The sequence below is a fragment of the Colossoma macropomum genome, unplaced genomic scaffold (assembly GCF_904425465.1).
Source record: "Colossoma macropomum unplaced genomic scaffold, Colossoma_macropomum, whole genome shotgun sequence".
NCBI lineage: Eukaryota > Metazoa > Chordata > Actinopteri > Characiformes > Serrasalmidae > Colossoma > Colossoma macropomum.
This window is the reverse complement of record NW_023494787.1, coordinates 40,973,568-41,035,696: the sequence shown is the minus strand read 5'-3', so window position 1 is coordinate 41,035,696 and position 62,129 is coordinate 40,973,568. Positions and strand designations below refer to the sequence as shown.

General features: G+C 38.5%; 2 protein-coding genes across 2 annotated transcripts; both read right to left on the bottom strand.

Moving 5' to 3' along the window:
- Window positions 1–3,651: 3,651 nt before the first annotated feature.
- sdr42e2 (short chain dehydrogenase/reductase family 42E, member 2) lies at window positions 3,652–30,826 on the bottom strand. Its single transcript, XM_036565731.1, has 12 exons — window positions 30,810–30,826; window positions 24,884–25,284; window positions 23,920–24,015; window positions 22,761–22,818; window positions 22,305–22,423; window positions 16,673–16,748; window positions 14,715–14,797; window positions 12,070–12,207; window positions 11,930–11,995; window positions 11,740–11,803; window positions 11,512–11,585; window positions 3,652–4,389 (listed from the first exon to the last, which is right to left on the bottom strand). Exons 2-12 carry the CDS (start codon window positions 25,247–25,249, stop codon window positions 4,165–4,167), a joined length of 1,365 nt encoding a protein of 454 aa, XP_036421624.1. The 5' UTR covers window positions 25,250–25,284; window positions 30,810–30,826; the 3' UTR covers window positions 3,652–4,164.
- Window positions 30,827–32,381: 1,555 nt separating this feature from the next.
- Window positions 32,382–59,960, bottom strand: vwa3a (von Willebrand factor A domain containing 3A). Its single transcript, XM_036565729.1, has 33 exons — window positions 59,914–59,960; window positions 56,607–56,652; window positions 55,655–55,775; window positions 55,307–55,434; window positions 54,685–54,765; window positions 53,975–54,029; window positions 53,766–53,867; window positions 53,442–53,548; window positions 52,540–52,665; window positions 52,243–52,351; window positions 51,319–51,381; window positions 51,086–51,217; window positions 50,411–50,549; window positions 49,288–49,391; window positions 48,952–49,032; window positions 48,727–48,824; window positions 47,335–47,454; window positions 47,080–47,154; window positions 46,672–46,813; window positions 44,658–44,850; window positions 43,586–43,656; window positions 43,198–43,359; window positions 42,532–42,598; window positions 41,237–41,341; window positions 40,992–41,089; window positions 40,709–40,861; window positions 39,463–39,571; window positions 38,066–38,210; window positions 36,284–36,428; window positions 34,694–34,845; window positions 33,644–33,767; window positions 32,657–32,754; window positions 32,382–32,516 (listed from the first exon to the last, which is right to left on the bottom strand). The coding sequence occupies exons 2-33, from the start codon at window positions 56,630–56,632 to the stop codon at window positions 32,480–32,482; spliced, it is 3,468 nt and encodes a 1,155-aa protein (XP_036421622.1). The 5' UTR covers window positions 56,633–56,652; window positions 59,914–59,960; the 3' UTR covers window positions 32,382–32,479.
- Between the last annotated feature and the right edge of the window lie 2,169 nt (window positions 59,961–62,129).

Sequence of the window (62,129 nt, the reverse complement as noted above, 5' to 3'; positions counted from 1 at the left end):
AGGAAGACAAGGGGGTATTACACAAAGCAGGATTGCTCAGCTAAGCTGAATAACTCCTGCTCTCAGACTGTACAGGCTCCTGCTTTGTGTGTTCAGTCCACAGTGTCATTTTGTTGATGACAGCACTTAAAGGCCAGATATCATATGAAGTTATACCCCCCAACAACTGGGCAGCAAGTAGTCCTGTACTTCATACTTCATTTACTTCAATGGGCCTGACTGTGGTGGTGCCCCCTTGTGGTAAATTCGAAATAAAGTAATGACTGGAGAAGGCAGATGTAGTTTTCTCAAATTAAAGAAGAAAAAACAAAATTACAATCACTTTTATTAATCTAATTTACAGCAGTTTAAATATTAATCATGTTTACAATTCAAATAAGGAAACAGAACTGTTAACAATGATTCATAATTAATTACAGGAGAAAAAAATGCAAGGATATAGTTTATGGTAGAACAAAGTTCTACCAAAGTGCTGGAAGCCTTTACAGACACAGTAATGAGACATTATAGATAAAAACTATATGCTGTTCATTGACTTAAAATAACACTCGGTTCTCTTTACTGTATTGTGATAATGTGTCTGAATATCGTTGCTGCCCAAAGAAATCTCCAAAATGGCAACTTCACAAGAGAGAGCAAAACATTCAGAACTTTTAATATAAGTCAATGTGAAGACATTTTCTCCAAGTGATTTTGGAGCATTTCTATTGATCCAATCATGAAATCTTCATACTACACTGAAGGCAGCTGAAAAAAAATAAGAAAAATTGAAGATTTTGAAGATTTTTTTTTGGACAGCTTCGATATACAGTACTTTACTGGACAGTGACACAGTTTTTGTTGTCTTGTCGCTGTAGTCCAACACATTGTAAGATGACTGAGGTTAAAGATTAATTCAGGGGTGTTTGCCATCTGGTGACCTACAGGCACTACAGCCCTTTTTACACACCTCCTATTCCAGGGGACCACAGCTAAGCATCATTTGACCCAAACTTTTGCATTTGACTGTACCGATAGTAACTATGGGTGGCAGGACTTTTGCAAAACGGTCAACTGGACAGTTGGTCAATGTGTATGTTGTTGCATCCTAAGTTCACACACAAACGAATAAATTAAGAATAAAATCAAAGACTCAAAGCTGTGTCACTGTCCAGCTGCTTATGCATGACTGTAAATGTATATACTGTACAGATGTAGCAAATGGACTCTAAACCAGTGTTTTTAGTCTAGTGCTGGACTGACTCAGCATCACGATAATAAAATCAAAGAGCAAACAGTATTAAAATGTCAAAATCTCAGTCTTGTCATTAGAACGCTTCTTCTGAGTTTATGCAGTTATTGGATGCTTCTGTTCCATAAAATAATGTACATTTTAGATAATCAATTATGGTTTACAATAGCTAACTCACATACTCACACACACACACACACAAAACATACACAGAATACACACTCTTTCTCTTCTCCATCCACTTCAGCATGTGTACTATGGGCCATGACAACAAGATCTTCAAACATTATTAGGTGTGCATTAGACTACATTACCGATGGAGGAGACTCATAGGCTCCAGTTCTGAATCTTCCTCTCTCTCCATCTGTCAACCTAGAAAGCTTTGTTTGTCCAGTTCTTTGCTTAGTCTTCATGTCCAGAGCAATAAAAGTTTTATATATATTTCTGCGATAACAACATTAATGTCTCTACATTCAACAAGTATAAAGGTTAAAACACCAGGGAGTTTCCGTCTGATAATGTAAAATAAATGCACTTTGGAACACTGAAAAATATGAGTGAAAATCATTGTAGGCCTCTTGATGCAATATTATCACAATACTTGATCCATGATACAGCTCTGTTATGATATTTAAAGATTTCTGTTGAGAACTGCAATGAATAGTGATTTGACTTTTGACTGCAAACTATTCCTCAAAAAAGACCTTTTTTGTGTTTTATCCAATGAATTTAAACTTCATCCCACTTCAGTCTCTTTTACTGAAGCAAAACAGAACTGTAAAGTAGACATTATTATTATACTATATGAAAACAATATCATATTTCGCAGATGCTTTTTTATGAAGCTGATGGCCACTTTCAAAACAGGCTTTATCCTTACGTATTTAGAATCACTTCTATCTAAAGCAACCTACAATAGTCACCTTATTGGAGTTGACAGGTTCTGATTGCTGTCTGAGCAGGGGACCAAACCCCGTTCTCCTGTGTGTGGGGTGAACAGGTTATCCACTATACAATTCAAACTCAGTCTCACCAGAAGGAAAAGGTGCCATCATGTAGATCAAGAAAGAAATGCACCTTAGTAATCTTAGGCTGGCTTTACACTGTGAAATTTTCTTGCAACTTTAATTGCTTGAAATTTACATTAAACTAAATTTCAATTGCACTGCACAATGTAAAGCGCCCTGCAATTCACTTGAAACTCAGCTGCAACAGTTGCAAGCATCATGAAACAAGTTGCCAATCAAAGCAGTGATAACATGATCATATCAAAGAACATAATTCTAAATGGATTAATGGGCCAGATAATAAAACAAAAGATTATTGGATACCTGTACTACTTGTACTAGTACATATACTATGTTTATTGGATAATTGAAAAGGAGACCCTCCTTACTGAATTTCATGTAAGGCTGGTACCTTTTTATTTTGTTGGATTCCTGATTCATGACAACAAATTTGAGTTTCTCAATGCTAACGTTTCTTTAACCAGCTGAATTAAGAAGCCAGCTAATGCTAACAGCTGTTTAAATGGCTGTTGGTGCCAGTTTGTCACTATTCTTTAGTCTGCTGTTATCAGAATCTACATAGCTAGATTACTATTTTCTCCTCTCGTTTTGGCCCTAATTTCCATTGGGAATCAAATGATTTATGAGCATTATTACATAAGAGGAGACAGAGATACACTCCTAGATCAACTTGCAGCGCTTCTAGGACAAAATGAAAATTATTCATTTGATTGTTTTTTAAAATGCTTCATGTCAAGTTGCACAAAACTTATGTTGCATGTATTTCACAACATGCAACTAGTTGCTTGAAAGTTTCACCATGTAAACCCTGCCCAAGTCTAATAATAGGCTTCATACGCATTCACTGATACATGGGCTTCCTTGTGTTGATACTATTTTTAAACTCCAAATATTATAATATTATACTGCATTGAGTATTTCTCCCACTACTATTAAAGGACATTAAGTGTCAGTGCATGTCAGCAATTTATGCAGTACATCAACATGTAGGTCCCTGAAACATTTCTGCAGACATATTTCCTCTTTTTTTTCAAAGCACCTTAGAATGCTAAGACCGCTGGTCAAAGGTTCAGCTCCCTCCAGTCTATATGATTTTTATCATTACAATATTAGAAGCAAACACTAATCTTACTGATACCTCTCTGAAATGAACAAATACAGAACACTGTGTGAATACGCTGACAGTAACAAGACAGAGATATACACTGCCAGCTGTTACACATCTAAGCAAGTTTTTCTCACCGATTTTTGGAATACAGCACCATCCTTAAAAACACATCTATGTTAACCCATAAAATCAAAAGTCAGCTAAAGGCCCACTTTTCTTGCAACTACAACATCACTGTAACATACTTACAATGCATGTGGAACCACCATAAGTAGTGCCAAAAGAAGGTTTAAGGGTGTCCATGCCCTTTCACTTGTCTCCTTGTTTTTAGCTTTAATAGAAAACGTGTTGAGAATGCAGTGAGCCATCCATGGTAGCCATTCTGACTGCAAATGATGATTATTTCTATAAGCTATTGAGTATTATTCAGCTAATTGACTAATTGAACCGTCTTCTAGGAGTTTTCTCTCACTTTGCCCTGCCACCATCATTAGCAGTTCCAACAAGCAATTTCTTCAATTATAATGTTGAGGTTATACTGCCCACTATGGTTCCTGTAGTGTACTACAATCTGTCACAATGATCGTATGTATCATATAAACATTATAGAGCATGAGTGCTTTTGTTTTTAAATTTTTCCCATAAAAATGACTTTTTCAAGTAATCTTTGCAGCCCTACTGACTCACCATATTATTTACACCCCACTACTCACTTTCCATTCAGAGTACAGAGCTTAAGCAAGATCCAGAGAGGTCACTGTACTGAAGAACTGGACCCTGGGGCTGAGATGCTTAGGCTAATGCTGCCACCAGAGCATCAGGACAGTTAACCCCACCACCATCATCATGAACAGGAAGAAGAGGAAAGGCCGTGAGTCCAGCAGGGAGGAACTGGAGTGAACCGGTCGGCTCTGCAGGTACTGATCCACTGAGTCAGTGAAGCTGTACTTCTTTGGGGAAAAGCCCAGCTCCTGACGTGCCTTCTTGATACTGAACGTGTGGCTGACAGCGATGCTTCTTACCTGAGAAAGAGATGGACATGTGGGTGACTATGTCAGCAATGTAGGACATTGTTAGTATGGTCTGACCATACGTTATGTTATGTAGGTTAGCTGATAAAATTAGCCAGCATTAAGGTTGGATTTGTTGGTTTCAGTGAAAATCCTGTTGATAAAGCATCAGTATTTATACTTTTTTATATCGTAAGGGACAGATTCCTCTATGATTGTATGCTAAACTGGTAAACTTCAGCAGTAAGAACACATCACAGAAATCTGGAGTAAGATTTTCTGGTTTAAATACTAGGAAAACCCACTTCCAATGATATATCTTGAAGGTAGGAGGAACTTTAGAAAAAACTATAATTGCTTTGGTGGAATTTATTTTTTTTAAAGATGTTAGCTTTCTGAAGCTACTGCTATCTGAAGCTGAATAGTTAGCTAGCTATTTGTGGGACCAGAAGAGAAGAGGGAAGAGGATAGATGAGGACTGAATCTCTTATGCTAAATCATAGGTTTATTTTATCTATCTATCTATCTATCTATCTATCTATCTATCTATCTATCTATCTACCTATTTATCTCAAATGACAGAAATGACTCATCAGATGAGGAGGACAACAATCTTAAAGCTAAAGTTAGCAAGGGTGCTGCATGGCTATCTACTTTACCTCAGTTTGGCTTCTTTTCTTTGGCTGAAGAGGTAGAAAAACATATCTCTAGTGTCCATTTTGTGCTGAATTAATATAGAATCACTGTTTCCTTTAAGATGTTGTGTCAGTTACATTAATGCCAGATTGGTAGTATTCCTTATATAGCCTACAAATCATTGGCTAGGCCAGCAGTCAGGATTGGCTAACACCACAGTGATTCCCAACAGTTATATGATGTATTTGTTTAATGCATGCTGGGTAGTGAGAGAACACTGATGAACGAAAAAATGAATGGTAATGATACAAAAATCATGAATTCTTTCAAACTGATGAAGCTTAAAGATATAATGCAGCTCTACAGAACACGACAAACAGTTTTAGGCTGTTTTAGGCTGGAATGCTAATTTAAAATCACAAAATCCTGTAAAATCCTGTAAAAAAGTATATCCTTCAACATGACTATGTGGGGTACTATGTGAAGATGAACTAATAAAAAATAAGTACATTAAGAGCTAAGAATGCTAGGAAGACCCCCACCCCCCGTGCTAAGATTTAGTCTACTATTGATAGCCTCCCCCACTTTTAGACCGAGAGGGACACTTCACATCTTTTTAACACATGATCAAACTTTGCAAATCCTAACAAATTATCATCAACAGTCAAATCATCAAAGCAATCTGGGACCTGATTGCACACCTAGCCATAATGTCTGACTAGAACTGTATAAATTCTGATGCTCTTAACAGTGGATGGCTCAACACTGTGAGTCTGATGTTGCTGCTGTTCTCTGTCTGTGTGTGCAGACTAAATTTTCAGTAAAGCTGTTCATGTTTACTGCATAGTTCCAGAGAAAACCTCTGCAGTGAGAGTCTGCGGTCTAACTGTGTGCTATCAGGTGCTCCATTTGAGCCAGAGATGAGAAGATAGTGTCAGGGACAAGGGCCTCTGTTGTCAGAGGATGTTGCAATATGTTCCTGTAATCTCAGAACATATGCACCGAGGCCAAAGCGGAGATAAACCCTCAGAGAGGAACATTTGGAAACATGAGCCCAATCAAAGATGCAGTACATCAGAGTTCCTCATTCAGCCCCAGAGAGCCTCAGCATTGTAATATTCAATGTGTTCCCTGCTCCAGTCTACCTCTATCAGCTCCTTAGCTAACCTCAAATGACCTTGAGTAACATTGCTCCAAAGAACTCTTTTTAGGCAAAATACAACCTGGTGGTAGCTGATTTATATTAAGAAGTGAAAGTATTTAAAGTATTTAAAGTTAGAGTATTGAACTGTTGCCATATTGCTGTATTGAAGATGCATTGAACTTGCAGTACATCCTGCAACCCTATAATACACAACATAACAAAAAAACAGAAGTAGAATTCAGTAGACCCTGCAGACAGCCCATGAATTAGGTCATTACAGAGCAGGAAAAATGTTGACCAGCACTGGGAGTGAGGAACTTTGCTATATAATTAAGCAATATGATATGAGAGGGAGCCTGTTATCATGAATAAACACCATAGCTGTACTGTAATTTGTAATGACACATGACCTCAAGTATCAAATTGCTTTATGTTTTGCAAAGTAAAAAGTCAAGCAAACTGTTTCAACTAAATGTTTTCATAATTGGCAGTTTATTCCACCAAAAAGTAGTTCCAATAGCTTAGAACAAAACAACATTTACTGTTGCTTAGCAAACGATGGTCAGCGGAATGACAAGTATAGTGAAAAAAGTGCTGTTATCAGATATAGCAATGCTTTTCAACCATCAATCTGTTAACAGCATAATCAGGTCAGTGAGAACTCTACGAAAACCTGCTCACACATTTGGCTCCAACAGACACACCCCCTTCACCTCAATCTCAGAGATTTGAGGTCTTACCAGGTCGTGCCCTGGCTGGACCCGGTGTTGAGAAGTGGACACACCACTAACAGATCAAATTCTAGAGGGTGACATTTTCTAACAGGTCTAATGACCTCCTTTCAGGTGGCATTACTTTTCCATTTAGCGGGCTTGCGGCCTCCTGCTCTGCTGGCACAAGACGACGCCCCCAGCACCTCTCTCTTCTTACTGCCTGCAGATTGAGTATCGGCACGGAAACTCTCCATCAGGCCTGGTGCCAGTGCAACTGTCCCATCACCACCCAAAAACACAGACCTGCTCTTTCCCTCTCACACCCCATCATATCCCAAAAAACCTATACTGAGATTGTATGATATGACCAAAGTACTGTTGCAAATATATTGCTACCATGCAATATATTGAAAACATAATATATTAAAGGAATAATCTGACGAAAAATCACCTTTTCCCGAAATTTTACCACAGATGTAGTCGATCAGCCAAGCCATGTCTGGAGTCCAAATTGCTTCTTTAGAAAGTGAAGCAACAAGGCTAACATTGCAAACAAACACTAGAACTCAACAGACACCCAAATAGCCTAAAACATTTCTGTAAACATGACCAAAACTTCTCTCAACCCCACAAACGTCATTCAGGTTTTTATTAAGTTCATAAAGACTTACCAATGTGGTTTACAGCACAGTATGACTTATTGCAAGCTATAAAAATTAACAATAAGCACTAATATAGTGGCACTGGCGACAGTGTTGCTTTTTACCTTTAAAAAAGCTTTATTTTCTGCATATTCATGTAGTGATGCCTTGTTTTTCTTTGAAAAATAAGCCACTCGACTGATTTAGGAGACTCCCAGTACACAATGAATAACTTTCTAGTGGGCCCAATCGAATGCCCTCATTTCTAAAAGACCTGTTTATTGCATGTATACTATAAAACAATATAACAGCAAATAACTTGATGTATTTGGAAAACATATCATTAAAAAGTAACCTGAGAAGGACCACCGGATGATCTGGAATACAATGAGAATACATGCCAAATAAGCTAGCTACCAAATCGCTATCCCCAGCTAATGGAACTGTTTTCCTCTCTGAAAATGTAGTGTTTATTTTTACTGCATGCAATGTGTTTTCTGCACATGCTCAGTTGAAGTCTTTGGAGGGACTTTTCACCAACGATAACTCACATTACACCCACAGGCTACCAACAGGATTGCTGTTCATTGGACAGTGTCAATGAGTGCATGATCACCCACTACTTCGAGCTCGAAGGCTTTAATTTTGGTCCCCAGAGGTTCTCATGACAAGATCACATCTGGCCTCATCAGACTAAACCTGCCCTGGAGCAGGTTAAGCATACTAGGCATCCATGGTGATGTAGCACCGCAAAAGACAACTTGAGACTGAAAACCCAGCATTAGACTGAACTAAGCTTAAAGTTAGCTGTCTAAGCAAGAAATCCTGCTTTGCAAGACAGACTTTTAGAGCTGTGATCACAGTTTCAACCCCTGCAAGATGTGTAACCAAACAGGAGCCCTTCTAAAGCAGTTTATCTGGCACCATCTAGTGGACAGATAAGTGAAAACTATAAACACTTTTCACACAGTTTGAAAAGTAAATGAAAAAATGATGTCTTCCATAATGCGGGCCATTAATGTGGTCCTGCTTTAGTTCTCTACAGAGAAGAGGTTCTGTTCAGAATGATAATCTGCTGGCTGGCTGAGGTCTGACTGTGGGATTAACAGGCCTACTTTCCCAAATGTTTCAGGGAATTGAAGCCGTCTGGCAGAGTATTGTAGCTACTACCTTCCACTTGTTGTTAGCCTGTTACTTAGCATCAGTCTTTACCTTTGCCTGTGACCTTTTGAGTGACTTTGGCATGCTATGTGTGGCACTTTGCTACTCTGTCCTGCTAAAACTCAGCGAGCTGCTGAGGAGCCAGCGCTCATCTTTTATTCACGCAGCAATCATCAGTGCTGCTGGCAGCTGAGCAGAATTGCCCCTTCAGGGCCTGGCTCCTGCTTCTCACGTTTCAGGCTGTAAGGAGTCCCAGTTAGCGCTGAGTGCACTGGACTCTCCTCCAAGGCTTTTCGCAGGGACACACACACTTGACTCGCTCCCCACACTGACTTCCTCATTGTAAAAGCATCTACACCGGTCAACAGCGGCTGGACACTGGCCACACACACTCTTTCTCTCTCTCGGATTTCAAAGTAGCTTATCGCCAGTGTCAAGTTATCAAACTATTCATATATTTGGACCATTATACAGAATGGAAATGTCCTATCATGGTAGTGACCAAATTAGCACAGTTTTTGGCATTATTGACGTGTTGTTAAAGTAAACTGAAAACATTTAAAAGGCACTAATACTAGGGTGTGACTGATAATATTCTAATCGGTGTAATTAGTGTTATCAGTATCAGCTGATAACGTCACCAATATCATACCAATACTTGGCGGCATTTTTGATTGTGACATTAGCGGGACTCTAACTCATGATCTCCAGAAGGGGAAGTTCTTAAGACACTAGGCACCTTAACATAAGACAATGTCTGCTTAACTATAATACAGTAACCAAGGCTGAACTGGTGAATCTAAACACAACACCATCATAATAAGTACATCTAAAACATAAATAATTCCAAATCTAATATTTAGCACGGAATAGCATGTTGTTTTTATTTTTATAATAAAAATATAAAAAAACATATAAAATATGTTAAAATAAAATATTTTTTAGACTGTCTGTTGCCGCTATGTACTTCAGATATCACTCAGTAAAGCACTGTTTAAAGAAAACTAATGGAGTATAAAAATAAAATCCAAAATATAAACTCAGTACTTAAACTCAATATAAAATCAGAATTTGTAGGCCCTAAAATCACATATCTGGTATTTTTACATAAATTGTTACGGCTGTATTGAATTAAAAAAACTATAGTGTGGTGGGTCCACCATAAAACTGAGTAACAAAAACATGAACACCTTAAATTGGTATCAGTGTTGGCCACAATTTTCATATTGGGACCTTAAAATCATTTTTATTACAGGTGTTATATGGAAATTATGTCATCACCGTCGCCTCTACTGTTTACTGTTCAGACTAAAACTACGTTACATGGTGTGGGCTGGGTGTTATGGCAAATATAAATCATAATATATGAAGACATTTTCATGATTTGCAGTATGTATTACAATATTTCATTCTGAGAGGTTTAATAAGTTGGAAAAGACACGTTGCACCAGTAGTGCCACATTAATAAAAGGCTATCAAAAACTATGAATACATAATTTTTACTGAGTGTTTCACATACTGTACTGCACCAAATCCAATCAAACGGGACTAATTATGCTCCCTTTGTAATGAAACATGTGTTTGGTCAGTATTCTATAAGCACTAACCATATCCATAATATACTCAGAACAGCATATTGTGTAATTTATCTTGATAATGATAAAAACTCATACTGCCCACCTCTACTACCTGGTTAACATGGTTATCTGAATTATTAAAATTTGGTATGATTGTCATTGGGGTTTATATTGCGGTGTACTATTAAATCCAATTCTATACATGAGTGACCTATCAGCCCGTGATTGACTGGCAACCGCCAATGACTCAGAAGGATAAGCGGCTTAGATAATGTGATATATGACCTATCAGATCTAACCCACCTTTAAACCTTTTAAGCCCCTCATCATGTTTTACATATTGAATTTATAAAGATATGGCAGCCTATGGTGTACCTAATAAAGTGGCTACTGAGGGCATGTATTTATATAATAGTGCTTGTTTTGCTACTAATGCTGGTCAGCAGTGGTGTCAGACAGACTCTCTCTGAGACCTAAACAAGGATGTGACATACAGAACACGTAACCTAAGCTGTCCTACTCTAGCTACATACGTAAGCATGAGAGCAAGCATTTTAACACCACTACCACAAAGCATCTATAATTGTACATGCTGACTCAGAGTTGAGGGTAGCAGCCATGTACACAAACATGCAATAATATATCCTACACACACAAAGACGCATACATACTAGGGCCCGGTCGATACATCAACTGGCCAATAAAATCTGCCTATATTGATGACCTACAGTTATATCAGTATGTGTGACATTTTCAGCAAAAAAATGCACAACTAACAAATGCAGCATCAGTGTCTCACAGTCTACCAACAACTGCTGAGTAGTTGTGGTGGGTGGACTGATCTGAAGTAGTTATAGTAATATACACAATTGTGTTTTGGAACCTTAGAAATCTTAGAATTGAATACTTCTAACAGTAACAAAAAATCGTTTTATGAATTAAATTTTAAAACTTTAAGTTTTTTTCTTTAATTTTGAGACTTCAAGTCCTGAAAACATATCAGGTTTGGAATATTTCCGTTTACCACAGGGAGTGAAAGCAGCACTTGGCTAACGTTGGCCAATTATATTAATTTTATGAAATTTTAGCACTATAAAATTGGTAATGGTACAATTTTTTAATCAGTGGGGCCCTAATACATACAAATCAAACTGTAACTCCATAAGCCAGCACTGAAAAAAATACAAGAGGGAAAGACTGTACAAAAAAGCAAAAAAAAGACAGAGAAAAAAGGAGAATGAAGGAAGAGAAAAAGAGCTTACCTCGTTTCTGGTAAGAAGTAGAGGAATCTCCACTATAGGCCTCAGAGCCACATGCAGTCGCTCCATTAAAATGGCTACAATAAAGGAAGTTTAACAAATCAGTGATTTGAGTTCAACCCTGTGGTGCCTCATCAACTAAACTTCTCAATACAGATAAAATAAATTTCTCAAATATTACAGTTCAAATTCCTTGAATGGACTAAGAACAATGCAGTGTTGATATCCCACCTGCTGAGTACACCAGGGAAACCGGGAGGTGGATCAGCGGTCGACTGTAGCCGAGTCTTTCAAACTGTTCAGAGAGAAGGAGAAACCCACAGCCTTTAAACTGGACTGAGTGCAAAAGAACATGTCATACTATCAGTGTTCAAACGCAAATACATTGACATTACGGATTATGGGAAACGCTGCTACTCACCAGGGGAGTCAGCCACTCAAAGACATTGACAGATTCACCATCGTTGATGAAGTACGCCTGTCCGTTCTGAAATGAGGCAAAATGATTACTGCAGTGAAACTGAAATGTACAAACGCTGTGTCCTCTGTAGCTGCACTTACTGCCACACAGCCTTTCTCCGGCGTGAGGCCCTCTGCTGCCAGCAGGTGGGCCATCACCAGATTGTCCACATGCACCCAGTTCATCCTGGCATTAGGATCCCCGAAACAGAAACTGAACAACCTCCTCTCCACGTTCACCTAGGAGAAGAAGAGAGGAGAGGAGGAAAGAGGAGAGGCAGTGTGACAACATCAGTTCTTTGCTGTAAGCAATTCAATTCAGTTGAATTTTATTTATTCCAAAACAGCTTTCCAGAAAAGTGGGTTCAACCCCCTAATGAGTGTTGCTTAGGGAAGACAGTGGTAGGAAAACGCCCCATAAGAGCATTTGGAAGAAACACTGAGAGACTCAAAAAGACTCAGAAAGGCTGTGCCAGCTAGTGGAGTTAAAGTAAGTTTAAACAGAGGCACTCAGATCGTACAGAGGAAAGAGGCGAAGCAGTCACCAAAACGTCAAAATCTGTCAAAAAACTACCGATTGTGCTGGACATACAGCACCATGTCAGAGACCACCCTTCATTTATTTAATCTTGAGTCAAAAGTCATTAAGTACAAGTCATTCATTTTTCTTTTTTTTATTGTATTTTTTCAAGGGGAGACATTCAAAAGCATGCAGTGACAACACACTATTCCATGCGTGTTCATTTCCAATTATATATCCTTTCATCTTTTAATCCATACCCCTCCCTCTTTTTTATTCCTTTTCCCCCCTCTTTTTAACATTCTTTAAAAAATAACTATACACATTAAAACTTGAGAAGATGCCTGGGGGTATAAAAATTAAATAAATAAATAATAAATAATAAATACATACATACATAAATAAATAAATAAATAAAGTCAGGGGAAAAGGGGAGTACTCACTCACATTGTATCTCAACAAAGTCTGGCCTTATAGACTCAATACAGTTGACTCATTTTAACCATAATTTTACAACTTTTGCCATCTTCAGTGTAATAGAAAAAGCATTTTTTTTCCAATACATATATTTCATTGACCAGTCACCCACTGTCAGGGGGTCAGGAGACAGCCACTTCCTTGTTACAGCTTTTTTACTTGCAATTAATAGAATGTCCAATAAATATTTGTCTGATCTTGTTACATCAAAATTGAGCACCCTTAAGTTGTTCATTTTTCAGGAGATATTTCTGAAGAGATTAAATATAAGATAAATGTATGTTAATACACTTGCATTAGGAAGGGGAAGGTCAAAGAAAAATGAGACAAAAAAATGGAATTTCCAAGTTAAAAAAACTATTAACCTTATCTAGATCACTGTACTGGTACCGGCACACATCTGTCAAAGTGCTCACTTCCATTTTTTGAACATCATTTTTATTCATCAAATCGTCCAGCATTACGATGAGGCAATATACTGTTAGAAAGCGTGAAATCTCAGAATTGGATTCCCACAAACCATTTTATGATCTGCTATTCACCACAGTAACGATCATCTCATTTGCAACATAAGCACCAAATGAGCAAATGCTAGCAAATCTGTGGATTCTCATCTTCGCATCCCTGCCACCATCCACAGAGACATCATAATCCAGAACATGGTCTTGATAACACGGCAACATGTCAGTAATTTGTACAATAATTCTGACAGTTGAGTGTTACCTTTCAAATGAGACCAAGATCATGAGTGTAGCCCAATGTGGGAACAGTGCTCCTTTTATTTTGGGTATGCTGTTCTATGCAAAATGGGGCAAAAGTTAACAGGATAAAAGACACTGAGAAATTGGGATTCCTAACAACTGTGCAAGACCTGGTAGACCACCAACACTGTCATCATCATAAACAGCACTTAAAGCTTTCATCTTTGAGAGAGAGGAGAAAATCAAGCTTCACTCTTGTTTCAAATCTGAAAAAAATCCAGTGTTTCTGTCCATCCTTCCACTGTGAGAAGACTCAACACTATGAGTCTGAAAGGATGTGTAGCTGACAAGAAGCCCTTACTAAGAAAAGGAGAAGAAAATCTGCAAATCAAACAAGCAAGCTGCTGTTCTCAGAACAATGGACTGACCACCCCAGAGTCCAGACTTCAACATCATCGAATGTGTATGTTTGTGGCTAATGACTGTGTGTACCTAGATGCTGGGCAGTTAACTTGTACAAAGTGTGCAAGTCTTCATCTCTAAGAGCCTCTCAGCGGTTTGAGAGTAACTAATTAGTCGGAATAAGGAAAGGCAGCCATGTGTGAGCTGTGTGAGTGTGTGTGTGTCTTAGGTCAGTGGGAGTCCCAGGAGGAACAGGGCTGTAACTGGAGCTTCTCACAGAGGCCATTAATATTGTACAGCTTTTGGCCGACTGAGGGCTGAAGAGTGGCACGCCGAGAGAGAGACAGACAGACAGACAGAGAGACAGATGGGAAGAGAGGAAAAAGACACAAGTAAGAGAGAAAAATGCCAATATGCTGAATGAAAGTAAGAAGAGAGAAAGATACAGTCGCATGCAAAAGTTTGGCCACTCCTGGTTGAGAAAAATAAAGCATAGAATGTGGCCTGTGCAAAAGTAATGGCACATTTTATATTTTATATTTTATTTCATATTTACATATATATAATATAGATAGATAGATAGATAGATAGATAGATAGATAGAGTGTGTGAGAGAGGAAGAGAGAGAGAGAGTGAGAGAGACCCACCATCACTCTGTGTAGATGCCTCCTCTCCTCTGGGCCGTAGATGCCAGAGGGTCGTAACGTACACGTCCGCAGCAGACCTCCACCTTCACAACAAGGAAAACCAGCACTTCACTTCACTCATGGCTTCAAATGACTTTTTCCATATTCACTAATTAAAGCACTGCATATATGGATAGTCTGTGTGGATGGGGGTATATCATGACCTAACACCACAGGCTGTGCTTAATTGAATATGTAAATAAGTCAGGGATCAAGTTTCACTTCAGCTACTGGGCTGTACATCTGTTACCTAAGGAATTCTCCAAGAGTGAAGCTCAAGAATGGACATGTAGCTAAGAAGTCTATATGAAATCATCATAACACTAACTTCAGTATCAGGAACGTTAACAGTTAAAGCAATAAAACAACGAAAAAGGAGGTATGGCTATGGCAAGCCGTTCAAACTTTTATTTGCTATTTATACACTCTAAAAAGTGCTGTGTTAAATAACAACACACTTACTTGTGTTACCTATTTTAACACTTTTGTGACATATTGGTCTCTGATTTTACACATTCTATGTTAGAAGTAACACAAACTGTGTTATCTGTAACTGTGTCTAGTTAAAGACAAAATGTTTTTAACTAGACAAGTAGACACGGGTTTTAAGAGTGTATCAATTTATACATGTAAAAATTCAACTTCAACTAGTAAAAATATTGAACGTCAAGTAAAAATTCAGCTTTTACTTCTAAGAAATGAATTTCCCCTAGTAAAATGTGTAATTTCCACGTGTGTAAATTGAACTCCATTGCGAAATTGTAAACTGAAAAATAGGATTAAAAGCTCAAACTGCTTGCAATAAAATCAATTCGAACGTGTAATTAGTATCTCAACACATCAAATTTCTTTAAACTTATTTGCGTTCCAAGCTAAACCAACTTTTAAGAGAGGCTTGTTTTTTGTTGTTGGTGGTGGTTTGTTTAATTTTTGCAATTCCACCCACTAGCTTCCTTAGAGTCATGTGAAGTGCCACTGCATCTTATTGAACTGCTGCTAACGCAACATCATTGGACAGCTTGGAGGAGAACACTAACCACCAATTCTGTTACGTCAGCTAACAGATGCCTGTGCTGGCTAGCATTGCACTGAGTGATGGGGGAGAGGCGGGGCCATCCTACCCACCCAAAGTGCAAGGCCAATTGTGCTCTCTTGGACTTCCTGGCCCTGGATCGCTGTAGTATCACTGGGGACTGAACTCACGATCCCCTGGTGATAGGACGAACGCTTGGATGGTTGCATCTTTTTTCAATTCTATTTTTTTCTCATTCCTCTTACAACAGCAGCTAGAAGGTCTATCAGGGAAAATTACCCCCAGAGTGGTTCAGGTGTTATTTTTTGCAGGATTTTAAAGTGTTATAAATCGCTATTGATGCACATAAATGAAGTAAAAGCGCAGCAACCCCTCACATCACGCAAGTGGTAAAACTTGCCAGTAATCCTTGTTTATGAATGAGCAAACCGCCACGCTATGTCCAAGTTCTAGATTGAGCCAAGTCCAAATCATTTCATTACTGATGTAAAACACCGTATTTAAAGTCACAGCATTACAGAAATGCTCCATTCTGCTTTACTGTTTGTGTCAATGAACAGAAGCACACAGGCTGCACACACACACATACACATTCACACACGTCTGCGAGTGTGGGAGAATGCCTCAGACACAGCAGTGTCGGGTTCACAAAGTGCTTTGCCTTATTGTTAGTCCTGGGTCTAAATTTAAACTGGTGTCAGCAGGTCTTGCTGGGTTCTGTTGCAGACTACACATTACCATAGCAGCCGTTACCTCAGTACCTCATCAGCGCGCAAGCACACACACTCTAGATGCGCGCAGGAAAAAGGAGATGGCTTTCTCTTATCGCTACTGTATGCCAATAACAGGATCGGCTTCAGAAAGCAGCGAGGTCCAGTTTCCATACCTTTTAATGATCTTCCGTTGGCAGCCAGGACCATGCGGTCAGCGATAGCTTTCGTTCTGGAGTAGTGGTCTATATGCTGCGGAGGACAAGACAAATCATAATACAAGTGATAATTAGTTTCTGTGAGTGGAAAGCAGTATGCTCAGACTAAGTAACCCATTACACATTACTAATTACTTCTCTCAAACTGTAATGAGATTATTTAAAAGTAATCTCACTACGAATTACTTCTATGGTACTGTCTGAAATCCACACATCTGTACCAACTGGAAAGTACAAGGAAAAAGTAGTACAAAAACAGCTGCCTCAGAATAAAACCTTTATGAATGAAGTGTAATGCTTATATGGCTGTTCCAGAAAAAAAAATGAAGTCAAGTTTGTTTAGGTGAGGGTGGAACACTTTCTTCAACAGCAGGTGGATATTTGGTCATACTTTATTTACAGAAGCTTTAATTGTTAACAAACAGTGCTTATCAACAGTGTTAGGCCCTGGCTTAGGTTTAGGTTTTGGGTTGAAGTTAAGGTTAGGTCTAGGTTTTTTGATAGATTTAGGATGATTTATTACATTCAACTTTACTTAGAGAAGGTGAGTGTCTACAAAGCATCTATAGTGGCCAGAAATGAAGTGTTTAGCCATAAGTTTCATATTAGCATGATCAGATGTTTGGACTGATTGCGCACATTCACTTTCAATGTCATGTAGCTGGCTGTTGAGGTAGTACACATGTACACAAAAGACATATAAGAAAAGGCACAAATAATCTATATAAAGGAAATGTATCCTTTAAATGCATCACACATAATTACTGTTCTCTTAGAGACACATGAGTAACACAAGTAATGTAATACTTCTTAAGTCAATAATTGTAATGTGATTTCAAAATGTAATGCAAATGTAAATACACTCTGTTACAAGAAAAAGTAATCACATCACTGTAATGTGATGTAATGCCACACCCTTAAAAAGAAGGTGCCATAAAGGTTCTTTGAGCGACGCCAAAGAAGAACCACTTTGGTTCCTTCAAAAACCATGTTTGAAAAATATTTGTACCTGTGAAGTTTAAAAGTATCTTTATTCAATATTAAAGAAAACCCAATTTAAGAGTTCTTCCTAGAACATTTACATCATTTGGAGGTTCTTTGAACTTTAAAAAGTTTCTTCACACTCACATATCTCTCTTACAAATAGTGTTCATCAATTGAAAGGTTTTTTTAAAGTGGTTCTTCTATGGCAGAACCATTTTGCCACCTTTTTTACAGAGTGTATTACACCTGTAATAACTATTTTATAATTATATACACTGTAAAAAATGATTCAGTGTTTCAAACAATAAGTTAACAGAATGTAAAACACAGATTATTGTTCTGTTAACTTTCTATTAGAAATTCATTGAACTCAAAAATTTATGGCAACCAGGTTAGTTAATTGTATATGTTAAAACATTGCACCATTTTTTACAGTGTATTAGGCACATTCAGCAAAAAAGCTAGAAAGGAGCTACAAACTGACCCTAGTTCAGCACTTAGCTTTTAAAAGCTTTTAATCCCCTAAATATTCCTGGGGCTTATTATTCAGTAACTACACAGAAAACAATGCAAACTAAGTGGAGCTAGCGGGGCATCCAGGCAGAAAAATAGTATTTAATAAGCTTTTTATATTTGTTATGTTTTATAATATTCTGTAGTGCAGCATTTTTGTGTTTTCCACTGTCTCTTACTACAATACCCAGCATACCTTACACAATTACATCACACGATTGCTGGGAATCCTCATGGCACTCAAAAAATCCTGAATGCTAGCCACTGATCTAAGGGCTAACAAATACCTATGTGGTGCTTGTTAGCTTTGGTGATCTCACCTCAATTGGTTGTCTTTGTTAAAAGAAAAATTCAGCCAGCTAGTAAAAATATTCAAACAGCCCACTCCAAAGTATCCACCCTAAAGCACTTGTAGTCTTTCAAAATTTACTTCCACCTTCAAGATACATCATGAGAACAGGATTTTCCTGGTGTTCAAGCCACAGAAATCGCACTCTAGACAATGTTACACTGCTTTATAAGGCAAGTAGGCATGTTTACAACAGATGTAGCGACAGGTATATTTTTTCATTTTGGCTGGAGTGTCACTAAAGTTGTGTAATAGAACCTGGTCCAGGTCATTAAAGATCTTAAATATTTGAAACACTCAAAGAACCATATCACTGACATTCATCCTTTGGTGAAAGTCGCTGGATGTCAGTCTGCATCGCTGGAAAAATGAGTGACACTGACACCCACTACAGCTCGCAGTACGGTTATGTGATTCACCGGTGCTGCGTGTTCATTACGTGCTGGCGAGGAGCCAGCAGTGGACGGCCTGTGTCACTCTCCAGACCGCATCACACGCAAAAGGAGTCAGGTAGACTCACTCCATCTCATTAACCTTCCATAACTCCTCTCTCCTGGAGTTCAGGGAGGAGATGTGAACATGCCACCACCGGACAACCACCTTTTAGCCCAGAGCCACTCCTTGATCTCCTCTTCTGTTCACAAACACAAGTGTGGCCAAAATTTCTCTGCTTGTTTCAATGAGCTATGAGTGAGAAATCTTTATCATTCTCATCACAGTAGATATAAACTACAATTTCTGACTGTTTTACAGGAGGACTCTCAGATGGACTATGCATTTTTTCTTCAGCAACACTGATGGAGCATAGTTTGACAAAAATGTCTATGAATTGGATTTTTGTCTTTGTGGGTGAGCAAGCATGTTAGCATTTACACGAGTGTTTTTCTTGTGTTTAAATACTATTTTTATTGTGGTACATGATTGTTTGATATGCAATATCAAGTTGCAGTTGTTTGTCCCTCTGTTTTATCTCTGCACAGCTGTCTTTGTGGAGAGGTGTGAATAGTTTTTACAGTAGGGGGCTCTCACCTCTCCCCTTTTACTCATCATTGCTCCCTAGCCGCCCAACACAGTCACAATATTTCACACACAGAGAGCCAACAGAGTCCTAGATAATCCAATAACAGATTAACAGGACAAAAAATCCATATGAGTATATTAATTAAAAATATCCACATCAATTGAAATTGTGCAGGCAAAATGGCCACTAGGGGGCCTGTAGGAAAAGGTTTTTGTTGTCACTGACAACAACCACAGCCTCCAAGGGTTAACAAATGATACATTTGCAGCCCTAGGACAAACTTCCTCAGTCGCTGGTATAACACAAGCCCTGCACTTTGTCTAATGGAGTAAAACACAGCACATGATAAGTTAGTGTTCTGTGTGATTTGCTAGCATTAGCTAATCATATCCTACGTCATGAGCTAAGTTAGGAGTTTAACATACTGGAAAAATAAAAGACAAAATCTAAAATGTGCCACAGCCTTTGCACTAGCCACATTTTTCTTTTTTGTCCAACATGTTATATTCAGCAAATGTTATGTTATGTACATTATGTTATGTACTTTATTGGTCCTACAAGGGAAATTCGTTATTTTGCTGCCCAATTGTGCCCAATCTGGGAGCAGCACAGCATCACCAGCAGAGCAGTGCCACTTGGGGCAGTGGGGGATTAAGGGCCTTGCCCAAGGCACATACAGGGTGAAACTTTCCCGTAACTTTAGTTGCTTGAAACCTACATGAAACTAAAGTGCACTTGAGTTATATCACATAAAGCATCCTGCAACTCACTTGAAACCTAACTGCAACAGTTTCAAGCATCTCAATGTTGTGGAACAAGTTTCATGAAAGACCAGATCCATACAGCCATAATGCATCACATGATCACGTCGAAAGGCATACATTCTAATCCCACCTCACTCAAAGTTAGTAGTTTTTATTTTGTCAGTTTTCTAAGCAAACAACAACAATAAACAATAATTATTGTTATAATCACTGTGTTAACAATCGGCTAACAATAATAGCTGGTTGTTAACACAGTAATCATAACAATAATTAAGGGCCTTGCCCAAGGGCACAACCTGGTATACCTAGTCAGTCGTGGAATTTGAAACTGCAACCTTTCGGTTGATGGCTCACATCAACAAAACATGGGAGCAGTCATGTGCTGGAGGTTAGGAAACCAGCCTTGTGACCAGAAGGTCGCTGGTTTGATCTTAATCTTAATGTCTTATGACTGTAAGAGTAGCAGTTCCCAGTCCTGGCCCTGTTGACCCACCTGCAAAGTTCAGTGTTTTCCTTCACCTTATAATACCTGATTCAAGCCATGAGCCAACTGTTCAGTATTTCATGAGTTGTGAGTGCAGAAAAAAACATAGAACTGTTCATTGTAATCCAAGACCAAAAGCCATAACCAATGTGTTAGAGCAAGGGCCTCTTTGTGGATATAATACAGACTTTAGCATAGATTAAATTTTAGCCAATGTTAGAGAGCCATAGATGAAAGCAAAAAAGGAATATCTCTTCACATTTATAAGGCCTCTGCATATTAGCAGAACACTGCAAAATGTCAGTCCTGTTCAAAGGCATGACATAAAACCAAGGCTGTTAACTGACCTCTCATTAATGAGGTACTTACTGGAGCAAGTGATGATCACAGAGCACACAAGCTCAGAGAAAAGGTTTTAAGAGATGGGTAAAAAAGACAAAGGATTAAGACAAGTTATTATGGTTGGTTTTGTGCTTAAAATGCTCATGGGAGAAATAAAGACTAAATAAACTAAAGTGAACGATATTTGTTCCATTTATAACAATGTTATGAAGCATCATTCCCAGGCAACTGAGCTTATAACGCAGAAACCTACACTCTTAGCAAGAAACGTTCTGTATAGTACTAAAAAAGGGTTCTCTGACTTGTAACAATAGTGGAAGCCTTTTGGGTGCTAAGTAGAACCATTTTTGGGTGCTATATAAAACCATACACTGCTGGTTTTTTGTCATAAAGAAGAACCATTTGACCAGGAAAAGAACCATTCATGCATTCAATTGGCTCTTTGAGTGTTCATGGTTTATACCCACTGCCCTTATTAAAGAACACTAGAAGAATTATTTTAAGAGTTAAAGGAATTTTTTGAGAAAAAAAATCCAAATTACACAATTCTGCACTGACTGTAGTCGATTTGCCAAGATATGTTTGGTGCTTCTTTAGTTTAGCATGTTTAGCACTGGAGCTACAAGGCTAATGTTGCTAACAAACACTAGAAGTCAAAAGTGACCAAAATCTTTTCCATAAATACACATCCAGGTCTTCGTTAGGTTGTGCAGATTTGTTGATGTGGTACAGAGCACATTAAGACTGTAAATTAGACTTCATGTCAAAACGTTTCCTTTAAGAACACCATATATCACTTCTGTGGAATGTTCTAGTGACTTTTACTGTTCTACTAGGTTAGTAAAGTCGTCATCATTTTTTTTTTACATATGTTCCTGTAATTTTTCTTGTATCACTTTAGCTAAAAGGGCATCTGTCATAAAACTCATACAGGATTTGGCACTTTTAACTAGACCTATGCATTATAAGCTCTTCTTAACAGGAACAAATATCTGTCACAGACAAGACCCCTAATGTCAACACATGATATAAACACTTTTAGTACATATGCATGTGTTATAAAATGCTATGTAGTTCAAATATAGTGCTACCAAACATTTCTTAAACAGCCAAATTCAATCTCCCGCTCTTACCATATGCAGAGGCACGCAGGGTACGGAGTCCTCATCCCCGTCCTCAATGGGCCTCCCCGCAAATGCCACATTCACCGTGCTGGTGTAGACCAGTCTGGAGATACCGCGCTCACAACACACTGCAGGACACACGCAAACAAAAGCACCATGCTGTAAATGCTATACTTTTACATGCCAAAGAAACCATAGCTTAGGAATATGTAAATGTGATTAATAAAACAATATTAGAAGACTAATATTGTTGACATATTGTGTCTGTTGATTGTTGAAACTGACTAAAGTAAGTGTAGATTTTGTGCATTATTTTGTGTGTTATTTACTTTTTTGCCTGGAACAAAACATTTTTTATACTGCATAATAAAGTCAGTCGACAGAAGAGCCTGGCAAAGCCCTATAACCTCACTCTTCACTTGACCAGCCCGCTGGTATATTAAAGAAAAATAAAAGCGAACTCACCATTTATCACATTGTTGGTGCCACCAACATTCACAGATTCCACTTGTTCTTTCTTTAGCTAAGAGGCAAGAAAACAAGAAAAAACTATTATACCTCATTATAAAACAGCTGAAATAAGTGCATATGGCCTTTCTGACTTATCTGAAGTGTCCAGACCTGCTCCTACATCTACCCTACAGAGTTTAGTAGAACTCACAAACCAAGCTTGCTCCAGCTTTTAGGAACTCTTAAAGACCACAGATCTCCAAAAGAATGGCTGGACACCACCTCCCTTATTTGAATTTAAGAAAAATAAAGGAGAAATATCTTTTACAAACATATCACAATAAATTCTTTTTACTTCACCTACCCACAGTGGGGCAGGTTATTACTACTCTGCATTTGACACAAACGTCCTTGTTTTGTGAGTAATTACTAGATTGCTACACTTATTTATAAGTGTTTGATAAGTGTCTTGTATAAAAGATTAAAAAGTATAGCACAAACAAATGCCAAGTTATAGAGGCTGAGATAAAACGTGTTACAACCCTCCCACGTCTCGCCTGCTAGTAAAATACAGAGATGGGCTTGTGTTCAGAAACACTGTAGCTGCCTAAAAGCATGCAGCGTTTAGGCGGCTATACGGGGTGACGCTTTCATGCAACTCTCGTTGCTTGAAACCTACATGAAACTAAAGTGCATTTGAGTTGTATCATGTAAAGCATTTTGCAACTCATTTGAAACATAACTGCAACAGTTTCAGCCACCTCATCATTGTAGAACAAGTTTCATAAAGCAGCAAATCAAAACAGCTATAATGCATCACATGATCACGTTGAAGGGCATACATTTAAACCACAACTGGCTCAGTTTATTATTTTGTCAGTTTTATATATACATAACTCACAACATGCAACTAGTTGCATGAAAGTTTGACCATGTAAAGTCCAAGTGTATGAGTTGACACATTTTGTATGCTATTTTTATGATTTGTTTTATATGCTTTGTTTTCTTTCCTAGAAAAATACTGGAATGCTCCATTCTGAGACAGTAAAAGCAATGAAAAGATCCTAAGAAACCTTTGACTTTGCACTGTACATGGATTTTAAACACTGACAAGGGCTCTCATTATGCAAAGCTCTCCTCAAGACACATTTTCCTCTTGATGATGTCTACTAACCTGCTCTGGGCCCGACATGCCATACGAAGCAGTGTGGAATATACAGTCCACTCCAGCACTGATTTTATACAGAGTGTCATAGTCGCGTACATCACCCTGCAAATACAAATACTTTCTTATTACAGCCATCTACACACTACTGTATGCTATAAATGAAGGCATACTCATGTTTAAATTTCATGCAGTTGTAAAGAAATGATAATAATAGTGATAATGAGACTGATAGATGCCCAATTTTGACCATCTGCTCTTTTAGATGGAGAGTGAGTTGGTTTCCTCACTGCTGTTTCACAATTTCTGACAGACTAAATGTTTCTTTCCCACATAAACCGAACAGATTCAACAAATCTCTAAACTAAAAAATTAAAGTAATACTCCAGTGTTTTTCAAACTAATATCTATCTGTTGTCCCTGTAGTATATGGCTGATTACCATGGACAACTCTAAAGCATGTTCTTCTACATTTACTCTTATGCACTTGGAAGACGTGCTTACATTTTTTTAAGACAGAAACACAGAGGTGTAGCATTAGGAGCCCTGCCGAAACTCCTACTGGTGTAGCCCTAGCAGAGAATTGAACCCCAGCCTGCTGCATGGAGAGTAGTAGTGTTATCCAAAACTGCTCCACAGTTATCAACTGATTGCCACAGATTATTTTGTAAAACACGTTTCCCTTTAACTCTAAACAAAACTGTGATAATAAGGCCAAAGCTCATTCTCATTAAAAGTACCTGAACACTATAACTACTACAACACTACACCTATTTTAGTCCTTTCTACTAATGACTTTAACTCTTTCATCATGACACCTGAGTGCGTCAGCAGGCCGAGGGTCATAAAAACGCTGTCCTGAAACCCGAGGAAACACCTGTCCTGCTTTGCACCTGCCACTCTGCTGCTTCTGTTTCATCCAGCTGTCCAGCAGCCCTTGCTACCCCCCCAGGCAACATTAACTCAGGTGTACCTGCAGGAATACGGCTCCATCAGGGATGTCCCAGGCTGGCTTGTGAAGGTCCAGCAGGATGACACTGGTGCCCTGCCTGGCCAGAGCCCTCCCCAGCCTGAAGCCGAAGAAGCCTGCACCCCCTGTCACCAGCGCCTTCCCGCCCCCTCTGCGGGGCTGCTCGGGTCCCTCCAGCCTGCTGGAAGCTCTGCAGTCCGGGCTGCTGCACCACGCGCCCACCGCCCCGTTGGCTCTGTGTCTAACCGGCGCTCCGGGCGTCCAGCTGCTGCGCGTACGGGTCTGCGTGTGGTGCCCGTAAGTACCCGGCTCCAGCAGGCATGCGCAGGGCAGCTGCTCCACTTGACACAAGGACCCCTTCTCCTTCATAATGCACAGCTGGGTTCAGGTACCTCCTCTGTAGCCTAGAGGCCAGAGAGCGTGAGTGGTTAACGAAAGGGTGACCACTGTGAAACGGATCTGCTTAAGAGTGAGTGAAAGAATGCATAATTCACTACTAAAGAGCTGCGTGGGTGAAGCCAAACATTTTCTTACACATTGGTCAGCCAACTGAGACCAGCACCATGAACTGCTAGTGTCCAGTTTATCAGAAACACCTGCTTTGTGCTTCCACTCACTACCTTAGAGGTCTACTATATAGGTGTACTGTTACAGACTGTAGCCCATCTGTTGTTCACTGCCCCCTAGCTCATTCACGATTTGTCAGTTTCTGACCACATTATCACTGTTGAGGAGATTATTTGGGTGGTGGACCACTCTTGGCACAGCAGTGTGACTGATGTTGTAGTGTGAGCACCCCTGGTACGAGTGTATCGGACACAGCAGTGTTGCTGGGGTTAGAAGCGGTCCATTGTCCAAAAATATCCAGGTAAGAGTGGCTCAGCGGTCAGAAACTGACCACTGACGAAGAGCTGGAGGATGCATGCAAACTGTGCATCAATATATGAGCCACAGTTTCTAACTGTACACCAGCAAGGTGGAGTTGAAGAAGGAGTTTCTAATAATGTGGCCAGGGATTGGATTCAGCCAGTTCATGAATTCAATCAAGCCACTTAGGAAACTAGGCATATTAATATACACAGTCTTTCTGAGCAAATCAACCAGATTCCTCTGGTCAAATGACACATTTTGTTGATTTTCTAAGTGAAAATAAGTAAACACACAAGGCACAATCTAAACATGGCCAATTTTCTGCAAAGTTTAGTTACCACTTTGTATTTATTTGCTGAGTTTAACATATTGGAGAAAATAACATAAAATATAATGTGACACAACTTTTGCACAGACAAAATTGTGTGTTATTTTACCCCCAATATGCTAAATTCAGCAAATAAACATTAACTGTGCATTAGAACGAAGATGTGCAGAAGTGTATTCTCTGTACAGGATATGATGAAACATGTCATTTGACCCGGGGTGCCCAAACATTTGCACACAAATGTATTATGGAAAATCTCATTTCTTCTCACTTTTTTGAAAAACAAAGCACAATGTAGGTAAACACTATTAAAGTTTCTGTTTGTTGTTCTGTATATTGTTGCAAAAAAAAGCTGCAATTTTGAATTTTGTTTTGAATTCATTGTTTTTGTGATGTCACAAAACCCAAAATGAAATACAAGTAAAATTTTGAATATAGACAAATATAGATACACTGACCGGCCACTTCATTAAGGGCACCTCACTTGTGTCTACACTTATTGTCCATTTTATCAGCTTCACTTACTATATAGGTGCAATTTGTAGTTTTACAGTGACAGACTGTAGTCCATCTGTTTCTCTGCACACTTTTTTAGCCCCCTTTCACCCTGTTCTTAAATGGTCAGGACATCCACAGGACCACCACAGAGCAGGTATGATTTGGGTAGTGGATCATTCTCAGCACTGCAGTGACACTGACGTGGTGGTGGCGTGTTAGTGTGTGTTGCTCTGGTACGAGTGGATCAGACACAGCAGTGCTGCTGGAGTTTTTAAACACCTCAGTGTGACTGCTGGACTGAGAATAGTCCACCAACCAAAAACATCCAGCCAACAGTGTCCTATAACCACCGATGAAGATATGGAGGATGACCAACACGAACTGTGCAACAACTGATGAGCCATCATCTCTGGCTTTACATCTACAAGGTGGACGAACTAGGTAGGTATGTCTATTAGAGTGGACAGTGAGTGGAAACAGTGTTTAAAAAACTTCAGCATCACTGCTGATTCACTCAGACCAGCACAACACACACTAACACACCACCACCACATCAGTGTCAGTGCTGAGAATGATCCACCACCCAAATAATACCTGCTCTGTGGTGGTCCTGTGGGGGTTCTGACCACTGAAGAACAGGATAAAAAAGGGCTAACAAGGCATACAGAGAAACTCTGGACTACAGTACAAAGTGCCCCTATATGGTAAGTGAAACTGATAAAATGGTCAATGATTGTAGAAACAAGGGAGGTGTCTATAATGAAGTGGTCAGGTGGTGTGTATAACTATGGGCGCCCTTAAATTACAAAAAAGAAGTTTAAACCACAAATGAGCGTGAGGCGCTGGAAGTGAGGATTTTGCTGACTGCAGTGGACAAAGAAATTACTAACAATCATATGGATTGAAATTTAGACAACCAATCAGAAGTCTAGATTTTGGAACAAACATGCTTATTGGCTCACTGATGCTGATAAGGTATTGAAATGTGGTATTGAATGACATGAAATTTTTCAATACTAAGTTGTACTGAAGTAATTCAGTCAGTACCATATAAGTTTTGAATTTTGATACCCAGCCCTAATCACAAATAAGCCATAGAGATCAACAGACAAATAAAATGTCGCTCCCCCTTCAGTATAATCTAGAAAAGCAGAGCTTCCCCAAACAGGTAATCATGAGACTCTCATGCCATGAGTGATTCATACATAAAGGCATTATCTACACATTGTTCTGTACTGAACCAGTTTGTCAGGTGATGTTATAAATGTTGCATGAATTCACAAGAAATATAAAAAAAATTACACAGGAGCGCTGGTACTGCAATGGAGCTGCAATACTTCATTTAATTTTTATAATTTATGCATAATAAAACCATTACAATGTAAACAAAATCATTCAGAGTGGTTTGACGTTTCTACAGAAACTTAGTGAGTCCGAATTTTTACCAGTGGTGGTGATAGAAACCAGATGTCTGGAGAGTTTAATGCCCCAAAAACTACATCAAAGAGAGTTCTTATACACAGTGGTTACCAGTACACTGCCTAATGTCATTGTTAGATGATAGTTTCGAGATAAAGTTTTTGGTCTAAAAAATATGATCACAGCAGAGAGATAGATGGAGTGGTAAAGCAAAACAGAAAAACATATCTTTAAGGAAGGTTATGACATAATTTGGTTACAAATACATCAGCTGATGCCTGAGACATTGGTTTATGGTAGTTTTGAGGTTTTGGCCTAAATAGTATTTGAAAACACACTGATGGCGAAGGCATACATGTCGGGTGTTGTAAGGCAAAAGAGTCCCAGAAGAAAACTTATGTTTCTCAGGTTTATTACTATTTTACCATCATCAACATTACATATAAAAACTCAAAAAAGACACATTTATGTTCACTGGTTGTTTTGGATGGTAAACAAAAAGGCTATATTTGCACTGTAGACATCATGACCCCTGGTGCTTATCACCAACACAGTAAAGAAATCTGAGCTGATACATTTCTCTTTAGTCATTTCACATCAATCAATGTCACAGTATGACTTCATTTACATCTCAGTGACTGAACTATTCAGACATTTGGGGTTCCTCTTTAAGTTAAGGTCCTCCTCCAATAACATACAGTATTTGTTTCAAACAATTAATTCTGTTTTAAAATACTTCTGCATTTTTTCATCCCCTGTTGATGTGGAATCAGCTCAAATATTATCAGACTGATCCTAAACCTGAAAAGTACAGTTATGGATGATTAGCAATGCGGCTAAGTGTTACTTTTTCTGCGTACAGTGACAGAACAAGTGGTAATATACGGATAATCACATATTCTCAAGTAAAAGTACCGTAGTTCTTAGGAAAAGTATTTGAAAAAGTATGTATACTGATGGTGGTACATTGTTTTACCTTACAGCTGAAATGACTGGTTGAGCACAACAGCTTTAGTCCAAAGAGAAAAAGTCCAGCATGCATAGACTTTATAGTAAAAATAGACACAGAATTTATATTACAGTAGTAGCCTCTTCAGTACACTGTCAGAAAAAAAGGGTAAAAAATCAATATAGATTCTCAAATAGAATATGGTACAATTGTGTTACCTAACTAAGGGTACTGAAAACATAGTGATAGTGTTCGTCCTCTGAAAGGTGGAGTTTTTGTCTTCTGAGAGGGTATAACACTACACTCTGTGCTGCTGTTAAACACTGTTCATAAGAAATATGGTCATTTTAAAAATTTGTCTTACAAAGAAAGAAGGAATAGTACAATATGCGTAAATACACAGGACTTTTATTTTAGCGTGACTCATCAGACAGCCATTCAAAACCCCGCAGCCTCATTCATAACTTCAGCCTGTATCTGTAGGAGGCCTGCTCTAAAATATTAGCCTAATACTATTAGCAGAAGTGAGTAAAATCCATCCTTCAGTAAAATTAGCGTTATTTCAATAAAATATTTACTCAAGCAGTAGTAAAACTAGCACCAAAAAAACAACATGAGTAACATAAACTGGAGTACCGAGTCCCTAAAACTGAATTAGTGAAGTAGAGATTCTTAGTATATATAACACCTTTTAACATATGAACTGAAGTTTTCTAGCTTCTGTTTTAATCTCTTTTTGGTCAAAAATGCTAAAGCTCCAAAGCGAGAGGTGTGAGCAACAGTAAAGCAGTTCAGGAGCTAAATTAACAGAACCAGAATGATATTAAAGCCAACAAAAAGGAAGCAAAATGCTAATAAATGCTGCAGAGAAAAATGGAACTGAAGGAAAAAACACAGTCATCAAAACAATATAGTTGTATTATACTCAAATATTCAGAAAAGTAAATGTGTTTAAGTACATGTAACTGAGTAAATGAAACTAGCTACTACTCCCCTAATAATATAATAATGAGAACATATAACTGAGAACAGTCCTGTTCAAGGTTTAAAGGGGAATTCCACCGATTTTTCTGTGGAAATGGTTCATTTGTTTCTGATTTTTTTATGTAAAGATGATGGTCAAATAATGATCAATCTGCAGGTTTTCTTTGGGGACAATTCTGCCTTAGAACACCCTTCATGTATCCCTCCGCCATTAACGGATTAAAATACGTTTTAGATCAAAACCTTATCACAAAACTACTGTAAAACAGTGTCTCAAACCTCAGGCAGTGGATTCATCACCATTTCATGAAACAACTTTCTGTGATGGAGCTTTTAGTGGTGGACGTCTGGTTCCTATCACCACCACTTAGAACAATTCTGACTCAGTAAGGTTCACTAGAATAAAGCCTTTCACACCGAACCACTCTGAATGACTCTGTTGACACGTTAATCATTTAATTACGCAAAAAAATAAATAAATAAAATAATAATAATAATAATAATAAAACGGGTTCCCCTTTGAACGCTTAACGCTTTGCCCATTTGCTTGTTTGCTTATCAGTCTTGTTTTGGCGCTATTATAACTGCGCTATATTCGCCTTAGCGTTCTTCACTAGCCCTGCTGTTTCTGACTAATGCAGGCGATCTGTTCGGAGTAAAACAGAGGAAAATGGCTATAGTATCGTTTCAGTCCAACTGAGTTTTAAAATAGCAGGTCACAGAAACGCGCACACCAACCTGAATTTAAAATGAGTTTGTCTCTCTTGTGGTGAATTATCCTCATAAACACCAAATTTGGCGCTAAATACAACTTATCATCCGCATATTATCAGCAAAAGTATGTATGCAGATGGCTAATAAAGAGTCTTAAACTACTTTACCTTGCAGTCCCTCGTCATGTGGTCCTGGATCTCTCCATCAGCTGCCTGCATGGCACCACATCCCGCTGCTTTTCCTCGATACCCTGCACCTGTCAATCACCTGAGCTTCACCTGAGCCTCCTACCGTAAAGCTCCGAGAACAGGAGAACCTACTGCACCTGTCAATCACCTGGAGCTTCACCTGAGCCTCCTACCGTAAAACTCAGAGAACAGGAAACATACAGCACCTGTCAATCACCTGAGCCTCCTACCATAAAGCTCTAAGAACAGGAGAACATACAGCACCTGTCAATCACCTGAGCCTCCTACCATAAAGCTCAGAGAACAGGAGATCCTACTGCACCTGTTGACCATCTGCACCTTCACCTCAGCAATCTACTAGAAGTCCCGAGAGTGGCAGATATCAATGACCAGCTCAGCTGTAATCTAAGAACAAAATCATTCTTTATGCCTTTCTTCTTATACAAGAAACAACACATCTCATCATTGGATCTTTGTCCTTGTTGAGATTATTAAGGAATTCTGATAATTTGTGGTCATTGTCCACTATAAGCCTACTTACAATGAGTAAAACAAAGGTTTTTTTGAAAAAAAACATTCCTTATTAGATAATAAAGTATATTATTTATATAAACTTGTTGCCAAAATACTTTTATATTAAATACCATTTTGAAAAATGTCTTGTGTAGTTTATAGTATTTAAATCTGCAAGTTGTTATTGTACACTACTGTACAAACATCACTCCACTCCTCATTTAATTCCACCCCTCCACTTAATTTCCAGTCAAAATGACCATTAAGTACAAGTTATTTATTTTTAGGAGATATTTCAGATATAAAATAATCCATGTGTATGAAAGACAAAGGAAAATATGTGTTTCGAAAACTAAACGTAGGGAAAATGGGTAGACCAACAAAACTGTCCCGATCAGATAAACAGCACTTAAAGCTTTCATCTTTGAGAGAGAGGAGAAAATCAAGCTCCACTCTTACTTCAGATGTGAAAAAATCCACAGGTGTTTCTGTCCATCCTTCAACTGTGAGACGGCACCTCAGCGCTATGAGTCTGAAAAGATGTGTAGCTGTCAAGGAGTTGTTATTGAGAAAAGAGAACAGACAAAAAAGAAGCACATTTGCAAATCAAACAAAGAATAATGGACTGACCACCCCCAGAGTGAGGTGTTTGGGATTCGTTGGATTGTGAGAAGCAGAAAATTACAACTTCTAAAACTGAACTTTGGAGGTGTGGAAAAATATCCCTGCAGATTTAACTGCAAAACTGAAAGCAAGTCTCCTGAAAAGAATTGAAGCTGTAATGAAGACTAAGAGTGGACACAGTAATACTGAAAAAATAATATTATATTTGGTTGTTGAGGCTTGTGTGTATTTTAAATATATGTTTTGTCCTGGCACTGAAAAATGCATGACTGGAAATAAACGTCTCTGACTTCTACACAGTACAAAAATAACAACAACAAAAAGACTCAACTGATGGTAGTGTATAAATTCAGTTTAGTTACAGAACAAGAGCACAGACACACAGACACATCCACACGTGCGCCCACACAGCGGTAATGGAACAGTAAACTTTATTAAATAAAGCTCATGATTTAAGTTTGCTACAGTCTAAAAAATATGAACTTGGTATGCTCTTGAATCCTGTACATTGGTTAGACTGCTTCTGGATTCTTCGCCAATATAATTTCCCTGTGGAAAAAAAATGAAAGTGAACTACAGCATGAAAAAGACATTACTATGAACGTCCAGCAGTTCACATTTACTCACGCAACATGCTTATATGGATATATAATCAACAAAGAAGAAGTAATCATTAAATGCTACCACACCTGAACGCTTTGGCTTGTTTCTGGAACATTTTCAGCTTTTCAATCTCTTCTCTCAGTCTCTTTAGATCATCACCTTCAAATGCTGGGAGTGTTGAATCCTTAATTTGGGAATACAGGTCTTAAGTCGTTCAGTATAAAGTACATCTGTGTTTATCTTGTTTTACTTGACTCTGTTGAACACCATTCTAATATTTTAGACAAATGTATCACTAAGTTTACTTTTAAAAATGATGGTTCTTTAAGGGTTCTTTAGTAAAGAAAATGGTTTTACATAGAAGCATGAGCACTCAAAGAACCCTTTGTATAATTAAAGGGTTCTTTGCATCGTTAAAGGTTCTTCAAATTGATGAAGAACATGCTGTAGATGGTTCTATGCAGAACCGTTTTTTTTAAGTGTTTTATATAGCACTACAAAAGGGTTCTATTGTTACGATGTCAAGCTTATAACAACAGAAGAACCCTTTTTGGTGCTATATAGAACCCTTTTCAAAAAGGTTCTACACAGAACCACGCACAACGCATTTTCCATCAATCTGAAGAACTCTTTCGCAATGCAAAGAACCCTTCAATCATGCAAAGGGTTCTTGGAGTGTTCATGGTTCTGTATAGAACCATTTTCTTTACTAAAGAACCCTTAAAGAACCATCTTTTTTAAGTGTGTAGAAAATCCATACATACTTTTAGCAAAGAGTACAGTCTTATGCGAAAGCTTTGGCACAGTCATGTTTTGTTGAAGTGAAACATATAATTACATATATATAGAAACGTGAAAATGCTATGGCTCATTTTATATCTCATATTTTTTCCAATATGTTAAACTCAGCATATAAATCGAAACTGTGCACTAAAATTTAGCAGAAAAAAATACCATACTTAAGTTTGTTCCGTGTAGAGGAACTTAGAAACTCAACAAAACTGGGTACAATTTTGGGTACAATACTGGGTACAATTTTGCCTTCAAACTTTGAACAGCTTTGTTCAGTTCACCTCTACCTCACTGAAGCCGCTGGACAGGAGTTCATTGGCTGCGTCTGAGTCTGTTTGTGAAGGCGCTTGATGAAACCGGCCTCTAGTCTTATGGGCCAGGCTGTTCAGAAATTCCCTGGCTATGCTGTCAGGGGAAACAGTGAATACAATGTCCAATTACACATCACAAATGCATAGAAATCCAGTGCAGCCATTCATTTTTTTGTTCATCTTTTTCATCTTATGTAAAGCATAGTTTATTCTTGAGTCTTTGTCCCCATTAATTGTGCGCCCAGAATAGCTAGCATGACCATGTTGGACAAAGCAGAATTAATCAGCATGTGAAACTGGGCCAATAAAGGGTGAAATATGTTCCTATTAATGTTTGCTTGCTGAAAATTAGAAATTAAGCTGTGTTTGGTGTTCTTTACCACAGTAGCAGAGTTTGACTGGGCCAAGAGCAGGGTCACTTTTCACAGCAGCAGCAAAGTTTGACCGTGCCGCAAGCCAGGATACTTTTCAGTGCAGAAAGCGGAGTTTGACTGGGACATAGACCAAGACATTCTTCACTGCGGTAGGTTTGACTAGGCTGCAAGCAGGGACACTTTTTGCTGCAGAAGCAGAGCTTGAATAGGCCGTGGGACAGGAGACTCTTCACTGCAGCAGAGGAGTTTGACTAGACTGTGGGTGGCGAGATTCTTCACTGAGGTAGTGGAGTTTGACAGAGCCACGGGCGGGAAGATTCTTCAACGCAGTAGTGGAGTCTGACTGGACCCTGGGCTGGGATACTTTTACTGCGGTAGCAGAGTTTGATATGAGCCCAAGCTGGGTGACTTTGCAGCGTGACAGCAGAGTTTGGTTAAGCCACGAACTGGGTGACTACATTGTGGTCGGGAGAGTTTTTCACCTTGCTAGCTGTGGAACTGTGTGTGAGTGTGTATGTGTCTGTGTGGGTGTATGTGTGTGTTTTGTTTGATGCTGATTTGTAACACCCATTCGCCACAATCATATTATTCTGATTGGGAAAAAGCACCACCACCACCAGAAAACATAAAGCATATTGTCGCTCACCTGTCCTGGCAGTTGAGTGCGATGGTGTGGACAATGATGTTTTTCCCAGCGGTCAGTCTCTCGGCCTCCTTCAGCACTAGACTGCAGCTGCAGTCAAACCTACCATCAGTGATCAGGTATACACCCAATGAATCTTCAAACGCACACCCTGCCTGATGAAAGCATTTTACAACGGACGTATTAAAAAACAAAATCAAAAAACAAAATACATTACTAACAGGTGAATATAAGATTTGATTTGTTAGCTCAAAGCCTACTTAATAAAAGTATGTAAAAACAGAGTAAACAATGCATTCTAGGTAATTTACTATAAACAAAATGCAGAAAAAATATCTACTTTCCTGAATACAAAATAAGCTTATTCTTCAGTCAAAAGACTTTGCAGTGGACCACTCCCATTTGACTGTGTAATTCATTTAACTTTAGATTTGTTGAAGTCTAGAAACTGGACCCAAATGTAGTCGATCACAATAAGGCCAAACATATTAGCAGAGAATACAAAACTCTGTAATCCTCTCGCCTTCACAAAGAGAGGACAGAGATGGTTCAACTGGTAAAATCTCGTAAGATCAGATCTGTTGAAGAATCCATAAATAAAAAGGTGCATTGTGTTTGTCAAGTTTATTGTTAAGTGATTCTTGTGACTCACAATACTCTCAAAATCTAACAACGCAAACCACTAAGAGAAATTTTAAGGGGCACAGTTGGGCTAATCGAGTGTACGACTAGTGTCCTGATGACAAACAGTTTTTCATTCATTTCAAAATAATCTGAGTTTTTGTAGGTCCCCCTTCAGCTTTAATGACAGGTTTCACCTGAGCTGATCTGGACAAGTTTGTCAAAAAGCCAAAAGAGTAGATTAAATCCTGAGATTCATCTGAACACGAGCTTCAGTGAAAGAGATAAAACTCAAAATAAATGTGACCTTTTTGTACAAAAAGTAATTAAAAAAATATTCCAAAATTTTTAAACTTACTGTTGCTTATTTGCAGATAAAAATCCCAGATATTCATGTGGTTTCAGACTTGTACCCTGCTGTATAGCTGGTGCTGAAAATCTTTTTCTCTATAGACTTTCATAATGAACTTTTACTGACACAATATTTTTTTTGTTCTCAAATGACAGTTTATATTTAATATTAACGTTTGTATTTAATATTAATGTTTGCTATTATACTACTTTCTTCTCCTGTAGTCATTCGGTTTTTGGAGCCAGGTTTCTAGAGTTTTTTTTTAAAGCTTAAAAAAGTAGACTTTCTTCTTTGTATCTTGCATTTATTTTTTTTTTGGTTAGTTTGTTTGTTTGTCCCTGTATCTTGTGTTCTGGCTTTTATGTCATTGCTCATGCACAAGCATGGACCAACACAGCTGGCTGTGGTCATGACTACCAAGAAGAAGATGCTGCATGAGCCACTGATTGCTGTTAACACATCAGTTCTCTGCATCTCTAGCATGCTCAGTCACATGAAAATGATGACTCATTGGCTCAAATTTTGTTCTTGAAGCAAAAATGAGCACAGAGCAAAAATGGCAAGTTTAAGGACTCACATCTGTAGAGGTACATGCACCACTAAGGTACTAATGTTTTTACCTGCAGTGCGTGTAAGGTGGAGGTGCTCCCGTGGGTGCTAAGCTGACCCAGCCACTGTACCGCCTCTTTACACCTCTCCTCTGAGGCCTCCACCAGCTCCGCCTGCCACACCCGGACTTCTTTGGAGAACGCCACCATGCTAAACCTGCCCCACACACCGCAAGGTTACATGTTTACTAACAGCAGAAGTAGCCGGACACCACACACAACCCCGCAAACAGACCCACGCATACACTGCACATACAGGACAGGGCATAATATTAGCAGGTCCACCCACAGGAAGTATAAAAAGAGCTCAGTATTTGCTTTATCATTCTAATCCCATAATACAGAATGACAATTAGCATTACGATAGTGCTCTAGGTAACCACTTTTTTATTGCTTTAGCACAGAAAATAAGTTTAGCTTCTGAAAGCATATTGTGCAAAGCTTAAAGCAGTGGTCTGGACAAAAACAAATTTACTTAAAAAAGGAAAAGTACATTGAAAAGCTAATAACAGAAGCAGCAGCTGTCCTAAATCCTTGATTTTGTCCATACTTTGGTCCATTTATTCAGATGACAATATGTAAATATATCATACAGGGTCCACATATGCAAGTCTATTAAAGCAATAACTTCTTAGGCACAATAAAAAGCAGAGTAAAACATCCTTAACCATGGTAAAATCAATGTAATGCACAGCCAAGTAACTTAATACTTTGAAAAAGAGTGACAACATGAAAAGATAAAATACATTTTTTTTCATAAATAATTCAAGTTATAATTAATCTAAATAAGTAATTCTTCAACCAAAAAATGTAATTCCTTTAGAGTATGCCAAGCAACCATGGACTGCTAAAGCAGAATAAAACGTTCATCATTGTATATTGCGGCCATTTCACGAACCTATTGATTTTTGGTCATACAGTTATGTAAGTATAATAATATAGCAGTGTTTAATGCAAACATTTTCACCTGGTAAGTAGTTTTTGCTCACCAAATTATCACCGCCACAATAGTTCTAATGTCCACTAGGGCTTACATGTGTTTACCTGTGTTGTGATAGCATCAAGCCAACACTGCCTCACATTCCCCCACATTTTCCCACACTGGATTTATTACTACTTAAGGCAGATCCAACCCAGACATAAATATTTAAAGCCTGTAAGACATTTAACTAACATATTCTTTACTTTTTACATTACAGCTTTATAGTAAATAATTCTGTAACTACCTCAGTTAAAAGCCTACAAGTACAAGCCGACATCAGTTTAGCCCAGTTTGTTTAGGCCTAGTTTTTGAGAAAAGAAGTTTATTTAAACAAAATTAGGTTCTTACTTCACCTATCAGCACTCAATGGTTCATGTGAGCAGCATAACAATCTATTCATAGCACAATGGGTATAAGTGACTAGGAGCATTAATACAGAATTCAACTGTTGTGAGGCGGTCACTGTGTGCATCTATCAAGTACTTTAAAACGGCTTCAAACACAGTTCAGCCAATGAAATTTTAGTCGTTTCGTGATTGACACTATTTAACAACACCACAGGGTTTAGGCAAGTTTATAATGATTTAGACATGCAGATTGAACAATGCTCATTGGTGAAGTGGAAACTTCCATTTCTTGTTAACTACAGCTGCCTTATAGCGTCATATATGGTTAAAAGGAAATTTTTTTTTTGGCAAACCGTTGCTTTAAATAGGCACAAATAAGACTGTCTTTGTATTAGCGGAAATGGCATTTGTCACATAGTGATGTGTATATTGCTATTTATTTTCTGTATTATGCACAAAGCTCACCTCACACTGTTAGTATGCAACTGCTCCCAGATCAGTGATACCAACTCTTTCTGTAGCTCGGGCAGACAGGGGGCCATGGAGCCAGACATGTCCAGAAGAACACAAACAGCCCGCTCCAGGACGCAGCCAAACATACGTCTGCTGCCTAGAGGAAAAGATAAAGCTTCAGTTTTTAGAGTGCTTTGGTCTGGTCTGCAGCACATTTAATACAGGGAGCTCTTGTGCACTTCTCTAACGTTCTACGGGAGTATTTGGTATTAGGGTCGTTCAGGGTACTATAATAGTATTAGGAATGTACAGTACTGTACCAAAGTCTAAGACAACCCTTAATCTAGTCAATTTCCAGTCAAACCAGGATTAAGTACAAGTTATTCATTTTTCAGTGTCAAAAAAATACAAAGAACTACAGAAACAACCAAATATCACATTTTTCAGTATTTAGTATGTTTACCCTTTTTGCAGATTCAATTTTTTTCAAGAGACTTGCTCTCAGTTTTTAAAGAAATCTGAGGGATATTGTCTCACACCTCCAAAGTTCAGTCTTAAAAACTGATTGCATTTATTGCTTTTCACAATCCAACTAATCCCAAACACATTCAACGATGTTTAGATCCGGGCTTGGTGGTCGGTCCATTGTTCTGAGAACACCAGCAGCTTCTTTGTTTCATTTGTAATGTTTCTTTTTTGTTGTTTATTTAATTTTCTCAGTAACGGCTTCTTGACAGCTACACATCCTTTCCGACCCTTTCATAACGATGAACTGCCTTCTCAGAAATATCTACTGAAAAATGTATAACCTGTATTTAATTGCTGTTTTGACTGGAAATTAAATAAATGAGGGAAGTTATTAGGGGTGTGCATATGATTATGATATTATGACAGTATTAAGTATTAAGGGTGTAAAAATGTATTAATGCATTGTGATGCAATGATATGATGGTGGCTGTATCTGTATCTATTTTGGAACAATTACAAATTGATTATAATAATATTCAATAAAGTATGTGTTCATTTTTGGCCTAAATAAATGCTAAGGCTGAACTGTGCCAAAACAACTGAATCAAATCAAACAAATGAGATCTGAGAGTGCATGATGAACTGAATCATTTTGAATTGAATCAGTGCAGGGTCAGAGATTTACACCTCTATTAAGTATATGAAATGCTCAAATCATGTCTTGGCATGCAGTAACTATACTGTACAGTTTAAATGTTGACGTTTCCATGATCACAAATCTTTAAGCAACGAAGTGAGCATATTGCAGACTGAAAATAGTTTTAAACATTTTCTCACAATAACTACACAAAGTACTGGGAAGTGGATGGATTTTGGACTTTTACTTTCATTCTGTTAGTGCTGTGGTTTAGTCTAGTGTTCTGTATTCTGTAAACGTCTACCTGAGAGCAGCCACTGCATCCTCTGAGCATAGCGCTGCAGAACCCTCTCAGTCTGAAGCAGGTACTGCTTTAACTCTCCTGGGCTCAGCAGCAGGTGCCGCACACATCCCTAACAACATAGAAAGACAAACTATAAATACTACATACAACTGCATACGCAACCATGTACGTATCAGTAACGTCAATTGTACAACATGACATCATCTGGGCCAGGATGCCTGACTCAGGCCCTGGAGGCCCATTCATCTCATTAACAAATGATCAACCCCTTCATTAAGGCTATCAGCTGTGTTAGAACATGAAAAACACTAAGCAGTGCAGCTGCTTTTTCCTTCAGGGCTAGTAATAATTTCACTCGTCTCCATAGTACCATAATTAAGTAATTTAAGATTCAAATCCTGTGTCCATAGTTTTTTCCATCATAGTCTTTGAGATATACTATACTCTACAGAATATACTCTAACACTGACAAACTAACTAGCTACTCATCCGTCATAAATGAATAAGGAATTATAGGGATTTTTCTTTTTCAAAATTTCTGCATAATTCAACAGTTAATTTTTAAACAAAGTCATTCAGAGTAGTTTGAAATGGGCTGTTTTAGAGAAACTTACCAAGTCCGAATTTTTCAGAGGTCTGAACAGTTTAATGCTTCTAACAGAATGTTATTACATAAAAATATTACAAAAACACAGCCTGATGCCTTTTTTATGATGATTCGATGACAAGGTTTCGGCTTAAAATACGTTTTTAAAATACATGCAGGGTGAAGAGCTAAATTCAGGAAAGAAAACCACACCCAAAGAAAATAATTTTCTTTACCATTGTTTTACTATTATCAACATTGAATGTAAAATCATTCGAGTGTAGGTTCTCTGGCTCATTTTGGATAGCAAATAAAATGGTAATATTTACATTGTTGATATCATGATCCCACGGCTGTAAAGAAATCAGAGTCTGTAAGTTTCTCTACAACATATAATTTCATGTCAGACTTCTCTATATGACTTTATCTAAAGCTTAACAACTAAATTTTGCAGAAATGTTAAAAAAAACAGTGGAATTCCCCTTTAACATGGGCTACACATGGCTACTGTTTCTTATGTTATCTACTTTCCTTTGCCTTATGCTTTGTTGCTCTTCAAACAGTTCTGTGATAATGTAGACTAGATTTGTTAAAGAATCAGATTACATTCTGGCTATTGGATAAGTGCAATCTCTACTTTACACTACTGTTTTGACTTACATTTAGTTGTACACTGGGAAATATGGTGCAGTACTTTGCGGACACGCTCTTATTGACGGTTCGCACCAATTTCTTACGGTGGGTGCACTCAGGTCCAGACACTAGCTTGTGGAGGTCTAGTTTCAGACTCCTAATGCCAAATTGTTTCAGCCACTGCAAGGAAGCAAGCAAAAACATGCTCACAAAAAGCCAAGAGGTACTAAAAATCATAATTCAATTAACAATTCCATTATTCAATTAATGCTTAGTAGTAACATACTTAAGACACTATTGAGTGCAGTACCTGTTTAGTGGAGCAGATGTCCTCATGTTTAGCAAGTTTAATGGTGCTGACTGGCTTCTGCATGCTCTTCGGTTTTAGATATGTCTTAAAAACTGCACCTAGAGTACATAAAAAAACAAGTTAAAGTAGAATAACTATTCATTTAATTTCTTGTCATTTGATATGCAGATGGACAGGCCACAAAAAACAACTATTTCTCCTCTGAATCAAGAAAGTGGAAGAAGAAGAGGCACTGTGGGACTTACCCAGTTTGCCATTCTCCAAGTAGAAAACAGAATGGGATATTTTAGCCTTCTTCTTGTTGGCAGAGTTTACTGGCCTGGCTGCTTCCCAACTGTTTACTGGATGTGCTGAAAACAGCAACAAAAATACCCTTAAAAATCCATACACAATGTGCCCTCCAGGAATGAAAACAGGTTTTTTCATTTATTGCAAGTGAGACTTTTGAAAAACAGCACATCCAATCAAATAAGTAAACTCTAGACAAACTATAGACAAACGCTGTATGTCCAAAAGTTAGAAAACATCTAACATTTAAGCTGTACTTTAATTTATACATTAATATAATGAATAGAATGGGTCGCTCAGAAGCAGCTGCATATAAGCCTACGGTCTCTATGCCCATTCCCAAGCATCAGCTATCGAAGTACAAAGCCCCCCCAGCACTGGGCTGTGGAGCAGTAGAAACACCTTTCGAATGAGCTGAAGTGGTGCAGAACTAATCATCCAACATCAGTACCTGACCTCGCTCTTGTGGTTGAATGCAAACTAATCCTCACAGCAATGTGGCATCTAGCGTTGTGCTAGTCATTCAGAAACCATAAAACTATTTCACTGAATTTATGAGAGGTTTGCCATTTTATTTACTGTCAAAAATGACCTACACAAACCTACATGTGTCTTCAGAGTTTTCATATGTAATGTTGAGGACGTTAAAATATGAAAAAATGGTTACTGTTTCTCCTTACAGCACACTACATATACCTCTCCGCCATGAATGGGTTTAAGTATATTTTAGGCTGAAACCGTATCTCAAAGCTATCATAAACAATGTCTTGGTCATTTTGTGCAATAGCTTTCTGTGAAGTAGCTTTCAGAAGCATTATATGCTTCACACATCTGGTTCCTCTCACCACCTCTGAAAACAATTTTCTCTGTCACATCAACCCACTCTGAATGACTTTGTTTACATCTTAACCATTTAGTTAAGAAATCAGTTGCAAAATTTTGAGAAATCAGTAGAATTCCTATTTAACAACCAAATCACTATCCTGGAGATACTCAAAGAGGTTTTAGACAGAGACAAACATGAGTAAAATTCTGAACTTTTGCAAAACGTAAAAGTGGTAAATTTTATTATAACAAGCAGCCAGATGTAATAACAGTCTCAGTACATGAATTTATTATTAATCTTCAGTGTATTTGATTTCACAAGATTAAGAAGATCTTTGTGTAGTGTTTGGTGCCACTTTTTTCCTTTTACAGACTGGACCACTGTAAAAGGAGCTTAATTCTCCTGAATGGTCACTGTGTCACTCACCTGGAGGGATGACAGCTTTAGCACTGTTTGGCCTCCATGTATGTGATCGCTTCCCCTCCTTACTTCCCTGTGAACATAAATCAACACTGCTTCTTCATTAAGTATCAACAAACTGCTGTTAAAGGGGCTGTCAACTGATTTTGTTAATTGGTTTATACTTTTAGCTACAGGGTCCTGCATGAATTTTTAGCTGTCAAACAATGAACAATATTGGTCAATTTGACTGAGATTTGTTTGTGTTTCCTCTGCTGGATTCAGCTGGATGGGACTGTACTGAAAGATCCTCATGTAATGTATTCCTTGTACTAATCAGAAAAGGCAGCTCTAGCACTTTAAAAAACACCCCTTAGCTGGGGTAAAATCCAAATAACACACAGCTCTCTCTAAATTTATTTTATTTCATATTTATTGGGTAAATATAACTTATCTAACAAATGTCTAACATCTAAAATCTAACATTGCCTAAATGACTTGTCTTTCATAGTCACCTAGCCACAGTATACTTTAGCAAATGCCAATGCAGTTTGGATGATTCCTACTTGTGTTAGATGCTAACACTTTCCACCATGGTTGCCATAGTCACTTCAAGGTCTGACTTCTGCCAGAAAATAAAAGCTTATGTGTGTGCAATTGACCGATGTTTGGCAATACTGCAGATGCACTGACCAGCCTGGCCAAGCTGAGTAGCGTGGGTCTTGGAGGGGGCAGTTTGTGTCTCTGTGGCATAGCCTGGGAATATAAGGCTGGGCTGCAGCATTCCTGAGACTCGGCCTCTTCTGCATCCTTGCTGGAGCGCCGCTGAACCAGAGAATCCAGTAATTCACAGCACTGCAACACAAAGAGATTATATACACAGTACATTACTCAGCATTACCCCTTTTAACAATAAACATTTAATCATCAATAACCATAAAAATGGCCCTTTTTTATTTAAGTGAACCTTGCATTAATCAAAATTACATAGTTAATGTTTACATTCAGTATGAGTTCACATACAGGTCATGTTGGACACAGAACCCTGCTGCATGTTCCTAAAATGGCCGTCTAGTCTCACCTTCTGCCAGTAATTAGCAGCCTTCTCCATTTCTCCAATTAGGACAATGACGTCATCACTCTCCACTATGCCTGTGGGTTTAGAGGACAGGAGTGAGGCTCATATTTTCCATTCCACATTACTACCCTGCAAACACAAGCAGCTTGTTTGTTTGTTTATTTTGAACAAGTATCTGATTTGGCAGCTTTGCTAAGGGCTGTGTTCTTTTCCCCAGTAGTCATTTTCATTACCAACGTCAGTTCCGCTAAAGCAGGCAGGGTTCAGATGCCCAGTAATTGCAATATTGTGCTGTAGCAATGCCAGAGCCTTTTTATCCTGATAGTAATCACCTCAGCAGACCTCACTGCAGGTGCATGTGTGGTTAAGTAAGGGTTAATTGCACCACACTTAGCTCTAACAAGGTGAAATCATTAGTGTACAGAGCGTTCCATGTCTTTAATTTCTTATTTCTCTGGGACAGGTGGAGGCTCTTTGTTACCAAGATTTTCTAGTTGTGTAAACCTGTTCTTAAAAGAGCCCATATTTTACATGTTTCTTGTATTTTATGTTCCCCCTGAGCTCAGCTTATGGCAGTTGTTAGGTTTGCCACTCTTTATCCCTTTGAATTAAACAGGTTGGTTTATTACTGTGCCTTTAGGACTGATATATGTAAATCAGCTCTGTTTTAATTGACTGCCCTGTATTGTGCCTTTTTCAAAGCAGTCCAACCTGAAACACTGCTTATAGCTCCAGCATGCGTGGGTGGAGCTAAACTGCTGTAAGCTGAATAGGCAGATATATGTAAATGTGTTAGTGGGTGACAACAAAAACACAAATTTCAAAGTAGACTGTTTTTCCAGCTTAGTTTCCAGATATAGACTGTAGTGGCTGGAGAATGAATGGTACATTTTGAAACGTTCACAGCGTGTACAAACTACAAACTCTATTTTAAAAATAAGCAGATATGTAAAATTAGTTTTTCCATGATATGGGCACTTTAATAATCTTCGTCTACATGGAACTTGATGTTAAACCAAAATTAAGGCCATACTGGCACTTACTGCACTGTCGATGATGATCCTCTAAATCCTACCTGTGTCAGTAATCCAGTGAAAGCGGCCATTGCCTGCATGTGCTAGGCCGCGCAGCACATGGGCTGTCTCGGCCCACGTCACATAGCGGGGTGCTAGGCATCGTAGCGGTTCGTTCTCTCCAGCAAACAGACACACGTGGAGCTGCACGCCTGAACCACTGCAACACTCTATCACATCATCAAAGGTGGTCTCCTAGGGATAAAAGCCAGGACACACAATTAGCCACAAAATACAGCAACAGCTCAATGAGCTTGTATTGTGCAAGTTTTCTTCTTTTCTCAATACAGGGAACGACTGTTTGTGGTAGCCTGTGGCTAAAATACATTACAGATGCAAAAGATTAGATTGGGATTAGGTTGAAAATTAGGTTGCTGTGTTAGAACCTGCATAAAAAACAATGCCAGTGCCAGTGTCTGCATTAGGCTTACACTGGTTGTGTTTGACAGATGAAGGCAATAAACATAATCACTTGAAAGAGTGTGCTTATGAGCTTTTTAGCTAGTAATGGATAATAGCTGGAGGCTGCCAGTGAGCATTAAGTTTGTGCTCATGCCAGGTGGTCCCCACTTACTTTTATTCATCATTAGCCACACTTTAACATATATGGCTAAATGCTTTCACAACCTATAAACACCACAGACAATCATACAAGACAGTGCAGCCTTTATACAAGCTAGTAATAGAAGTATGGTACTAAAAATAGAAGTAAGATGCCACGGACACATTACATAATTACTAAGTGCAGGTGTACAGAAGAGATGTAACCACCAGAGGGAACCAGACGGCTTAAAAGATCAGTTTGTGATTCTTAATTCCAAACCATCCTGTTTTTCTCCTGTATTTCTCCTATGTTTTAACCTCTATCCAGCTCCTGATGGGTAACTTCTGTTATTCTGAGCTGTTTTATTCTGGATTTTAAAAGTGCTCTCAAACTGGCTAAAATTATTCCTTAGGCTGGCTTTACACTATGAAACTTTAATCCAACTTTAGTTCTTGAAAGCTGCACAAAATTAAACTACACGAACAAGTTTACTGAACCAGCAAACAAAATTTCAGTAATGCATCAGGTGATCACGTTAAACAACATACGTTCAAGTCACTGATTTCAGTGGACAAGAAAATAAAAGAGATGGTTTGTTTGGCAGTTGACTCCCTCCCCAAGCTGCATAAACTAGCCAGCTAATGCTAATGGCTGTTTAAATGGCTGCTTGTGCCAGCATTTATTCTTCTTTAGCCTACTGATATCGTTCAAAAGATAAAAGTTATTAAAGAAAGAGAGAAAGGGATGCAGTCCACGATGAACTTGTGCTTCCTGGACAGAATGAGTAAGACATTAAGGAAGCTATAACCTAATTATATACTGGTTACTTAAACATTAACTAAGGTTTAACATACACACAACAGATAACAAACTCAATTACGTAGTAAAGAACTCACTCTAGACAGATATAAATGACATATAAATATAGAATAAAATAAAGGCAAAGACTGTTGAAAAAAATTATGACGATAATAATGCTGCAAAAATGTAAATTACATTTTGCAGATGACTTTGTAGTAAGAACAATAAAGTGTCTTAAAACTATGAAATCCTAATTTGGCTAGTCAGTGGAGTAACTGAGTTGAGTGCAACTCTGATTGCATTTTTAATTTCTCTGTGTAAATGTTAATTTGCACAGAAATTTGCAGGCAACTAATTGCATGCAATTTTCACCATGTAAAGCCAGCCTTACACCACACGATCATATTTATCCTACCTTCATCCTCCTATTCCCAACTTGCTAATTTAGTATTTCAGCTGGGATACTATTAATGCAAAAATGCCAAAAAAGGCTGAGAGCAGTTTAAAGTTTGCCTGGACCATTAACATGCACTCAGATGTAAAAAGATTACTGGCCTATAGCAACTTTTGCTATCAGTAACATTTGCATTTTCACATGCAGTGGCTGAGCACTTTGATACATGCTTACAAATCTTAAAAAATTAAGCTGTAACTTTGAGTGCAGGTCTTACAGGGTCCTGGTCTGGCATGCCGGTGGTGAGGAGATAAACTCCACGAGTCAGAGAGGAATCACTGTTTGATTCAGCTTCTACAGCATGCTGAATGGCAGCCAAGGTGTTACGGCCCCCTCCACACTCTAGACCCTGAATCCACCTAAAGAGAGAAACAGACACACACAGAGCTTATAATAAGTGTGGGTAGGAAGGACCATAACACCTTAACCTCTAAGGGTTGACCCACAGTTCAATTCCTCACCCTCATAACTTACAATATAACTACATAACATATATGTAGGTTCCAAAGTAGTCAGTGAATAATTCATATCAGTTACTGAATAATAGGCTTAAACAGGCCTGAACGTATGAGTTTAATTATCTGCGGTTATTATACAGCTGGAAAACAGAATCAACTATACAAACTGCCAGACATCCTGAAGGTTTTCATGGGTGGGGGGAACCATTTGCTCCCTCCATGGTTTTACATCTGATCCAAACCTGTGAAGAAGCAAAATAACTGTTCACATACATTACACTAGATAAAATATGGCCTCAACATAGCAGGTATAAGTTACAGAGTAGTGTAATATTTCATTTCAAGGTGTATTTGATTTGAGATAACACAAAAAAAACAGAAAAACAGAAAAACAAATAAAAACACTCTAGTTTGAGGCCTACACTATGACATTGAAGCTGTGTGTGTTGGGCAGTTGCTCCTGCAGTAGTAGGTGAACAGCGTGCTGGATGTGCAGGTGGTAGTGGCTATTCATTTCAGACATGTCCAGCAGAACCTGGACCCTACACAGGGGAACAGAGTCAGTGAAAACCTGCAGTAAAATTAAGCAACGGAACAAAATCGTGAATGGCTTTGATGATATTTGTCTGGCTTTTATACAACAGTTTAGAGAGTAAAAAAAAAATAAAGCACTCAAAGAAGCCACAAAATTCAAAGATATAGTTCTGTGAAAAGTCAGAGACTACTCTTCATTTATTTAATTTCCAGTCAAAATAAAGTAAAAGCCATTAAGTAAAAGTTATTCATTTTTCAGAAGATTTCTCTGAAGAGGATTAAATAAAAGATAATCCACTTGCACAAGCAAGAGTAAAGTCAAAGGAAAATGACAGAAAAAAACAGAAGTTTCTAGAACGGGAGAAAAAAATGACTCCTACTGGTTTGGAATGAAAAGCTGCTGCCACGTTGGCCCTTTGCAGACAAGACTGGTGACCCCTGATATAGAGAAAATGGGATTCATAACAACAGTGAGACCTGGTAGCCAAAACTATTACCATCAGATAAAAGTATGTGAAGCTTGCATCTTTGAGAGAGAGCAGAAAACCAAGCTTCATTTCATCTGTAGGAAACCACCTCTGAGAATGTGTCAGAGCTTCTTGCTTCAGATCTGAAAACATTTACTGGCGTTTCTGCCTGAAAGGGATGTGTAGCTGTAAAGAAACCATTACTGAAAAAAGGGAATGGACAAAAAAGCAAACTCAAACACAGAAGCTGCTGGTGCTCTAATAATAATGGACTGAATGTCACTGAATGTGTTCAGGATTACTTGGATCATGAGCAGCAGAAAAAGAAACCAACTTCTAAGATTGAACTTCAGAGGTGTATATATTTGTTGCTAATTTTATGTTAAAGCTAAGTTTTTTGCTTTTTTCCTGACACTAAAAAACGAACTTAATGGCTGTTTTAACTGGAAATTTAATAATGAATGGTGCTCTCTGACCTTTGCACAGTACTGTAAGTTTCAATCTTTGTCAGTTTCCAAAACAGTCATTTAACCACAGGCTATGACCACTGCTGTTACTCACAACTGGTAGTTAGCTGAATGATACATGTTATGATGAAAAAAAAAACCCAATCAACATGTGCGGTCGGAAGAAACTTTTGTATAAACCTTATAACAGCACACTTATTATAAATGCCAACTGTACATATTTGGGCAATTCAGTTTAAATAAATTAACACATATTTTCTGAGCTCTTTTCAGGACAGCTTTATGAATCTATCACCGTGAACCTGGCCTAACAGGTGAAGAACATATGAAAAATATTTTGTCTTACCTCTGCTCACATACTGTTCCCCAAATCTGCCTGCTGCCAGTATTGCTCAACCACACCACTCTGTCCTCCAACACACGTTCAGCCTCCAACAGCTGCTTCTGATAGAATAAGAGAGAAAAATAAAAAACGAAAGTGAGAAAGCGAGACAAAGTGAAAATGGAGAAAGAAAGTTAAAAAGAAATACAGAATGATACTCCCGAATAAACAACTTGGTCGCTGATGTACCTGATAATTCTGTAGCAGGGATGGGTCCACATGCACATTCTTCACTGTTCCATCATGCCACTCAAACTGGACCATAGCTTTCTGTAAAGTTAAGAAATTCAAGAACTCTTCAGTTTATAAACAGTACATTACACATCTTAGAGCCATAGAACAACGTTTGTTGATGGCTGCTGTCTCTTGCATACAAAGCTTGCTCTATGAATATTAAAAGAGGAATGTGCCCTTTAGTGCTATGCAAAACTCTATTCTAGATTTTGAAAATCAAATTTTGAAGATTTTGTTCATCTGAAATCCCTGATGATGCCTTTAAGCACAATGTAAACACTGTGAACTAACCTCATGCACTGTTGAGTGGACAGTCTTTCCCAGAATGGGAACAAAGCCCTCTAGGGGGGAGTAGACATTAGGAGCCAACACCTGGTACAGGCTAAGCTTCTTGGCTACAGACAGAAAAGTACAGAAGCCTGCAAGTCAGTATAGATAGCACACAAGTACAGAAGCACACTCTTCAGTACATACTCAACACATTTCTACATAAACAGCCTTTCAGAGTAAATCCTAAAGGACTGGTATATAATACCATAACTGGCATATAATACCATAAGGGGCCCAAATTTGTGACCAATGGATCCCAATTGTGTCTGATGACACACTATAATCTAGTACCTATAGAAAATCCTGGTTCTGCATTATCTACATATTACAGTCTGTAAGTAATTAGTCCGTGCCACAGTTCTTATTGTTTTGGCTCTGTACTCCATGAGCCCAGTTGAACCACCTGTATGTGAGTTCAAACATAGGCTAAATTTAAGTTAAGGTTTATGCATTACTAAATCAAAATGGGTTTAACTGCACAAAATAAAATTTCAGTTGGGCTTAGCTGTTACTAAATACTTACATCCACCTCTAAGCTGGTGTAAGTGTTGGTGAAACCAGAGAGATCCACATAGATAGCATAAAGAAGACAAAAACATGACCCAACATTATCACTAAGATAATTTTGCTAAAAGCACTAAATGCTTTGGTGTAACTTTCAGCTCCAAACAGGGAGTCAATATTTAATCAATTTATTTCAGTCTATTCATGGTGTAGGAATACATGAAAGGTGTTGTACGGCAAAATAGTCCCCAAAGAAAACTTATTTTCTCAGATTTAACACTATTAAAATGGCTAAACTTGCATTATAGACAACGCAACCTCTGGTTCCTATCACCAATTCTGGAAAGACAAGTTTTTCTACAATGAACCATTTCACACCCAACCACTCTGAATGACAGTTTACATCTCAACCCCTGAATTAATGCAGAAAATTTTAGAGTCAGAATTGGAATTCCCCTATAATCTCATAGTCACTGACATTTCAAAATTACAGCAACTAAACACCATAACTGTCCAGTGTCTTACAGACTGCCTGGTACAGTCTTCAAAACAGATTGCTAAAGGCAGATTACTGTAGTACCTTTTAGGCTGTGGGTTTTGAGCCACTCAGCAGAGGTAGTGGGCAGAGGAGCTGGGGGTTGGATGCACAGAGCAGCACTGGCATCATATGCTTCAGATTTCAGATCAGACAGAGACAGACTATCCAAACCTGTAGAGATCTGCAGAGGCAGCAAAGGAAGAAGAGAACGCAAAATTGGATGTAACAATTAAAGTAAAACATTTCTAAATGCCTGATATGTCGCAAGTCATCCTCTAAGATCCAGCACTGCAGGTATGCTTAATGTACCAAAAGTCAATAAGAAAACATGTGGTGAGACAGCTTTTTTATGCATCAAAATAATTTAGTGCAGTATATAAGTTTAGAATCAGCTAAAAGATTTTTCTATGTCTTATTATTTCTGTGATTGTCACCAAAAAGTATTTCTCATACATCTTCTATTGGACCAAGTTATTGTCCCAACAGAAATCCTGCTTTGTGAACCTTTTTTTATTCAGCTCAATAATCAAGCCATTCTTAACTATATCAATTTTTTCTGAACAGCACTGAACTAAAGCTGTCAAGTGAACAGAGTTTGACCCATGTCTGTCAAAAATGGAATGGGAAATTAGGAAAGGTGACTACTGACTTTAATATACGTTGTTAATTTTTCAGGATCTTTTCATGTATGGTTATTTCCTCATGGCTAAGCATTACCTCTGAAACAACACTGACAGTCATGTCTTTAAGTTCTCCATGTCGCATTGTCCGAATGTGGTGGAGAACGTCTCTAGCAGCTTTGATCTCAGCCCACAGAGGCTCCAAGTCACTACTGCTGTCCACCACACCCTAATGCAAGCAAACATGTATGTTGATACACAAACTCAATACAATTCATATAAAATCAAAACACAACATAATAGTCTAGTGATTACATTCATTCACATTACCAGTGCAGCAGAAAACAGGTGATATCGCCCTTCTGTGACTTTAGCAATGTTCTTTACAGTCTCCTGTAACGGATAAAAGTAGCCATCAAGAAATCATTCCACTGCAATGTTTGTGTGAGGAAATTCAAATTTAACAAACTTCCCCAAACCCAAATGTAGTCAATAAGCCAAGTTGGTGTCAGACGTTTGCCTATTTAGACTTGCACTACAGCTACAAGGCTAATGTAGCTAACAAGTAATGGAAGCTTATGTGACAACAATTAGCACTGTGCAAACTGCATGTCTAAATGATGTCTAAATCACCTGCCTCAAAATGTGTCTAGTTGTTAATATCTAATAGACTTGTTTATGTGTTTTTTGACACTGGTTGACACACTTTTATGTATAAAAACGAACAACATACGGACACAATTCAAGTTTCAAGATGGCTGCCACTCGTGTTTATAGCTATGCAATGTACTTGGTCCATTTTAATAGATGGCTATTTATAAAAGTGTCACACAGTGTCAAAAAACAAAGAAACAAGTCTATTTGAGACTTTTTTCCTCCCCAATATTGTCACTGCCAATTCCAACCATTAGCTAGGTCTCTCCCGATCACACAATGCAACCAAACTGGGAAGGTGAAGGCTAGCATGACCTTTCTCTGTGACGCCGCATTAGCTGGACAGATCAGCTAACTTCCAATTCTGTTATATGAGCTAACAGACGCCCACGTTGGCCATGGCATCACCAGGGATTGAACTTGTGATCTCACAAATCAATTCAGCCTCGTAGCTCCAGTGCAAAACTAAAGAAGCCAACCTCAGACACCAAACATGTTTGAGCTGATCAATTTTATTTTAGATAAGAGGAAAATAGAGTACATTTGACTTTTCACTGAACTGTCATTTTAAATACTGACATTAAAACAGTTAAAACTCACAATGGCAATTGGACTGCAGTTGTCATAGGCCACTATATGGACAGAGAGCTCCTTGTCCTGCATGCCTTGGGCCATGTAGGGAAGTATATTATCTGGATCCTGGTCAGGGCTGACAGACAAGACATATTTATTGAAAGCTTACACAGTATAACCAATCTAGTCAGCAAGCCAAGTTCTGTCAATCCTCGCCGGTGCAAACTGATGCAAATACTCAGAAGTTTGATGTTTGTGATTGCAGCTGAGGTGAGAAGAGGAAACCAATGTCTGAGGGATCTGTGCGTGTTCATGGTCTCTCACCAGGAGCCTAGGATGATGAGCAGGGAATCGAGCTGTGTGTGGCTCCAGGCTCTCTCTAAAGCCTGCCGCAGGTTACAGCCTCCACTCGGCCTCAGCTGCAGAACCCACTCCTGAGCCTCCTGAAAACTGGGACACAGACAGTCATGCAGGTCCTTTCTTATGCTCTATTCTTTGGGAGCTTACTGAATCTAAACATATTGTATAGCAGTTTTCAACCTGTTGTCTGTGGTGGTATGGCTAGTGGACCACAATTTACTGTGGTATTACAATTTATTGACATTCAACCAAACAATTTTTAATATATTTAATATTATGGTTGTGGTGGCGGCACGGTGGCGCAGTGGGTAGCGCTGTCGCCTCACAGCAAGAAGGGCCTGGGTTCGATTCCCGGCCGGGCGACCAGGGTCGTTTCTGTGTGGAGTTTGCATGTTCTCCCCGTGTCTGCGTGGGTTTCCTCCGGGTACTCCGGTTTCCTCCCACAGTCCAAAGACATGCAGTCAGGCCGATTGGACACGCTAAATTGCCCCTAGGTGTGAGTGTGAATGTGTATGTCTGTCTGTCTGCCCTGCGATGGACTGGCGACCTGTCCAGGGTGTATCCTGCCTTCCGCCCAATGACAGCTGGGATAGGCTCCAGCACCCCACCGCGACCCAGAAGGATAAGCGGTTTAGATGATGGATGGATGGATTATGGTTGTGGTAATTACTTGCAAAAATATCTTTTTGGAAAAATCCTAAACCTAAGCCATAATCACCATCAAAAGTCAAACATTTAGTTACAACTGTACTTGGCCCTTAATGCTGAGATAGATTCTAAAACAACCAAGTGATCTTCTATTGCACTTTCTGACCATAGTACATGAATTTTGCAAAAAACGTAGTGGGGTGTCAAATTAAACTCACCTCAGTGGGGTGACAGCTCTTGGTCTGTCCCACAGGCTGCTGACCTCTGTGCCAAAGGATAGAAAGTGCAGCTGCTTCTTTAGACTAAACTGCTCCTCCATAAGAAGCTTGAAAAGAAAGCCAAGCCAGAAAAGGTCTAGCACTCAATTACTTGAAGATAAAAACAAGCATTTCCTCTACTATAAGAAAAAAAATCTGATCTCTGAAACATAACAAAGTAAAAACATTCTTTACATGTTAAAGTGGGGTTACAATAGAGTTACAAAGTTTTCTGATAACAGTGACAATATTTAAATCTGAAGGAATCACGTTTTGGTGCCTCACCAGGAGGTTGTGCTGTAGATTCTTCAACCTCTCTTCAGAGCAGTTTACAACAGATGAGTCAATAAGAACTCCAAGTCTGATTCCTTTCACCACCCCAAACATCTAACAGGCAGTAAAGAACGGTAAAGGTAAACGTAACTAAAGGATAAACAACTGAACAGTAACTCAAGTGAGTATATATTCAATCTATTAGAGACTATTCAATTTACCTTCCTGCTGCCGTGAGTGAGCCACCGTATTCTGGCATGGTACATCTCAATTGCCCTGCTCAAACAGTAAAAAACAATTACAGACAGTTATCATGTGCAATTTGTCAGTCACCCTCTAACCCAGGGGTCATTAAATCTGATCCTGGAAGGCCGGAGTTCATCAGTTTAGATGTGTTTTAGCAGGAAACTTTCTGAAATGTGCCAGACTCTGGCCTTCTATGCCTGGAACAGATGACCTCTGCTCTACCTCATTCATCATTGGTCAGTTTCTGACCATAGGATCGCTGCTGACCAGATATTATACATGTGGTGGATCCTTCTCAACATAGCAGTGACACTAAGATGGTAGTGTGTGCGGTGCTGGTACAACTGCATCAGGCACAGTGGTCCTGGAGTTTTTACACACGTCAGTATCACTGCTAGGTTGAAAACAGTCCACTACCCAAAAATATCCAGCCAAGAGCAACTCTGCAGTCAGAAACTGTGAGAGGTCAGTGTCAGGACAAGCTGCCATATATTCAGTGCTGTAAATCTAAGCTGTTCACCTTTATTGTGTATAAAATGGGTTACAGTAGTAGAACTTCAGCACAAAAAGCCAAAAAAAAAATCAGTATTCACTAATTAGTGCTGACCAGCTGCTATTTATTCACACATCTGTCTTTATAATGATCTGAAAGGTCCTAAAATCTGATCAGTGACCTGCCACTCACTGGTAAAGCTTCATCTCAAAGCCATCAAGTAAGTCAGAACCGATTTCCAGCTGTGTGCAAACCTCGTCCTCTCTCAGAGACCTGTGATCAGCACAGACACAGAAACAGACAAGCAGTTGTTACACTCCCCAAATCAACTACTGAGACAAAGCATTCAAGCTCAGTCACAATGACAGTAGGACTAAAAGATTTTACCATTTTTATCACTGCCTATATTATTAACAATTCAATAATAAATTAACATTTTAAAGAGGAAATTTAATCTAATAACACTGAGCTTGTGAACATCCTATAGAGGAGTTAGACCAATGAGAAGCAACCAATCATCCATGTGCTGTGACATTACAGCCACAACTAACTGGCAGTCTGGTGCACTGCATTCAGTGTTCGAGCCTCAAGCTAGAAAAAGTAGATGTACTGGTCTTCTTGGCCAAAAAACAGCCCTCAATGTATGATGATAACAAAAATCTGATAAATATACTTTGCTATATTTGCATATTTTTTGCCATTTACATGTATTATAAAAAATGGACCAGGTGGCAGAGGGGGATTGAGGGGTTCTGAGATCACAGGTTGGTAGCAACCAGAGATACACAAGTCATTGTTTGTAGAGAAGACTTACATAGCAGCTGTTGAGCAGTGAGAGAAGAGGTGAGACAAACTGAGCCCACAGCTCTCCAGACCGCACTCCTCCAGCCACTCCACTGAGCTCTTCCATTCATCCACACCCTCCCTCTGCTCTTGCTGCCTCTGCATAACATGAACAATAATGCACCAGGCAGTAGTTATAGAGCCATCAATACTGGCCCATACACGACAGACGTAGCATTAGTAAAGAGACAGTCAATATGCATATTTTTGTGTTGTTTGTTTTATAATCAGAAATATTTCTAACTGAAATTAGTTGAACTTAAAGCTTAATTAAATCTTTCATGAGTTACAGGCAAAAGGAAACAGTAGAAGCTGTAACCTTTAAGCTGGATGTTTCATTACTATTGATGGCAAAGAGCTCTTCATTGTATGGTTTTACTGAGGACACTCCATCACCCTTGTGACCAGGCTTCTTACTGCAAGGCATCGTGGTTGTTGACCTGCAGGATGAACAAACTAATCAGTCAACTAATCAGAACTTTACTAATGGCATAGCAGTAAAAATAAACTAATACAAAATAGTCCTAACAGCAAGCAGCACAAGCAAGTGACAACTAAACCAAAACACTTCCATTAAAATCAGTGAACTCTGCAACAGCTGCAAGCGGAAGAGCACAATAAGATGTCCCGTTTCTATTTTTGACGTCGCATCGCTCTGCCATTCCACCTGAAAATCGATGAGGAGGATGTCTCCAGGAAGCGGAGAAAAGAATGATCTCTGCGACCCTTCCAGTAAACAATTTGGAGAGAAACTACCAAAGTGCTGGCAGTTAGAGGTGATACTGTTTGTTTTGTGCTAGCTAGTTAGCTACCTTGCTGCCCACAATGTTATTTAGACTAACTAAAAACATCACCCATTATATACTTTATTAAATTTTTATTTAACTATTAAATACATGCCCCAAACCATAACTGGACAGCTCCGTCAGTAGAGCAGCTATTTCCTGATAGGTCTGTGGTTTGATTAGCTATGTTTTGTACTTGACCTTTCCAGAAAGGTATCATTAAAAAAAAATCACTGACCACCCAAAAAAAGACAGTCAGGGAGGGGCCCACCAAACATTTGAGCCCATGGGCCAATAACTTGATTATCCTGGCATGGCAAGAGCACACCTGGTTCCACTTGTTCACTCAGTTAGTCCGCTTTAAACAACTAATTAGGTCAGTTCCTGCTTTGTTGGAATGAAACCTGCAACCATACCAGACATTTGTGGAGAAGCCTGGACACCCCTGCTTTAAGTGAATATTATATAATTAATGTATACACATACCTGAAAGACTCACTGCCTTGAGCCATCCTAGAGTGGTCAGAGATTTCTGAGAAAGAGAGAGAGAGAGAGAGAGAGAGAGAGAGAGAGAGAGACAGAGGGTTGTTGATAGCCATACTCACACATGTATGTTGTTTTTTTACACAGCAGAAATGAGAAACGCCTGCAGTCAGGATTGATCTGTTCAGAATTTTCCAGGATAGTCCTGGATTTCACTGTCATGACTCATGGTACTGAGAAGAGCATCCCCAAATATTCTTATCAAGTCATCAGGTGTCCAGGACTTTTACAGGACTGAGGTGACAGCTTTACCTGCAGTCTCTTAAGAAAGATTCAGTTTCCATTGTGGTAAGTTTTCCTAGGGGTCATCTCTGTCGCTAAGAAAATACCACACACATGGACACACCTATCAGCAACATAACACTCTCAAACATTACAAAAGTAATGTATGTTATTTGAGACAGTGAGCCTCCTTCTTTCAAGAAACCATGTCCTACATTTGTCTTGAATTTTACTTTTTACCTGAGGTTCACGTATAATGTATTTGTGGTTTTATGTACTTAGAAATAGTCATAATTCATTTTATATGATCGTTTTCCAACCTCTCTTTATCCCTTAGATATAAACAGGTTGTTTTTGTTACTCTGCCTGTAAGATTGATATATGTAAATCAGCTCTGTTCTGATTGGATGCCCTGTATTGTGCCTCATTCAAAAAGCAGTTCAGGCTGAAACTTCAGCATGAGTGGGCAGAGCTAAACTACTTAATGCTTAATAGCCATTTATATGTAAATGCTTTGTTTTTCTTTATTTCCATACATGAACTGTATGGATGGGGAGTGAATGGTAAGTTTTAAAACTTTAGCAACTTTAACATATTATATCAAACTCTTTTGTTTCAAAATGTTGAGGTAAATTCAGTCTTCCATGATTTGGGCCCTTTAAGAGTTTGGCAACTCTTAAAGGGCGCTTGTACTGAAGCTATGAAATACATTTCAGTCTAAAATGATCAAAATGTCTTCTTTATTTATTTGGTAGTCCCTTTTAAATAAAAGCAGCTAAATTAATGCACTTTAATGAATAAAATGACAATTTTAATAGTCAAAAAGATTAGAATCTTTAGTCATAGTAATAAATGCTATTTTATTCAAAGGTGGGTAAAATAGAAGGTATTTTAAGATGTTTCATTCAATGTTTAAAGTTTTGTGGGAACATCAAGAAGTCATTAAAGGATAAATAATAGACTGTAATTATCTATTCCTACAATATATAATATACAATAAATTCCTCGATAATCTATCTCAAGATCTGATCATCACTTTTTAAACACAAGATATTTAGATGTTAATTTCATTATAATTTCATTATCAAAGTTAACTTTTTCAGTTATTATGGAATCAGTCCTGTTTATCATTCTGGACACATTTAAATCGTTTTCTTTTTTTTAAAGACTTCCTAATACATAGTTGATACTTATAAAGCTGTAGAGTAATAACAGCAGACTACTGTTATTTTATACATGTATCTGAAAGAAATTGGTTTTATGTTATTGAAAATTGTGATTCCAAATTTTTGAACAGTAGTGTTTGCAGATTGGGCGGAAGGCAGGAAACACCCTGGACAGGTCGCCAGTCTATCGCAGGCCCAAGCCCAATGACAGCTGGGATAGGCTCCAGCACCCCACCGCGACCCAGAAGGATAAGCGGTTTAGATGATGTATGTATGTATGTTTGCAGATTAAGAAATGATGTCAATTTTTAACATATATGTGACACATTTTGAAAAACTATATGTAGTTGCACTAACTATATGTAATATAACTATATGTAGCTTTTAGTCTCACTTTGCCTCTGAAATAAGTGATGTAGCCACCATGTGCAATGTGCTGTTTATTGTGATACTACTACTGAATAACCTTCTTACTGTCTCAAAAGGGAATTCCACCGATTTCTCAAAATTTCTGCATAATTCATTGGCTGAAATATAAACAAAGTCATTCAGAGTGGTTTGATGTGAAATGCTTCATTGTAGAGAAACTTATTGACTCATATTTCTTTACAGTGGTGGTGATAGGAACCAGGGGTGGCCATGTCTACAACACAAATATAGCCATTTTATTTACTATCCAAAACCACCAGTGAACTTACATGTGTCTTCTGAGTTTTTATATACAATGATGATGATGATGATGATGATGATAAAATAGTGGTAATTCTGAAAAAAGTTTTATTTGGAGACTATTTAGAACACCTTTGCACCCCTCCACCATGAATAGATTAAAATAAATTGATTAAAATATGTTTTGGGTATAAGCTTTATCACAAAACTATCATAAAACTACAGAGCCCTGCTGGTGACATTCTGTATAGATAAAAAATTATACATGGCCATGACTTAGAAAGGAATGGGAACGTTGCCATGCCTTAATAAGTTGTGGCCACGACTTAATGATCTCATTCCCATACCTTACTAAGTTGTGGCCATGTATTATTTTTATTTATACAGGATGTCACCAGCAGGGCTCCGTATAAACCAATGTCTTAGACATAAGGCTGAGTAATTATAACTATTTCATGTACTAACTTTCTGTGAGGGACCTTTTAGAGACATTAAATACGTCAGACGTCTGGTTCCTATCACCAGCACTGTGAACAACTCTGCCTCGGCAACTTTCTGTAGATCAAATCATTTTACACCAAACCACTCTAAATGACTTTGTTTGCATTTTAACCATTTAATTATGCAGAAATTTTGAAAGAAATCGGTTAAGTTCCCTTTTAAAGTTTCTGTGATAAAACCCTTTCGTGGAGCTCCTGTTCCGTTAGCCATGGTCTTATCAGATAGAGCTGTTTTTCGGATTCCTTTTGCTGGAGGACATGGGTTTATGTCCATCCAGAGAGAGAGAGAGAGAGAGAGAGAGAGAGAGAGAGAGAGAGAGAGAGAGAGAGAGAGAGAGAGAGAGAGAGAGAGAGAGAGAGAGAGAGAGAGAGAGAGAGAGAGAGCAGTTTACACGCCTGAACTAGTTACATGTTTAGTAGTGATGTATCAGTTACTTCCCTACACTGAAGATCTGGAAAATAATGTGAATTACAGTTAGAAACGTCTGACGCTACACGGTGTCGTTGAGACTCGTATCGTTTTATCGTGTTGACGTTTCTACAAACACAGTGAAATATCGATATCTTACCATTATTAAAACACGAAAACACTCAGTGAAGAGTCTGAAAGGAGTTTACTGCGCAGCAGTGTCCTAAAACTGTGCTTTATGGTGACCAAAGTCTCAGAAAACGAACTCAGAGAAGTCGGCTAACCTGAAGGGAGCAGCAACCGTTGTCACGAGCTCGCGCGTCAACGACGCCATGTCTTGTTTGTGTTTCCACGGCAACCGCTCGGACCGTTGAAAAAAAAAAAATAGAACCGCCATTAAAGGGCATGTCCACCGCGTTTTCAGAAGTTCGGCATCATTCAATATAAAGCGTAATTAATATGTAAACAAAGTTATTCAGTAACTCAGAGGTGCTGATAGCAACCAGGATTTGCGATGTCTTCAACTCAAATATAGCCATTATATTTACTATCCAAAACCACCAGTGAACCTAAGTGTAATGTTGATAATGATAAAATTGGTGGCCATGAATGTATTTTATCTCAAAACTATCACAAATAATGTTTCAGGCATAATAATGTTATGTGAGGCAGCTTTTAGAGTGACTTAAAGTTACCGGAGTATACCAGTAGATGGCACTCCTAAGACTTTCACTTCATTAAGAACGCCATTTTAATACAGGGTAGCCCTCCCCTTTTTCTCAGAGCCTTCTCACCTGGTCGTGGCTTGGTTTCAACAAAGTCCTCCTGAGGAGCCTGACCTCTCTGCATCGTAAAAGGGTTCTTCAGGTTGACAAAGAATGTGTTGTATATGGTTCTGTATAGCACCAAAAAGGGATGTGCTATTGTTCAAGCTTGACATTGTAACAGTAGAAGAACCCTTTTTTGGTGCTATAGAAAACCCTTTTCAGAAAGGCTCTATATAGCACCATTCTTCATCAATCTGAAGAACCCTCTATTCTCACAAGGGGTGCCTTTAGCACTCAATTAGCTTTTGGTACTTCATATAAGTGGTGATCCTGAGACCGAAATAGCATGCCAACAAACAAAAAAAGATTAAATAAAACACACAAAACGATCAACCACATTTCATTAGAGAACAATGGTTTCATGTCACACACATATATGGTAATTTTTTGCATACTTTATTTGACCCCTTTTACTCTGTTCATCAATGGCTAGGAACCACCACAGAGCAGGTATTATTTGGGTGGTGGATCATTCTCAGCACTGCATTGACATTGACATGGTGGTGATGTGTTAATGTGTGTTGCGCTGGTGCGAGTGGATCAGACAGAGCAGTGCTGCTCAGTGTCACTGCTGGACTGAGAATATAATATAATTGGCCTCTTGAGTGGGTTTTTACTGTATTTTGACAGTTTTTAGGGTGTACTCTTCAACAAACCAGCTTCAGCTCAGGCTAATAAACAATATAAAAACGTGTCACTGAGGCACTAATCTATTACTGGGTCATCACATCTGTGGTCACTGTCGTATCTTTTGGACTTTTTAAAGGCATATTTGTTAAATCCAAAGTGGAATAACCTCATAATTATTCTTTCACTGTTACACTGTTTTATTGTTATAGCTGCGCTATACATTTTGCCATTATCTTGTAAGTTCCACATAACAGAAACAGAACAGTCTTTGTTTTGGTGTGTTTATGAACCGTCCACTCATTGGGCGACTCCTTGATTAACAGCTACTGGCTGGCGACTAACATATGTTTAAGTACTCTTAAGTACATATAGAATGGTGAGCTTTCACTGTTGTGCCTCAGCACAGCATTGGGATGAAAGATTGGGATGAAAAATGGAACAAGTAGAGCAAATGAATGTGGAGATGATGAGAATAATGGAGAGCATAATGGTGATCCGGAGAGAAGAGAGCAAGCAACATGCTATTACGGCTGACTACTGCTACGAGAGTCTGCACTCCAAAATTGAGGAGCTGCAGGCAAACTTAGTTGATGGCAATTACAAAACTGGAGCAGATGGAAAGAGAGAGACAGCTAGCAGAAGAACGGTGGAGGGTGAAGGAGATGGACTTGAAGGAGACAGACTCTATTATCCTAATCAGACAGGTCAAAGTGTACCCTAATAACATAAGGATTTAAAAACATGCTTAAATTGTAAAAAAGGTCATTTGTACATGGATATATATATATATATGGGGCCAGGGATGGAGTTCAGGCAGAACCTTAAATTAGCTAAGACAAACTAAAAAGCAATAGAATAAGGCTGAAACCAAGTTTATTACAGGGAACGCTAGGGAGGCCTGGCAAGGGCTTAATATTAAGATGGGAAGGGTTCAGAAATCAGCATAGATTAAATGTTAATGTTAAATTGACCCTGACTCATTCGCTGAAGAATTTAATGATTTTTGCCATAGGTTTGATAACCATACCAACACAGTGCAAAAT

Excerpts from the sequence above, each read along its gene's own strand:
- sdr42e2 (XM_036565731.1), bottom strand. The coding sequence starts at position 25,249 with ATGAAGGAGAAGGGGTCCTTGTGTCAAGTGGAGCAGCTGCCCTGCGCA. Across the intron at positions 22,424-22,760 it reads CACCAACAATGTGATAAATG|TGTGTTGTGAGCGCGGTATC; the intron begins GTGAGTTCGCTT and ends TGTGTCCTGCAG. Across the intron at positions 11,996-12,069 it reads CGGAGAAAGGCTGTGTGGCA|AACGGACAGGCGTACTTCAT; the intron begins GTAAGTGCAGCT and ends GCCTCATTTCAG.
- vwa3a (XM_036565729.1), bottom strand. The coding sequence starts at position 56,632 with ATGGCTCAAGGCAGTGAGTCTTTCAG. Across the intron at positions 55,776-56,606 it reads CAAGGCAGTGAGTCTTTCAG|GTCAACAACCACGATGCCTT; the intron begins GTATGTGTATAC and ends TTCATCCTGCAG. Across the intron at positions 54,766-55,306 it reads CACTGCTCAACAGCTGCTAT|GTCTCTGAGAGAGGACGAGG; the intron begins GTAAGTCTTCTC and ends TGCTGATCACAG.